Source organism: Leptodactylus fuscus, chromosome 3, assembly GCF_031893055.1.
Source record: "Leptodactylus fuscus isolate aLepFus1 chromosome 3, aLepFus1.hap2, whole genome shotgun sequence".
NCBI classification, from domain to species: Eukaryota; Metazoa; Chordata; class Amphibia; order Anura; family Leptodactylidae; genus Leptodactylus; species Leptodactylus fuscus.
Window position 1 is genome coordinate 231,582,491 of NC_134267.1, and position 72,089 is coordinate 231,654,579.

At 44.3% G+C, this 72,089-nt stretch overlaps 17 non-coding genes across 17 annotated transcripts; 12 read left to right on the forward strand and 5 right to left on the reverse strand.

Annotated features, from left to right (window-relative positions):
- Positions 1–18,857: 18,857 nt before the first annotated feature.
- On the reverse strand, positions 18,858–18,929 carry TRNAA-UGC (transfer RNA alanine (anticodon UGC)). Its single transcript has one exon. It is a non-coding gene; the product is annotated as a tRNA-Ala (tRNA).
- Positions 18,930–21,942: 3,013 nt separating this feature from the next.
- On the forward strand, positions 21,943–22,014 carry TRNAA-CGC (transfer RNA alanine (anticodon CGC)). Its single transcript has one exon. It is a non-coding gene; the product is annotated as a tRNA-Ala (tRNA).
- Positions 22,015–22,715: 701 nt separating this feature from the next.
- On the forward strand, positions 22,716–22,787 carry TRNAA-UGC (transfer RNA alanine (anticodon UGC)). Its single transcript has one exon. It is a non-coding gene; the product is annotated as a tRNA-Ala (tRNA).
- An 829-nt stretch (positions 22,788–23,616) lies between these two features.
- On the reverse strand, positions 23,617–23,688 carry TRNAA-UGC (transfer RNA alanine (anticodon UGC)). Its single transcript has one exon. It is a non-coding gene; the product is annotated as a tRNA-Ala (tRNA).
- Positions 23,689–24,030: 342 nt separating this feature from the next.
- On the reverse strand, positions 24,031–24,102 carry TRNAA-UGC (transfer RNA alanine (anticodon UGC)). The gene has a single exon. It is a non-coding gene; the product is annotated as a tRNA-Ala (tRNA).
- Positions 24,103–27,822: 3,720 nt separating this feature from the next.
- Positions 27,823–27,894, forward strand: TRNAA-CGC (transfer RNA alanine (anticodon CGC)). The gene has a single exon. It is a non-coding gene; the product is annotated as a tRNA-Ala (tRNA).
- Positions 27,895–28,344: 450 nt separating this feature from the next.
- On the reverse strand, positions 28,345–28,416 carry TRNAA-UGC (transfer RNA alanine (anticodon UGC)). Its single transcript has one exon. It is a non-coding gene; the product is annotated as a tRNA-Ala (tRNA).
- A 6,912-nt stretch (positions 28,417–35,328) lies between these two features.
- Positions 35,329–35,400, reverse strand: TRNAA-UGC (transfer RNA alanine (anticodon UGC)). Its single transcript has one exon. It is a non-coding gene; the product is annotated as a tRNA-Ala (tRNA).
- Positions 35,401–35,714: 314 nt separating this feature from the next.
- TRNAA-UGC (transfer RNA alanine (anticodon UGC)) lies at positions 35,715–35,786 on the forward strand. Its single transcript has one exon. It is a non-coding gene; the product is annotated as a tRNA-Ala (tRNA).
- A 2,538-nt stretch (positions 35,787–38,324) lies between these two features.
- TRNAA-UGC (transfer RNA alanine (anticodon UGC)) lies at positions 38,325–38,396 on the forward strand. Its single transcript has one exon. It is a non-coding gene; the product is annotated as a tRNA-Ala (tRNA).
- A 1,911-nt stretch (positions 38,397–40,307) lies between these two features.
- TRNAA-CGC (transfer RNA alanine (anticodon CGC)) lies at positions 40,308–40,379 on the forward strand. The gene has a single exon. It is a non-coding gene; the product is annotated as a tRNA-Ala (tRNA).
- A 3,169-nt stretch (positions 40,380–43,548) lies between these two features.
- On the forward strand, positions 43,549–43,620 carry TRNAA-CGC (transfer RNA alanine (anticodon CGC)). Its single transcript has one exon. It is a non-coding gene; the product is annotated as a tRNA-Ala (tRNA).
- A 2,762-nt stretch (positions 43,621–46,382) lies between these two features.
- Positions 46,383–46,454, forward strand: TRNAA-CGC (transfer RNA alanine (anticodon CGC)). Its single transcript has one exon. It is a non-coding gene; the product is annotated as a tRNA-Ala (tRNA).
- Positions 46,455–50,400: 3,946 nt separating this feature from the next.
- TRNAA-UGC (transfer RNA alanine (anticodon UGC)) lies at positions 50,401–50,472 on the forward strand. Its single transcript has one exon. It is a non-coding gene; the product is annotated as a tRNA-Ala (tRNA).
- Positions 50,473–52,320: 1,848 nt separating this feature from the next.
- On the forward strand, positions 52,321–52,392 carry TRNAA-CGC (transfer RNA alanine (anticodon CGC)). Its single transcript has one exon. It is a non-coding gene; the product is annotated as a tRNA-Ala (tRNA).
- A 550-nt stretch (positions 52,393–52,942) lies between these two features.
- Positions 52,943–53,014, forward strand: TRNAA-CGC (transfer RNA alanine (anticodon CGC)). Its single transcript has one exon. It is a non-coding gene; the product is annotated as a tRNA-Ala (tRNA).
- A 263-nt stretch (positions 53,015–53,277) lies between these two features.
- TRNAA-CGC (transfer RNA alanine (anticodon CGC)) lies at positions 53,278–53,349 on the forward strand. Its single transcript has one exon. It is a non-coding gene; the product is annotated as a tRNA-Ala (tRNA).
- The last annotated feature ends 18,740 nt before the right edge of the window (positions 53,350–72,089 follow it).

The following is a 72,089-nucleotide window of genomic DNA, read 5'->3' on the forward strand; positions in this document are numbered from 1 at the left end:
CCTGCCTATATGAAGCTAATTTCTATCTAGCCCTCATCAGATATGTTTCTCTCCATATGTCTGACGGCAAAAATGTCGAATAGGGCGGCGGCCGTTCTTATGAATGGGAGGGCACATGTTTTCGGCAGACAATGTTTTTTTTTCTATTTTTTTCACTGCCTCCTTTGTCATAGTTCCTGTCCCACCTCCCCTGCACAGTTATCGGTGCAAAAAACACGCCAGGGAAAGTGGGAGGGGATACGAATTTTTACTGCGTATGCGGCCTGGTATTCGATTGTGAAAGAATACATCGAACGCCATGATATTCGATCGAATACTTATTCGATCGAACGGCATTTGCTCATCTCTAATCTTCAGGAAAAGTTTCGAAGCTTACCAACAGTGACTATTTGCATGAAAGAACTCATAACGTTCATAGATAACTGATTACAGCATAAACAGATTCAACAGTCGCTTAAAACATTTAGAATAATCGATCCGCCATTGCAAACTCACCTTGATTCAGCATCGCAGGAAATTACAGAAGTTGGTGTACGGTTCTTTTGCAAAGTTCTAAAGAGTTTTCAAATGATGAAGCCAAATTTGCAAATTTTGTAGAATTCCGTAATCGAAACATGCAATGGCGATCACTCAAAAGCTTACGACAGTTCTGTTAACTTGTGTAACTGCAGTTTCCGGCTACAATATTGTGTTCCATGCAGACGCATGCTTTTAATGAGAGAAACCGAATCAATTCCTTTTGTATGATAGGAACTGCTTCCACAAAAAATAGATTGAGCCTAGTTTTGAAGACACAGAATTTGATTTATATTGTGCTGTGGAAGAACAAGAGACTATTGACGAAGAACCACTCAGTAGTACTGCTAAGTACAATCTGGCGTTCCAATCCCTAACTCAGTTGGCGGATATTTTATCTAATCACGGAACTTCAACCTTTCTAAACTACTTGGAAGAAATCAAGGTTATCCAAAACAATGCCAGATGAGGTTCTTCGTTATTACAACCCAGCTTGTCATAGAACCAGTCTGTACATCAAGATGTTGCAGGTGCTGAGACTTCAAATGTTCCGGATATAGTTGATGGAAATACACCACCTTCTACAAGCTGCAAATCTTCATCTGCGCGTCCGCAGGTAGTTGTACCTTTTCAGGCTGAAGGTCTCCACAAAGAGGAGAAAAGGGAAACAACGAAAACACAAAAAAATTGCAAGGAAATAGAGAAATGTCTGATTTGCCACTTTGATTTGGGGAAAAAGTCTAGAAAATTGACAACTTGTTTTTTTTTTGTTGTTCCACACTACATGAAGATTGTTATAGAGTGGATGGATGTCCGCAGTGCGAGGAAGATTAGCCATTGTAACATAAATCCTATTAATATTATAAATGTGAAAGTTTGTGGGTTTGTGTGTTTGGATGTTTGCATGTTCGGATGTTTGTTCCTCAATCACGGAAAAACCGCTCCACCGATTTGGCTGAAATTTTCCACAAACATAGTTAATACACCCGATTGTGCAATAGGCTACTTTTCGTCACAATAGCGCACATACGTTTGTGCCAGGACCCCCACAAAACCCAAACTCACACCACCATCTCTGCAATCTCACACACTTTGGACCATAGCAAGCCACAAAATTCATATTGCCCTCCGCAGCCTCACCCCTAACCCCACACAATCACATATACATATACTTTACCACTTTGCCCCTCACCTTAACGATACTCCAGGAGGCGCTCTTTAACGCTCCGGAGCAGCCATGTTTGCCGACCCCCACCGCTCTGACAATCCACGACACCACCCACCCATGTCAATACCCCTAGGCAGTCTAATATATGCAAAAAAAAAAAAGTTTAAAAAAAGTAAAAAAAAATTAAAAAAAATAAATAAAAAGGATTAAAAATTCAAATCACCCCCCCTTTCCCTAGAACACATATAAAAGTAGTTAAAAACTGTGAAACACATACATGTTAGGTATCCCCACGTCCGAAATCGCCCGCTCTACAAAGCTATACAAATATTTCTCCTGTTCGGTAAACGCTGTAGCGGGAAAAATGGTCAAAATTGCCAAACCGCCATGTTTTGATTCTGATAAAAATTTGAATAAAAAGTGATCAAAGCAATAACATTTCCCGAAAATGGTAGAACTACAAAGTACACCCGGTCCCGGAAAAAAAGACGCCCTATACATCCCCATACACACACGTATAAAAAAGTTACGGCTGTCGGAATATGGCGACTTTTCAAAAAATAATTTTTTTTTGTTTAATCAGATTTTATTGAGTTTTTACAGTAAAATTACAGTAGTTCACTGGAAAAGCTAAATCGAACATCAGTAAATGAAGTACAACAGTAAGGCAAACAAAGATATCAGCATGTCATCAATCATCATACATTGGAATAAATCAATGACATATAAGAATACCAAAACAAAACAATCAAAGACAACGAAAACCAGCATAAGACCTGAAACAAAAGCAACAGAAAAAAGAGGCATAGGCAGTGTGAGAAGCAAAGTTGCAGTCACAAATCGGAAGCAGAGATCAAAGAGTAAGCAAATACACATACAATAGGAAGGAGCAAACTACACAGATGAATGGAAGTCTTATTAAGGTGGGGGGGTACATCTCTTCCACCACCTTGACCAGATTTTCATATATTTGTCATGCTTCCCTTCTTTCCAACTGACTAATTCTTCAAAACGAGCCAGTTGATGCATTTTTTCAAACCATAGCTGAATTGTCGGGGGTAAAGTATTTAGCCAAAAAAGTGGAATCAAGGACTTCGCTACTCCAATCATATGCAACCATAAATCAAGCTTGTCGCCTTTAAGTGAGTCATAAGGGCCCGTCAGTAAAACAGTGTCTGGGAACAGAATAGTGGATATGTTCAAAATTCTGTTCACCTGTGATTCTACCTCATACCAAAAGGGCCTTATCAAGTCACAATTCCACCATACATGTAACATGGTGCCTGTGTCCTGGTGGCATCTCCAACAAGTGTCCGACTCTTTCAGCCCATGCCTATAGAGCCAGTCGGGGGTTCGATACCATCTGGTAACAATTTTATATTGAAGTTCTTGCATTCTGACACAGCGTGAGTGGCCATGGGAATGTCTCAAAACATGGGACATATCATCATCTGAAAAGGTAAGTGTTAATTCCTTTTCCCAAGCGGTAATAAAGGATGGTTTGGTACCTTCATCGTCTCTCAGTAACAACGTCCTACAGGTCGCTATCTTCTTCTGCGATGCCAGTCCAGAGGCTAAGCCTTTCTCGAAGGGAGTAAGTGGTCTGCCAGAATTCAAGGAATTCAATACTTTTTTGATCGTACACGTAAAACGTGCAAACATCAGGAAATTAAAAGTAACTTGTGGAAGCAGAGCTTGCAAATTCGTTTGCGAAATAGGCGTGTTATTGTCAAGTAAATCCCTGAACTTAAGGTGCTTTAGGAGTTGCCAAAGGGAACCATCCAAGGTGTGAGTGGAAGGGTTTGAGTTTAGTAACAGCGGGATTAAATTGGCAGGGAGTAGTGGGGAAGGGGTAGGTGCAAGTCTTTCTTTAACCGTCCGCCAGAGTTCACACGGTCCTTTGAGCAGTATGCTCATTTCTTTGAGCTGTTTAGGGGATTTTGGTGGGAACCAGAGATGACACATATATTCTTGTCCAAATAGATTAGAAGCTAGTTCAGCTGCTATAGATCCGTGAATGGGAGAGACATATGACATCCAACGAGAAAGCTGAATGGCCCTATAATACATACGCATATCTGGTAGTGCCATGCCACCGTTTTACTTCTTTTTAATAAGCAGGGCATATGGCAGCCTGGGAGCCTTATGCCTCCATAAGTATGCAGAGAACAATCGTTTCAGCGATTGAAAAACACTAGCATTAAGATGTATAGGCAGCATCCGCAGCAGATATAAAATCTTAGGGACAATGTATACTTGTAGCAGATTTCTCCTGCCCAACCACGAGAGATATGTGAAATCATAACTCTGCAGAGTAGTTTTGATGTCTTGAAGCACAGGCACATAATTTAAATCATAGACATATCTTAAGTCAGAAGGCAATTGCACCCCCAGATAGCGGATGTGTTTGTCTCTCCACAAAAACGCCAAGGTCTGCAAATGCGAAATTTGGCAAGACGGAATAGAAATGTTCAGAATCTCTGATTTATTCGTGTTCACCTTATAATTAGACAGGGCTCCATATGTGTCAATGAGAGAATTCAACTCCGGCAATGCTTGTTGTGGATTAGAAAGGAGAAATAAAACATCATCCGCAAATGCCAAGGACTGTACGGATGAGCGCCCAACTTGGAAACCGTGGATTTGAGGATTCTGGCGGACTGCCTGGAGAAATGTTTCCAAAGTCAAGACAAAGAGGGTAGGGGACAATGGGCAACCCTGTCTCGTACCATTTGAGATTTCAAAATAGTCCGACAGTGAGCCATTAATTTTTAGTCTAGCATGGGGTTGGGAATAAAGTGACATAACTGCCCGAATAAATGGAGCCGGTATACCAAATTTCTCCAAAGCTGCTGACATATATTTCCAATTCACTCGGTCGAATGCCTTTTCGGCATCGACACTAAGAAAAAGTAGAGGAGAGTTTGACCGTTTTGCTAATTCAATTATATGCAGTAGCTTAGAGGTATTTTCCCTACCCTCTCTGCCCTTGACAAACCCTACCTGTTCCTCGGAAACCAACTTGGGCACTAGGTCTCGTAAGCGATTAGCAAGTAGTTTGGCCCAGACCTTGAGGTCAAAATTAAGCAGTGAGATTGGCCTATAGTTACTGCATTGAGTCGGGTCTTTACCCTCTTTATGTATAAGTGTCACATGGGCCTCTTGAGCCTGTCTCATCATAGGGGATCCCTGAAAGAAAGCGGAGCAAAATTCAGTTAGGTAGGGAAGTAACTGTGGAAGAAAAGTATTATAATAAGCAGAGGTGAACCCGTCAGGTCCTGGGCTTTTGCCACTTGGAAAACTAGAAACAGAGGCTCTTACTTCCTCCGACGTAATAGGTTTCAGTAATTGGGCTCTATCCTCCTCTGAGAGGGTAGGTAAATTTATGCTATCCAAAAAGGTTCGTACATTAGGGGACTCAGCGGCACCAGTAGGGGTCTGTATGTCAGGTTCTAAATTATAGAGAGTGGAGTAATAAGCACTGAAGGATTCAGCAATGCTAGGGGTATCATACACTAAAGTTCCATCTTGTTGTTTGATTGCAGCAATATGCGCTTTCGCTCTCTCTTTCCGCAGCATCGCCGTCATAAGTCTCCCTCCTTTATTGTCATGCGCATACAAGCGCACTTTAGAGTGTAGGAACGCTCTAGCAGAAGAGACATTTAAAACCTGTTTGAGTTTCTCCCGCAATGTGATAAGCTCCGTATGTGCTAAAAAATACTCCTGTCTCTTTTGTAGTCTTTCAAGTTCAGCAATTCGCAGCATCAGAGTATAAATCTCCCTCTGTCTCTCCTTTTTCAAAGCTGTCGCCTTCGCGATCAAGATACCTCTAACATATGGCTTATGTGTCTCCCAAAGTAATGCAGGTGGGGTATCAGGCAAACTGTTAATTTCAAAAAAGAGATCTAACTCTTCTGCAATGTAGCTCCTAATATCAGGTTTCGACAATAACGTCTCATTTAGTCGCCATGTCCAGGCTTTGGGAGTAAGGTCTGGGAGGGTAAAGGAAGTAGAAATAGGGGCATGGTCCGAAATACTTATGACACCTATCTGTGAGCGGGTTACATGTGACATTAAGGACTTAGAGCACAGAATATAGTCCAGTCGTTGGTGAGAATTATGGGGAGTGGAGAAAAATGTAAAATCTTTCACCGTTGGGTTTAATAGTCTCCAGGTATCTATCAAATTCAGTTCCTGTAGGGCTACATGCAGGCGCCTAATAGCTTTTTGAGACATAGCAGATTTGGCCGTTGAAGAATCCAGCAATGGATCCAATAGAAAGTTTAAGTCACCCCCAATAATAATTTCGCCCTCTGCAAACTGTGAGAGATCTACAAGGATTCTCAATAACCAGGACAACTGACCATGGTTGGGGGCATACAAAGACGCTAAAGTAAGTGACCGATTCGCCACCTTGCCTTTAACAAAAATAGCCCTACCTTCTGCATCAGCATATTGTTGAGAGAAGCTAAAAGGTAATGATTTCCTTAACGCTATTGCCACCCCCTTAGAAGAGGATGTGGGATGTGAAGAATAAAACCACCTATCATACTCAGTGCCATAGGGTTTTGGGACAGCAGTGGTGTTAGGGAACCCTGGAACGGGGACACAAGAGACAGTGAGCCCTAGGCTTATGCCCCCTGCTTTCCCTTCCTATTGCCAGGCCCTATCCTACGTAATAGGCGGCAACCACGAGGACAGTCCCTCCCTGAGTATGTGAAACACAAAACGCAGACAAGACGAACAACAACAATGGGAAGTCAACTTAGCCAAGGGTCAGTAACAGTCGGGCAATACAGTACCAAATCGGAGTCCAAAAAGAGAAGTCAGTGAGGAAAGCCAAAGGTCAAGTATAATAGAGTAATCAAAAAACAGCGAAAGTCAGAGCAGGTATGCGCACGGCAATAGCAAGCGCCGGTGTGAATAGAAACCAAGGTTAAATAGGGAGGAAGAACCCGCCCATGGAGTTGACAGGAAGGCAGCTGTCAATCACCGGGCACGGCCAGATTAACCTCTAGAGGATCAGAGCAAACTGAAGGTGAAGGAGATGGGTGTGGTGGAAAATCAATCACCAAGGTGAAAGAATAGGGCAGTGTTCAGACAGAGCAAGGGGAACCAAACGGAAAAAATCACAACCGAACACATCTCCTGCGCCGCAGCATGCGGCCGGATGTTACAGTACCCCCCCTTTTACGAGGGGCCTCCGGACCCTCGCCAGATGGACCAGGTTTCAAGGGATTTTGGTGATGAAAAAGTTTGACCAAACGTGGCGCATGGAGATCCCCACCAGAAACCCACGTCCGCTCCTCTGGACCATACCCCTTCCAGTGTACGAGGTATTGGACTGAATTCTGCACTCGACGGGAGTCTAGAATTTTTTCTACTTCATATTCAAGTTCCCCTTGAATCACCACAGGCGCAGGTGGACTGGACAAAGGAAGGACGGGCGAAACATATTTTTTCAAGAGTGACTTATGAAAGACATTGTGGATACGGAAAGAATTAGGAAGTTGTAATTTAAAAGAAACTGGATTAATACATTCTGTGATTACATAAGGCCCAATATAACGCGGCGCAAATTTCCCTGAGGGAACTCTAAGACGCAGGTTCTTGGAGGATAGCCACACTCGATCTCCCACTCTGTATTCTGGACCAGGTAAGCGTTTTTTATTAGCCTGTCGTTTTTGGTATTCTTGGGCTTTTACCAGGCTCAGGCGAGCCTGGGCCCAGACTGTGCACAGTCGTTGATAAATCTGCTCAGCATTGGGATTAACAGACTCAGTACTATAGAGAGAGGAGTACCTGGGGTTAAAACCATAATTACAATAGAACGGCGACATTTTAGTGGTGGCATTAACCCTGTTGTTTATTGCAAACTCTGCTAGAGGAAGAAAGGCTCTCCATTTTTCCTGAGCATCAGACACAAAACACCTTAGATATTGCTCCAAGGTTTGGTTGAATCTCTCAGTCTGACCATTTGTCTCAGGATGGAATGCTGATGAAAAAGACAGAGAGATTCCCAAACGACCACAAAATTCTCTCCAAAACTTAGATACAAATTGCACACCACGATCGGATACAATACTTTCAGGGATGCCGTGTAGGCGGAGTATGTGATTAATGAAGTGCGAGGCTAGACGTGGAGCACTTGGGATTTTCTTGAGCGGTACAAAGTGACACATTTTTGAGAATCTATCCACAACCACCCAAATCACAGTTTTTCCTTGGGAACAGGGCAAATCAGTAATAAAATCCATCGACAGATGGGACCACGGTCTGCTAGGTACAGGAAGAGGATGAAGAAGGCCCTCTGGTAACCTTCTAGGTACCTTCATCCTAGCACATACCTCACAGGCTGTTACAAACTCCTGTACATCCCAGGACCAACTAGGCCACCAGTATGAGCGAGAGAGCAAATACTTGGTACCAGAGATGCCAGGATGTCCTGCTAAAGGGGAGCAGTGAATCTCCTCCAACACACGGAGACGAAGGTTGGGGGGTACAAATAGTTTCCCAGTCGGCGTATTTCTGGGAGCCGAATCTTGCGAATTTACCACAGACGTAGCCAGGTCAGGGTTTATGGTGGCCATTACCACCCCAGGGGACAGGATTTTTTCTGGCACAATCTCTTGGTCCCCACTTGGACAAAAACTACAGGAGAGAGCATCGGCTCGCACATTTTATAGTACCAGGACGATAAGTTACAACAAAATTAAAACGCATGAAGAACAAGGCCCATCGAGCCTGTCTAGGGGATAGTCGTTTAGCCCCATCCAAATACATCAGATTCTTGTGATCGGTAATGACCGTGACTTTATGTTTAGCCCCTTCAAGGAAGTGTCTCCATTCTTCGAACGCCCATTTGATGGCTAAAAGTTCGCGATTCCCTACATCATAGTTGCACTCTGCAGGGGAGAACTTCCTGGAGAAAAATGCCACAGGCTGCAAACATGTGAGAGTCTCTGGACCCTGGGACAAAACCGCACCAACCCCCACTTCTGATGCATCCACCTCCACAATAAAGGGTTGCTCCAGGTCTGGTGGTATTAAGACCGGAGCTTCCGCAAAACATGACTTTAATTTTTCAAATGCCTGTTCTGCCTCAAAAGACCAGTTGGTCAAATCTGCACCCTTTTTAGTTAAATCCGTTAATGGCTTGGCAATGATAGAAAAGTTTTTTTATAAATTTTCGATAGTAGTTGGAAAAGCCCAGGAAGCGTTGCAGTGCCTTCAGACTAGAAGGGCGTTCCCACTTTTTAATTGCCATGACCTTGAGTGGGTCCATACAGAATGAATCGGGGGTAATGACATAACCCAGGAAGGTTACCTTTTGGACTCCGAACAGGCATTTGGATAATTTAGCAAACAGATTGTTTTGGCGTAATAGCAACATAACATTTCTGACGTGCTGCACATGTGTAGCCCAATCTGGAGAAAAAACCAGGATGTCATCCAGATAGACCACCACATACCGACCCAAGAGATCTCTAAAAACATCATTAATAAAGTGCTGGAACACTGCTGGGGCATTACACAGCCCGAAGGGCATAACCAGATACTCAAAATGCCCCTCCGGGGTGTTGAATGCGGTTTTCCACTCATCTCCCTCCTTGATCCTGATCAGATTATATGCCCCCCGGAGATCAACCTTAGAAAACCAGCGGGCACCCACAATCTGATTAAAAAGATCTGGAATCAGTGGAAGCGGATACTGGTTTCTGACAGTAATTTTGTTTAGTTCCCGATAATCTATGCATGGTCATAAACCCCCATCTTTTTTATCCACAAAGAAGAAACCAGCTCCCATGGGAGAATTAGATGGACGAATGTGACCTTTCAGAAGGCTTTCCTGGATGTATTCCCGCATAGCCTTACGTTCAGGGGCAGAGAGATTAAAAATCCTTCCCTTAGGGTACTTAGAGTTTGGAAGGAGCTCAATCGCACAGTCATACGGTCTATGCGGGGGTAACACCTCAGCAGATTTAGGATCAAATACATCACAGAAGTCAGACAGGAATTCAGGAATAACCGTCTCCTCACTGAGACAATTGGAGGTACACAAAGCTATGCAATGAGAAGAGCATTGATTTCCCCACTTTACCAATTCTTTAGTGGCCCAATCGAAAGTAGGATTATGGAGACTTAACCAGGGAAGTCCTAAGATAATGTCAGATGACAAATTTTCCATAACAAAAAAGCTTATGATCTCAGTGTGTATTGAGCCAACTTGTAATGAGATCAGCGGTGTTTTAAAATGAATTTTACCCCTGGCCAGGGGAGTAAAATCCGCTCCAGTCACCACTAGGGGGGTGTCTAATGGCACAAGATCAAGACACAAGGCAGAAATAAATGAAAATTTAACAAAGTTAGTGGCAGCCCCAGAATCTACCAGGGCCTGCCCAGACACAGATCTGTCACCAGAGGACAGAGAAACAGGTAACATCAATCTATGAGAGTATTCAGAAGGTACCTGGGGACCTGAGTGGTTCTCCCGATTACCACTCAGGCCCTGAAGTTTTTCTGCTGGTGTGCGTGGTTTGAGGGAACAGTCTCGGACGAAGTGACCTGGTTTACCACAATACAGGCAGAGGTTATTCTGGACCCGATATTCCCGTCTAGCCTTGGTATCCAGCGCTCCCAGCTGCATAGGCTCGTCCCCAGGGGTGACAGGAGGAGAATTTGTTTTTTTAAGCGGAAAAGAGTGGTAGACAGAAGGCTTAACAGAATCAGACCCTACCCTCTCTTTACGTCTGTCCTGGAGTCTCCGGTCAATGCGAACAGCTAAGGTCATGGCCTGTTCTAAGGTGGGGGGATCCGGGTGACCTACCCAAACATCTTTAACTGAGTCATTGAGACCTTGTTTAAAGAGAGCCCTCAATGCTGCGTCACACCAACCTGTGGTTATGCTAAGTTTCCGAAACTCAGAGCAATAAAGTTCAGCGGAGCGTTTATCCTGCCGGAGGGTAAGTAGTTGTGATTCAGCAAGTCCAATTTGGTCAGGCTCTGCATAAATGGCCCCCAAAGATTTGAAAAATCTTCCCAAATCTGCCCACTCCTCTGCTTCAGGGGGAAGTTTCAGGGCCCAAGTCTGTGGATCCCCTTGTAAGAGAGAGATGACCACCCCCACCATCTGAGACTGAGATGCATGAGGATTGACACGAAAGTATAGCAAACATGACTCTCGAAATGTCTCAAACTTCCCTCTGTCCCCAGAAAACCGGTCCGGGAGTAACATTTTAACCCTTGGAAGGGAAATGACACTAGTAGGTGTAGCCACAGTCTTTGCTTGTTTTTGGGAGAGGTTGTGCACCTGACTAGCCAGTTCAGACACAAAACCTGCCAAACCCTCCATCTGAGATACCAGGTCTTGAACAGAAGCCATAGTATGGAATAGGAGGGGAAAAAAATTTTTTTTTTTTTTTTTTTTTTTTTAATGGGCTTGCTATTATGTTAGGGAACCCTGGAACGGGGACACAAGAGACAGTGAGCCCTAGGCTTATGCCCCCCGCTTTCCCTTCCTATTGCCAGGCCCTATCCTACGTAATAGGCGGCAACCACGAGGACAGTCCCTCCCTGAGTATGTGACACACAAAACGCAGACAAGACGAACAACAACAATGGGAAGTCAACTTAGCCAAGGGTCAGTAACAGTCGGGCAATACAGTACCAAATCGGAGTCCAAAAAGAGAAGTCAGTGAGGAAAGCCAAAGGTCAAGTATAATAGAGTAATCAAAAAACAGCGAAAGTCAGAGCAGGTATGCGCACGGCAATAGCAAGCGCCGGTGTGAATAGAAACCAAGGTTAAATAGGGAGGAAGAACCCGCCCATGGAGTTGACAGGAAGGCAGCTGTCAATCACCGGGCACGGCCAGATTAACCTCTAGAGGATCAGAGCAAACTGAAGGTGAAGGAGATGGGTGTGGTGGAAAATCAATCACCAAGGTGAAAGAATAGGGCAGTGTTCAGACAGAGCAAGGGGAACCAAACGGAAAAAATCACAACCGAACACATCTCCTGCGCCGCAGCATGCGGCCGGATGTTACAAGTGGTCTTATAATGTGTTTCTTGAAACATCAATATATCAGAAGACAATCTTTTCGACAGCGTCATAATCCAATGCCTTTTATTCGGAGAATTCATCCCCTTGACATTGAACGATGTCACCGTAATAGAAGGAGGAGCAGTGGAAGTCATAGTTAAACGGTCACAAGGCACAAGTTATAGAAACAAGGTAAAAGGGATAAGAAGGGAAAGGATAGGGGATGGGGGGACAAGGGAGGAGGAAAGGAAGGATGAGACAACCAAACAATCAGTAGCGTAACAGCGGCTAAATACAAGTCTTGCGCAACTAAGCCTCTGCAAAGAACAATAAGAACAGGTCTATGCAAACAGAGTGTGTATTGAACCAACTACAGTGAACAAGTAGGGATGGAGAGTAAGTCCTGATCGGATGAAGGACTTTGGACCGTCCTATATAATAAAAGAAAAGCATAGAATAACCAGCCGAACAAACTGGGCACAGTAATGTAGTGAACAAATATCGCCATAAGCTAGTATCACAAACTAAAGAGCCGTAGCAGTAGAAGAAGAGATTTTGGTCTCATCTTCCATCAATAACATTATATCCTCTAGAAAGTCTCACTATAAGACTACAGAGGACGTCCTTTAAGAAGAGGCTTCTTCGACTTCGGAGAGCGATATTTGGACGAATCTGCCCAAGAAGGAAGTGCAGGGAGAGATATCACAGAGTCTAAGTCCTGTGAGGGCATCCATGACGGGATATCAAGTGGTTCCATATCCAGGAGAGACCACACCGCTGGCAAATCTTGCGGAGTATGCACCACAATACGTTTACCTCCTTGCAGAATAGCAATGCCAAACGGATACAGCCATGCATACTGTATGTTACGCGCCCTGAGCTCATCCAGTAAGGGCCGAAGGATTCTTCGTTTGGCTAGGATAGAAGGTGCTATATCCTGGTAAATAGAAATCTCCGTACCATCCACAGATATCTGCTCCTTGCCTCTAGCTGCAGATAAAATAGCATGTGTGTCCTGAAAGGAGAGGAGACCGCATATAATGTCGCGAGGGGGATCCCCCTGACGTGGTTTGGGTCGTAGCGCTCTATGTATTCTCTCTATGGTAACCTTAGCAGCGCGTTCAGGCCCTAAGAGTTCCTCAAAAAGCCCCTCCGCCATCTTAGGTAATTCTTCTGGTAAACAAGACTCTGGGACCCCTTTGAGACGAATATTCCTTCTGCGGCTCCTATTCTCCTGGTCCTCAATTAATGAAAGAGATCTATCAAGGAGCTCTTTATGGTGATATAAGTGGTCAGAAACTGCGTCAGAATGGTCTCTCACGGCAGTGTAAGTGTCCTCTAATGCCTGGACTCGGTTACTTGTTGTTTTAATTTCGGCCTTGATCTCAGCTAATTCTGCTAACACAGGATTAAGAGCTTTAGCCAGCGTTTTCTCCAGAGTTTTGTAGAGAAAGTCACGAGAAATCTGAGTGTTACCTTTGTCTGCAGATTCACCTTCCGTCATGCTCTCCATTTCGGATTCATCACCCGACTCCAGCTCCTGTAAGGAATCCAGCGCCATTTTAGGAAGGCCGCGAGGTGAGTGAAAGTTTTTCTTTTTAAGAAAACGCTGCAGATCTCCTTGCTGCTTTACTTTCCTAGGGGTACCTGGTGTCTCCCCCTGTTTTTCCTTGCTAGTTTTGCCCATGTCGGAACGGCTGGTTCGGCAAGACGGTCTCACAAAGTCCTAGTAGCGCGGAACTCTAGTGAAAAGCAGCCGCCATAGTCCGCGGTCAGGCTCCGCCCCCCAAAAAATAATTTTTTAACACAGTTTTGGATTTTTTTAAGGGGTCAAAATGTAAATAAAACCATATAAATTTGGTATCCCCAGAATCTAAACGAAACACAGAATACAGGGGACATGTCATTTTGGTTGCACAGTGAACGCCGTAAAACCAAAGCCTGTAAGAAAGTCGCAGAAATGCATTTTTTCTTCAAATCCACCCCATTCCGAATTTTTTTCCCTGCTTCCCAGTACATTATATAGAATAATTAATGGCGGCATCATGAAGAAAAATTTGTCCCAGGAAAAATTAAGACCTCATATGGCTCTGGGAGCGGAGAAATAAAAAAGTTATGGGGTTTAGAAGGAGGGGAGTCAAAAACGAAAATCAAAAAATGCCATCGGCGGGAAGGGGTTGACTTCAAATACCTCTGTCCCAAAGTCACTATGTAAAGTTTCTCACAACACCGTATATATAGCAGCTCTAATACAAATTACATTCAACACAAAAGTCTCACGTATTCTCAGAATTACAGCAACAACAAGATACAAAATTACATTTCATATCCCATACCTTATACACACTACGAAAACCTTACCCACGCCTGTATATACCCACTGCTACAATCACCGCAGACGAAGTCACGGGTACCAGCTAGAATCTTAATAAAGTGAAAATTTACTGGGATAAATATGATACATCTGCAGTTCATTTAAGTTTATAGGCACGGTACACGGATGGTACCTAAAAATAGCCAGAAGATCATAGGTACGGTACCTAGAAATAGCCACATCCAGATTTTAATTCAAATTATTATAATTTTTTTTTTTTTTTGCACACACACACAGTCACATGACCTTACTTCTGTGATGTCATAAAACTAGGCTCTGCTTACCTATTATGTGAGGTTCTGTTCACATTTGCATATGACGATGTCATAATGCACATATTTGCATATGATGATGTCATAATGCACATATTTGCATATGATGATGTCATAACGGAACCCTGAGGGTATATAAACCCTGAGCGCTGTGACATCACAGCCATTTCTTGAGTTGATGCTTTTGCTGACACTTCACTTTGGTTCTGGAAGAGCGAACTAGTTTGTACTACATATCTAGTGATTACTTCCATTCATTCTTACTGATCTTTGATCAGGGCCCAGTAATATCGGAGCCACCTGAGAACTTAGTTCTCTAATATTTCATCAGATCCGCCTTGGTAACTAAGCCATGAGCGCCCGAGAGCTGCGTCAGCTGATAGCTGACAATGATACATGGCTGCGCCGACCGGAGAATCAAGGTAAGTGAATTGTTCAGGAAGAGAGAGACAATATTCCCCCCACCCTAGAGGAGATTTCCTGGGAGGAGTTATCCCTGGGCTCTGCTGAGCAATGTTTCAGGGTAAACAGCACATTTTCCATTCCTAGTCGTTTGGGGTGGGTTTTACTTTCCTCCGAATTCCACCCCTGCCCATGATAGAAAACAGAAGTTCTTTATTCAGGCAATTTGACAAACTGGGCCCCATAATCACAAAACAATAACCCGTCTAAAACATAACTGTTATTCCCAATAAATCAATAAAAGAAATCCCAACAACGTTAAACCCCCCACTCTAAGGGTATGTTCACACGGAGGAAAAGGTCACGGAACATTCCGCAACAGGAAAAGACAAAAGGATATATCCAGCACTCGGAATCCGGCCTAATAAAAATAAACTTAACTTTTATTAAGAATTGGTCATTCTTCCATTAAAATTTTTTGATCATACGAGGGGTAAGCTAATGTCCCTTGTATGATCATAATTTTTTAATAAAAGAATGACCATTTCTTAATAAAAGTTAAGTTATATTTTTATTAGGCCGGATTCCGAGTGATGGATATATCCTTTTGTCTTTTCCTGTTGCTGCATTTTGGCTTAGCCGAGAGAGCCATTATCCGTGCACCGATCTTTTGGAATCCTGCTACAACGCTGATGGCTCTGACACGTGAGTAGTGCACTTCTAAATTATTATCATTTTTTCTACATTAAGAGCTGTGACCTTCATATCTTTTTCACGGAACATTCCATTTGAACATTCCGCGACGAAATGCCGATGCAGCATCAGCTTTCTATCGCGGCAACCCACTCCTGTGTAGGCCCGAATAAATGGTCAAACCATGGAATTCACGGCTGATTCTGCGCAGATAGGGCATGTCGCTTCTTTTTTCCGCTACTAGCTAGTGTTCGGTCCAGTTTCTTCATATCTCCCATCACTACCTTGTTCAGAAAAGAAACTGCCACCACCCAGACCCTTAAAGAGGACCTTTCACCGATTTGGGCGTAGGCAGTTCTATATACTGCTGGAACGCTGACAATGATCTGAATTCAGCGCACTGTCGGCTTTCCCAATCTGTGCCCCGGGTAAAGAACTATCGGCCCTGGTACCGTAGCTCTTTACAGTCAGAAGGGCGTTCCTGACAGTCACTCAGGTACATCCTTCTCCACAGCAGTGCCTATTGCGCTGTACTGGGTGAGCTGGGAGGAACGCCCCCTCCCTCCTGATAATATTTGTCTATGGACAAGCACTGTCAGCTTTCCAGCAGTACAGAATAACTGTTCAAGCATACATCAATATGATCAGCAAAGTGAGTTTTTGCTGAATAGATTTCTGGCGAGAGGTTACCCTCTTTGAACGGGCACCGGAACAAACAAGGCTAACCCCGAGAGAAACTGCCGCTATTATTATACCCTGGGGTCTTTTCAGACCCCGGAGTATAATAATCAGAGACTCAGGGGAGGTGAAGAAGCATAATAAACAGTGTAACTCACCTCTCCGGGATCCATTGTTACTCTTAGCACAGGCTTCAGGAATTTATGGCAATGTCCCAGACGTGACGTCCCCACGTGACATCTGGGACATTACTGTTCAGATCTGTTTTCAGGGCATCCTGTCTTGGGCTGGTTAAGAGAAAAAATAAGGAAAAAAATAAACTGGTAAAATTGCCGCCCCTTTTGAAAGTGCTGCCTGAGGCGGCTGCGTGACCTCGCCTCAGAGGCGCGGCCCTGGTTGGGGGAAAGCTAGCGCTCACCTGTGTGGAGAGGGAACTTATGGGCTTTAATCCTTGGTGGCCAGCGCACATACAAGTCTATGACAGGGAGAGGCTGTTGCTTGTGTTTCCAGTTAATTTAGGGAACTAACAGCCCATTGGGGTTAGTGTTTACTGGGGAGAGTGCCTTCTATGCCTCCCTGTTGTTCTTAATGGCATATGCTATGGACATGCATTAATCCCCGCGATTATCAGGTTGGACAATTATATCTCCCAAAGCTCTTTGTTTGGCATTAGATTAGGCTTCTAATCTCTATAAATCCCCATTAGATTATTATTGTTTTGGTCCCTGTATGATTACTATACACTATGAGCAGCGGGACCGTTAGGGCTAGTTCACACGGGGGGCAATGAGGCAGATTTTGACAGCAGATTTCACCTCAAAACCTGCCTCCATACAATGGTGGTCTATGGAGACTGCTAGCTTTCATTATTCACTTTATGGGAGGGGAAAACCGCATGTCATTTTCTGAAAAAACTGCTCCAGAAAACGCTCCAAAAAAACGCCTCAAGGTAAAAAAACCCGCTTCCTAATTAGGAAGCGTTTTTTTTTCGGGACCAAAATAAGCCAGGCGGTTTTTACGTGTGAACTAGCCCTTAGCATTGGAGATTTAACATTGCTGGGAGTTCTTTTATTTATTTATTTATGGGGAATAAAAAAAAAAAATTCAGACGACTTATTGTTTTGTGATTATGGGGCCCAGTTTGTCCAATATTAGTTGATGGCGTCCCTTCATCCAGTGAATGATATATATCTTTATTCAGGTTACTGTTGAACTTAACTATACTGGGGTCTCTTCTACTCAAAACCCTTAGCAATAACAGGATCCATTCCTATGGGCTAAATGTGTTACCTTTATATATTTACAGGTCAGGCAGCAGTTGTCCATAGATTGAGGTCATCCCTAGGACATCGTGGAGAACCTTCTACTGGACATCAAAGAAGCAGGAATCCTATCACTGCGAGGACAGGGAGACGCGACAGAGCTCCTCCACAGCACAGAGGACTAGAAGAGAGCAGGGAAAGAAGCCGCTCTCCATTAAGACCCGCCCCTGCAGAGCCCTCCAGAATAATAGGAGAGAGTAGCAGTGATAGCAGCCGTCCAGCAAGTGGATCCACAGCTGACACCACTGAATTTCAACGGCCAAATCCGGTTCCTGCAGAGCCCTCCAGAATAATAGGAGAGAGTAGCAGTGATAACAACCGTCCAGCAAGTGGATCCACAGCTGACACCACTGAATTTCAACGGCCAAATCCGGTTCCACCCCCTGAGGATCCAATTCCAAGCAGATCTCCTGTATACTCCTACCCTGCAACCCGTGCATTCAGTAGATTCATTCAGCTGCTGGACATGGGTGGGATGACCCCAACGTCACCGGCAATGCCACAGGGGCAACCACTTGAACCACATGCACAATATCTACTTTGGCACGAGAGACGGCAGGAGAGACGGCAGCGTCCGCCCAGCAGGAGAACTCTGCAGATTCAGAACTTACCCACTAGAGAGGTAATACCTCAGGAGGAGGCCCAGTCATGTGTAATCTGCATGACTGAATATGAGATCGGAGAGCGAGTCACAGAGCTTCCCTGTACTCATAACTTTCATCAGGGTTGCATCTCGACCTGGCTCCGCTCTCACTCTCAGTGCCCCCTGTGCCGTAACCACTGCTTCCAATGAAGCCCCATGAAGGGCTATGAACAGAGACATCCCAAAATAATGGAAGGTAAGCCATCTATATTTCATCTTTTCCCTCCGCCCTATCAGATCTATGTGACATGTAACATAGAAATAATAACATTTTATCTTTCTCTATCCAGAAAGAATATCCAAGCCTGGAAAAAGAACAGCCTGAACTACAATCCATTACAGGACACGGATGGTGCCATATACTTTATTCCATGGCATATTCTTCCTAAAAAAAAAAAAAAAAAAAAAAAAATGTAAATAAATAAAAAAAAAAAAAAAGATTGTGTAAATTGTTTTTCTTTTTTTACTGTATATAATAATATTTTGTGATCTAGGAGCCTATAATGATAAGTAAGACAGAGGTAGCAGTTACACCAAATACACGACCGCACCAACAGATATACATGGGCCTAAGTGCACAAGGAGGCTCAAGGCCCCTCTGTTATTTTCCAACTCTCTCCCTGGATATGATAAGGTGGTATAGGTGAACTGTCTGGCGGTATTATATGAGCAGGGAATACAGGGCCACATTAAATATAGGGCATACGGTGCACTCTATCTTTTTTTAGTGATTGTTATGTAAGACAAAACATGGAGATGCCGGGGATTGAACCCGGGGCCTCATACATGCAAAGCATGCGCTCTACCACTGAGCTACATCCCCTCATACACAGTGTGATAACGCTCCTGTTTCTGAGATTACATACCACCTATATGGCAGTATTACATTGGTATTGTTATTATTATGGGCAGGTATATGGCACTTATATATGTTGGTACTATTCTGTCTACATTTCAGGTCTGTTATCAGGGGTTGTAACTAGCAAAGACCGGGCCCCATAGTAAACACTGACTGGGCCCCCACAGCACCTACGGGGTATAGTGCACATAGAACATATAGGGGGTTAAAAAGGGTCTCAGACCCCACAACATTGTATATTCATGACCTTTTCTTAGGACAGAACATCAATATTATAGTCTCTGAAAAAATTGACATGAAAGTGTTTTTTTACGTGTACTGCGTGGTAGCACTACTAATGTGTATAGTATGGGAGTATTATCCGTGTGCACTATATGGTGGTATTATTGTTTTGCACAGTGTGACAGTATCATTTATATGCACTCTATGTTTTTACTATTTATTTGTATGACAGTGTTATTTCGGTGTACTGTATGTGGGCGCTGTATGGCTGCATTATATCTATATAGCCAGTGGCGTAACTACCATGGTAGCAGCAGTAGCAGCTGCCACAGGGCCCGGGACATTAGGGGCCCGGTGACAGCTGCTACCGCTGCGTTTTTTTTTTTTTTAATAGGCCGTTACCGGCTGGAGTTACTCCAGCCGCTAACGGGCCCTATATACTTACCGATCCTGGCAGGGGCCGAGATCGGTAAGTGACACTGCGGGCCCCACAAGCACTATTATACTCGGGGGTCTTTTCGGACCCCCGAGTATAATGATCGGAAGTGCAGGAGAGGTAACTGAACATAAAAAACTGTGTTACTTACCTCTCCAGGCTCCGCGCAGGCTTCGGCCTATTTGTGTGACGTCTCAGACGTCACATGATCGGGGCCTGCGTCCTTATGCGTCGCGACGCAGGCTCCCGGTCACATGACGTCCCTGACGTCATTGAAGATGGCCGCCAGCGGGGAGTCAGGAGACAGGTAAGTTACAGTGTTTATTTGTTTTTTTTTTTTTATGTTGTTCTTCCCCCAGGTCTCCGATTATTATACTCTGGGGGTCTGAAAAGACCCCAGAGTATAATAATTGTTAATGGGTGTCCACTATGGGCTATAATACTGTGTGCAGGGGCCACTATGGGGTATAATAATGTGTGCAGGGGCCACTATGGGGTATAATACTGTGTGCAGGGGCCACTATGGGGTATAATACTGTGTGCAGGGGCCACTATGGGGTATAATACTGTGTGCAGGGGCCACTATGGGGTATAATACTGTGTGCAGGGGCCACTATGGGGTATAATAATGTGTGCAGGGGCCACTATGGGGTATAATACTGTGTGCAGGGGCCACTATGGGGTATAATACTGTGTGAAGGGGCCACAATGGGGGATAATACTGTGTGCAGGGACCACTATGGGGGATAATACTGTGTGCAGGGACCACTATGGGGTATAATAATGTGTGCAGGGGCCACTATGGGGTATAATAATGTGTGCAGGGGCCACTATGGGGTATAATACTGTGTGCAGGGGCCACTATGGGGTATAATACTGTGTGCAGGGGCCACTATGGGGTATAATACTATGTGCAGGGGCCACTATAGGGTATAATACTGTGTGCAGGGGCCACTATGGGGTATAATACTGTGTGCAGGGGCCACTATGGGGTATAATACTGTGTGCAGGGGCCACTATGGGGTATAATACTGTGTGCAGGGGCCACTATGGGGTATAATACTGTGTGCAGGGGCCACTATGGGGTATAATACTGTGTGCAGGGGCCACTATGGGGTATAATACTGTGTGCAGGGACCACTATGGGGTATAATAATGTGTGCAGGGGCCACTATGGGGTATAATAATGTGTGCAGGGGCCACTATGGGGTATAATACTGTGTGCAGGGGCCACTATGGGGTATAATACTGTGTGAAGGGGCCACAATGGGGGATAATACTGTGTGCAGGGACCACTATGGGGGATAATACTGTGTGCAGGGACCACTATGGGGTATAATAATGTGTGCAGGGGCCACTATGGGGTATAATAATGTGTGCAGGGGCCACTATGGGGTATAATACTGTGTGCAGGGGCCACTATGGGGTATAATACTGTGTGCAGGGGACACTATGGGACATAATACTGTGTGCAGGGGCCACTATGGGGCATAATACCGTGTGCAGGGGCCACTATGGGGCATAATACTGTGTGCAGGGGCCACTATGGGGTATAATACTGTGTGCAGGGGCCACTATGGGGTATAATACTGTGTGCAGGGGCCACTATGGGGTATAATACTGTGTGCAGGGACCACTATGGGGTATAATACTGTGTGCAGGGGCCACTATGGGGTATAATAATGTGTGCAGGGGCCACTATGGGGTATAATAATGTGTGCAGGGGCCACTATGGGGGATAATACTGTGTGCAGGGGCCACTATGGGGTATAATACTGTGTGCAGGGGCCACTATGGGGTATAATACTATGTGCAGGGGCCACTATGGGGTATAATACTGTGTGCAGGGGCCACTATGGGGTATAATACTGTGTGCAGGGGCCACTATGGGGTATAATACTGTGTGCAGGGACCACTATGGGGGATAATACTGTGTGCAGGGGCCACTATGGGGTATAATACTGTGTGCAGGGGCCACTATGGGGTATAATACTGTGTGCAGGGACCACTATGGGGTATAATAATGTGTGCAGGGGCCACTATGGAGCGTAATAGTGTGCGTAGGAATGCGAGGGGTGGGGTCGTGCGGGGTTTTCGGCGTTGGTCGGGGTTTTTGATGTCAGCCGGGGAGGGGGGGGCCCATGTCAAAGGTTCGCCACGGGGCCCTGCCATTCCTAGTTACGTGACTGTATATAGCGGTATTATTATTATATATTTCCACTTTACTAATCACATAATGATATCCAGTAGTATCAGCACAATAGGGCTACACGTAGTATATTGTCTCAGGAATTGGAGTATTTTTAGCAGTTTCCTATAGGGGATGTAGCTCAGTGGTAGAGCGCATGCTTCGCATGTATGAGGCCCCGGGTTCAATCCCCGGCATCTCCATGTCTTGTGATAAACAACTACAAAAACATCAAAGATCCAGAAAACTGATAAATGTGCAGGAATTCAGGAAACATCTGCCCGTCTGTATTATAAAGGCTGAATATTATCTGTTCACCATTTTAGAATCCTATGTCGATAGTGACCACTAGGGGGCGGTGTAGCTAACAGAATACATGTATAGAAACACATGGCCAGTGATGTAATAAATAGTCCTCCTTATCTCTATAGCGCCATCCTATGTCATTGTGGTTTCCAGCTCAACTATAGGAGCTTATACATAGAAAGAAAGCTAATAAACTGTTACACTGGAGCTTTCACACCCCACTGTCAGTATGAGTGCCCTGGATATGATACGGTGGTATAGGTGAACTGTCTGGCGGTATTATATGAGCAGGGAATACAGGGCTGCATTAAATATAGGGCATATGGTGCACTCCTACTGGGCCCTATGGTAGCGGGGGCCTCTTGGGACACCAGGACAGTCCCAGTTTACATCTGCTGTGAGGCCTTAGGAGGCAGATTGCTGAATCCAGGAGGGGGCAGCACTGAGAGCATTTGTTGGGGGAACCTGGCGAGATTTGTCTCATGAGATCTCCCGGTGGCTTCGTCCAGACCGGAAATGTGCAAAACGGAACTGCTGTACATGTCACTGAGCTGTTAGTGTCCTTGTGAACCCGATATAGACTAATGCACCTTCTATAGGGGATGTAGCTCAGTGGTAGAGCGCATGCTTTGCATGTATGAGGCCCTGGGTTCAATCCCCGGCATCTCCATATTCTGTACAGGTTTATCTAAATACAATAAAGATGCCAAATTTCAGAGCTCAGGTGTCTGGATGATCCTCAAACAACTGGATTGTGTCAAAAAATAAGCTTAAAAATAAAAAGATTGTATCGTTCACCATCATATAATGTGGAAACATAAGCGCATGGTGGACAGTAGGGGGCAGTCAACTCAAACACAAAAACATCCATGTACGCACTTCGTCTTGTAAGGACATATTGGATACGGGTCCTTGTAGACCAGGGCTCGGCTCCACAGTGACAGGAGGGGCAAGATGTCGGGCACATGACAATTTAGGGTGCATTCACACTAAGTATACACTGAGCTGATTCTGATTGTTAAAACACGTTCAGAATCAGCGTGTACAAAGCAGATCCCATTCATTTCAATGGGTGCCGGCATACGCGTGTATCACATTGAAACCAATAGGGAAAAAAGCTGCCCATTCATTTCAATGGGGAGCGTACGTATGCCGGCTCCCATTGAAATGAATGGGATCTGCTTTGTACGCGCTCATTCTGAATGTGTTTTAACGTGTCAGTGTGAATGCACCCTTATACTGGATTTCTGGCATACCACGTTGGTGGTAGGATGTGAAGTCACCAGGTGCTGCAGGGTCACCGGCAATGTATTCCTGTACATGTATTGTGTGGACTAGACTGCCCCCTAGTGTCCATCATTTTCTCTACAGACAAAAGGTTAAGCTCTTTTACATTAAATTCCGCCTTCGTATTATCCCAGGACATATTTCGTGTGACTTCCTGCCTGTATATCAGTTTTACTGACCTTTGATGTTTTGTAGTTGTTTTTCTCAAAAATTGGAGATGCTGGGGATTGAACCCAGGGGCTCATGCATGCAAAGCACATGCTCTACCACTGAGCTACATCCCCTATAGTATATCCATACTAATGCCCCCAACACATCTGAGAAAAATAGTCTTGGTATCCATCATTCGCTTACACTTCAGCCCTCCAGGGGGCCCTGTAAGATGCGGATCATGTTGCTGTCAACAACATCCTGACACTGTTCAGCCTCAGCTACATGATATGAGACGTATGGGACCCCCTAGAGGACTGAAATGTAAGCAAGGGTGGCAGCGACAGGGACCGGTAACTATATAGGGCCTAATGCCTGCTGGGATTATTTCCCCTCAGTACAGGGGCTCAATGGAACGTGTTGTTTCATCTCAGAATTGGGAACATTGATGTTTAGTAGTTGTTTGTCTCAAAAGGAGGAGATGCCGGGGATTGAACCCAGGGCCTCATACATGCAAAGCATGCGCTCTACCACTGAGCTAGATCCCCTATAGCACATTCCTACGAATGCTCCCAATGCATCTGGGAAAAATAGTCGTGGTATCTATCATTCGCTTACACTTCAGCCCTCCAGGGGGCCCTGTGCGTTGCATACCACTTTGCGAAAAACAACATCCTGACACTGTTCAGCCTCAGCTACATGATATGAGACGCATGGGGCCCCCTAGAGGACTGAAATGTAAGCAAAGGTGGCTGTGAGCAGCGGCAGGGATCGGTAACTATATAGGGCCTAATACCTGCTGGGGTTATTTCCCCTCAGTACAGGGGCTCAATGGAACGTGTTCAATCCCCGGCATCTCCATGCTTTGTACAGGTTTATCTAAATACAATAAAGATGCTAGATTTCAGAGCTCGGGTGTCTGGATGATCCTCAAACAACTGGATTCTGTCAAAAAATAAGCTTAACCTTTTCGCTGCCAAGGGTCTCTGGAAATTTTGCATCTCCAGTAGCCAGAGCAATTTTCAAAGTTTTGACATGTCTAAATAAAACGCATATTTCTAAATTAAATGTTTATCAAAGACCCCCATACCAATATATTTTCTGAAAGCAGGGAGCCAGCGGAATATACACTCACCGGCCACTTTATTAGGTACACCATGCTAGTAACGGGTTGGACCCCCTTTTGTCTTCAGAACTGCCTCAATTCTTCGTGGCATAGATACAACAAGGTGCTGGAAGCATTCCTCAGAGATTTTGGTCCATATTGACATGATGGCATCACACAGTTGCCGCAGATTTGTCGGCTGCACATCCATGATGCGAATCTCCCGTTCCACCACATCCCAAAGATGCTCCTCTATTGGATTGAGATCTGGTGACTGTGGAGGCCATTGGAGTACAGTGAACTCATTGTCATGTTCAAGAAACCAGTCTGAGATGATTCCAGCTTTATGACATGGCATTGCATTATCCTGCTGAAAGTAGCCATCAGATGTTGGGTACATTGTGGTCATAAAGGGATGGACATGGTCAGCAGCAATACTCAGGTAGGCTTTGGCGTTGCAACGATGCTCAATTGGTACCAAGGGGCCCAAAGAGTGCCAAGAAAATATTCCCCACACCATGACACCACCACCACCAGCCTGAACCGTTGATACAAGGCAGGATGGATCCATGCTTTCATGTTGTTGACGCCAAATTCTGACCCTACCATCCGAATGTTGCAGCAGAAATCGAGACTCATCAGACCAGGCAACGTTTTTCCAATCTTCAATTGTCCAATTTCGATGGGCTTGTGCAAATTGTAGCCTCAGTTTCCTGTTCTTAGCTGAAAGGAGTGGCACCCGGTGTGGTCTTCTGCTGCTGTAGCCCATCTGCCTCAAAGTTGGACGTACTGTGCGGCGTTCAGAGATGCTCTTCTGGCTACCTTGGTTGTAACGGGTGGCTATTTGAGTCACTGTTGCCTTTCTATCAGCTCGAACCAGTCTGGCCATTCTCCTCTGACCTCTGGCATCAACAACGCATTTCCGCCCACAGAACTGCCGCTCACTGGATGTTTTTTCTTTTTCGGACCATTCTCTGTAAACCCTAGAGATGGTTGTGCGTGAAAATCCCAGTAGATCAGCAGTTTCTGAAATACTCAGACCAGCCCTTCTGGCACCAACAACCATGCCACGTTCAAAGGCACTCAAATCACCTTTCTTCCCCATACTGATGCTCGGTTTGAACTGCAGGAGATTGTCTTGACCATGTCTACATGCCTAAATGCACTGAGTTGCCGCCATGTGATTGGCTGATTAGAAATTAAGTGTTAACGAGCATTTGGACAGGTGTACCTAATAAAGAGGCCGGTGAGTGTAGCTTGAACAGTTCTATCGTGGGATGCTACATTATACTTGTATACATTTGAGTTAAAAAAAAATTTCTAAAAAAAATCAAAAATTCCAAATTTCTGACCTAAACTCTACCACATGCAGGGATATCCTAATAATATTATAAAGGTAAAAGTTTGTGAGTTTGGATGTTTGTTCATCAATCACAGCCAAACGGCTGAATGGATTTTGGGGAAATTTCACTCACCCCAAATCGCCACCGTGACCCTCCAAAGAACCCTCCGCCAGCGCTTGTCTATGCACGCACCTCCTATTGGTGCATGGCAGGCTGTGGGCGGGCTCTGGAGCCAGGGCTGCGGCACCATAGGTTGGGGGCTGAAGGTGGGCAAGATGGCGGCAGCCCACATCGTCCCGGCGCCGCAGCTATCCCAGGCCACCTACACACTTGTAACCTGCCCCTTTCGCCGCCCGAGGCGAACTACAGAAAGCCGCCCCCCCCAGGGTGGAGCGCGAAGGGGGCGGGGCAAAGAAAAGGGGCAGGGCTTAGCGGCGTTTTGTACAGGTTTATCTAAATACAATAAAGATGCTAAATTTCAGAGCTCAGGTGTCTATTTTCTATTTTAGGGTATTATTTTAAAACGGGGGGGGGGGGGGTAGTTTAATATAACATTTACGGTGCCTGAATATTTTTTTTAAAGGCCATTCACGCATATGTGGGCCTCTATCAGCATGATTTTGCTGATAGAGCCCCTTTAAGGCAGCCATGTTTGCCGACCCCCACCGCTCTGACGATCCGCGACACCGCCCATCCAGCCACTCCACTGTGTTGCCAGGAGCATGCGCATGTTACCCACCTACAGAACATGTTTCCAGCACGCCACCATTTTGCGCCTCCACCGTAGGGCGCAGCACCCGAACTACTCTCTCCAGCCCGCCACACTCCCTGACGGCACTCTCACCTCACTGCTGTTTCGTCTTCACGATCCATCCACCTTCCCTAGGTCTCCGCGCCAATGACACTGGTAAGTTCCGATAGCATGTTTGCATTGGGACTACTTCTGGCCTGTATACTCCCATGTACCGTTTCAACACACCACGGACATGTAACGGTGGATAATAATGTCACCAATCTGCCTTACTGCCCACCTTAGAATTACCCGGCGTCCCTTCACATAAACTAGAACTGAAGATTGGCGTCCCTGTCCTACTCATGCGTAATCTGGATGCCCCCGATTGTGTAATGGCACGAGGCTACGTGTCACACAACTAGGAACAAATATCATTGCAGCCACTATTCTTACAGGAGCAGCCACAGGTGACAGTGTGTTAACCCCACGCATCCCAATTACACCAAATCATTTCCCATTACAATTCAAACCACTACAGTTTCCCCTTAAGTTGCTTTTACAAAGACCATTAATAAATCCCAAGGACAAACGCTGAAAGTAGCAGGAATACATTTACCACACCAGGCTCCTCACATGGACAACTTTATGTGGCTGCTCAAGAGTATCCTGTGCCCGAAACTGACATGTACTGGCGGAAAATAACAAATCCTACAATGTCGTATATCCAAGTATATTCACTTGTAATCCCTCTGTCCCAAAGACACTATGTACAGTTTATACCAACACCATATAGCAGCTGAAATACAAATTACATTCAACACAAAAGTCTCACGTATTCTCAGAATTACAGCCACAACAAGATACACAGTTACATTTCATATCCCATATCTTATACACAGTACGAAAACCTTACCCGCACCTGTATATACCCACTTCTACAATCACCGCAGACGAAGTCGTAGGTACCAGCTAGTATTGTATATTTCCACTTTACTAATCACATAATGATATCCAGTAGTATCAGCACAATAGGGCAAAATGTAGTATATTGTCTCAGGAATTGGAGTATTTTTAGAGGTTTCCTATGGGGGATGTAGCTCAGTGGTAGAGCGCATGCTTCGCATGTATGAGGCCCTGGGTTCAATCCCCGGCATCTCCATCTTTTGCGATAAACAACTACAAAAACATCAAAGATCCAGAAAACTGATAAATGTGCAGGAATTCAGGAAACATCTGCCCGTCTGTATTATAAAGGCTGAATATTATCTGTTCACCATTTTAGAATCCTATGTCGATAGTGACCACTAGGGGGCGGTGTAGCTAACACAATACATGTATAGAAATACATGGCCAGTGATGTAATAAATAGTCCTCCTTATTTCTATAGCGCCATCCTATGTCATTGTGTCACCGGCAATGTATTCCTGTACATGTATTGTGCGGACTAGACTGCCCCCTAGTGTCCATCATTTTCTCTACAGACAAAAGGTTAAGCTCTTTTACATTAAATTCCGTCTTCGTATTATCTTCGAACATATTTCGTGTGACTTCCTGCTTGTATATCAGTTTTACTGACCTTTGATGTTTTGTAGTTGTTTTTCTCAAAAATTGGAGATGCTGGGGATTGAACCCGAGGCCTCATACATGCAAAGCACACACTCTACCACTGAGCTACATCCCCTATAGTATATCCATACTAATGCCCCCAACACATCTGAGAAAAATAGTCTTGGTATCTATCATTCGCTTACACTTCAGCCCTCCAGGGGGCCCTGTATGATGCGGATCACGTTGCTGACACTGTTCAGCCTCAGCTACATGATATGAGATGTATGGGGCCCCCTAGAGGACTGAAATGTAAGCAAAGGTGACAGGTGTTGCAGAGTGCAGTCGCAGAAGAAAGCTTCAGAGTAGATTATATGGGTTAATCTTCAGTTTACTTATCAGAACATGAGGTAACATACATGTCTATACAGCAATATACAAGGAATACACTGGAAAGGACCTAACCATAGATATGCAGCATTTTGAGATATAGACAAGTCTCCATAGTTTATCATTACATGTATTCAGCACATAACAATAATAACATCGCCATCTAGTGTCTGGAAGCTGTAAGTTCCTCCAACACAGTATAATACAATAAGTCTATATCTGTTGCATATATGTATATACCAACACCCTTTCTCAACAATAAAGACTTATTCAGTCAAACTTAGTTTCTTCATCAGTTTCTGATGTCTTTCAGCATTCAATGCCTTAGTAAGAATATCGGCTGTCATATCTTCAGTTGGACAATACTCTAACTTCAGCATTCCTTGCTCCTGGTAATCCCTCAAAAAATGAAACTTTATATCAATGTGTTTTGTTCTTGGATTAACTCTTTCCATCTGAGCAAGAACAATACAACCTTGATTGTCTTCATACAACTTTGTTTGTTCCAACAGTTGTTCTCCTAAGTCTGTCAGTAGTTGTCTCAACCATAAGACTTCTTGAGCTGCTTGTGCTGCGGCAACATACTCCGCTTCTGTTGTCGACAGTGTCACTATTGATTGTTTTTTACTAGCCCAACTAATTGGTCCACCTGAGAGTAAGAAAACATAACCACTGGTAGATTTTCTGTCAAGTGTATCTCCAGCCCAGTCTGCATCCACATATCCAGTTAAAATGCATTTGTTACTTGCAGGTAGTTTTAGTTTAACATCGATAGTTCCTTTCAAGTAACGTATTACTCTCTTTACGGCATTCCAGTCCATTTTATTTGGTTTTGACACCTTTCTGCTCAAAATTCCTACTGCTGCTGCAATGTCTGGTCTTGTAACCGTTGCAAGATACAGTAATTTGTATCATGAGGCTGAAGACACGTCAGCCTCATGGTCTAAATATTCGATCAGACTTAGCGTACATTTATTAAGATTTGAATACATAAATTATACTTTGGTAGGATTTGAGTTAAAGTATAATGTCTCTTTAGGAGAGATTAATATGTTATAAGTCTATATTTATGGGATAGGGATGCCGATTTTGGAGTTGAGATTTATTCTGTAGGATAAGTGTGTAGATAGTACACTATGCAGCTCTAGATTTCAAACTTTACCGGGCTGTGTATCATGTGATAGGTCATGTGACTTGTTGGAATATCTGCGCATGTCAGGTTATCCCGGAATAATGAGGAGCATAGTATTCAATGGAAGCTCTTAGCGGAAGTGCGTTTTTGGTGAGTATGGACACATAGTATACGAGATGTGTGGTAGATACCATGAAATAGAGAATATGCGATAGTGATACGGTACTTAAGATTATTAAATGTTGAATATTCCAAATGTTTTTTGATATTATGTATTATACACATATATGGATAACCTATTGTTCATCTGTTAATGCATATGCGTTGTGATGTATGCATATTATTATGTATGGTTCATAGTGGGTTAAACATGTAATGTGGTAGGCGTGTTCATGTGGATTTTGTAGTATATAGGGAAGAGTGTTAGTAGAAGCAGTTGAGCTGGGAAGAAGGGTGACACACCCGAAACGCGTCGCCGTCTTCTGTGAACATGTATTTAGTTACTATGTAACTTTTTAACGAAAATGGAATAAAAGTTATATTTTATATGTATTGGAGTACTGAGACAATTGAAGTCAATCTGGATGCAGCTGGCCTTTCTTTTACTGTTTGGAGTCTATTGATACTGACGGGAGGAGTCCACCTGTTTGCCTAAGCTCTTCAGAGGACTTTTGTATCGGGAGATATATGGTGAGCTGGATATTTCTATTTCTTTCTACAGTAATTTTCCCATTGCCTTTCTGTACTGTTCGTTGTCTGGTAACATATTTTGTTCACTGTTCATCTCCTTCAGATAGTTGATTTCCATTGGAGACTTTATTGGTTTCGCATCTTTCAATCCAAATGTTTCAATGATGTCCTGAATCATGTGACTTTGGTTAAGAAGATAACTTCCATCTTCTTCTCTTTCTATTTGTATCCCTAGGTACTGTTTCACATTTCCCAAATCTTTGATCTCAAAGTGTTGATCCAGAATTTTCTGTATTTCTGTTACATCCCTTTCTTTTTCAAAACAAACTAAAATATCGTCCACATATATCAGTACATAGATCCATCTATCTCCCAGTTTCTTTGTGTATAGACACGGATCTGCTTTACTTCTTTGAAAATGTTCATTTGTCAGCACTTTTGTGACTTTATCATTCCAGGCTTTAGCAGCTTGCTTTAAACCATAGATACTTTTCTGTAGCTTACAAACCATGTTTGGTTTTCTTTTATCTTTGTATCCTGGAGGTTGTTCCATGTAGATCAGGCATGTCAAACTCAGGGTACCCCGAGGGCCACATGAGTAACAACAGGTTGTTGCGAGGGCCGCACACAAAAGCTAATGTCACACACGTATTTTAACAGCAGTCATGAAAACAAGATATGAAGTAGTAATATGTAACAGCAACTAATATATTTAACAAAAATACAGCAATTAAAAACTAAACATTTATTTGCTATCATTTTTTTCAATCTTTTTTAGTGTTTTGTCCTGAGGCTTGACACCTCCTTGTGCTAACAATTGTTGGTATATCAGACTGAAATGACAACGCAGTGCCTACTTTGATCAAAGATGATAAGTGGTGATCAGTCAGCCTTGTTCTCTGAGAAGATTTTGTTAGTTTCATGAAAGAAAATTATTTGTTTACATATACACCCTTCATCTGCCCCCAGTTTCATGTCCCCCTTCCATCTCTGTCCCCAGTTTCATGTTCCCTCCGTCTCTGCCCCCAGATTCATATCCCCCCATCTCTGCCACCCAGATTCATATCCCCCCATCTCTGCCCCCCAAATTCATATCCCCCCATCTCTGCCCCCCAGATTCATATCCCCCATCTCTGCCCCCCAGATTCATATCCCTCCATCTCTGCCCCCCAGATTCATATTCCCCCATCTCTGCCCCCCAGATTCATATCCCCCCATCTCTGCCCCCAGATTCATGCCCCCCTCCATCTCTGCCCCCAGATTCATGTCCCTCCATCTCTGCCCCCAGATTCATGTCCCTCCATCTCTGCCCCCAGTGTCATGCCGTCCCCTCCTTCATCTGCCCCCAGTTTCACGTTCCACCTCTATGTGTACACACATTAAACTTACCTTCTCCGACGACTCTGAGTCCTCGCTCCCCCGCTGCACTCTCTCTCTCTCGTGCGCTAACAGTTGTAGACGCGATGTGACATCATCACATCGCGTCTACACAGCGAGTAGCAGCGTCAGTTTTGTACATCTGTGGCCCGCACAAAAGTCTCAAACTTTGTCTCCAAACTTTAGAGACAAAGTTTGAGACTTTTGTGCGGGCCGCAGATATGCCTGTAAAGGGCCGCATGTTTGACATGCCTGATGTAGATATCTTCTGTTAAATGTCCATTTAGGAACGCTGTCTTTACATCCAGATGTCTCAATTGCATTTGTTTTGTTGCTGCAACTGCAAACAAGGTTCTAATTGTAGTATGTTTGACGACTGGTGCAAAAACTTCATCATAGTCTTCTCCATATTTCTGAGTATAACCTTTAGCTACGAGTCTCGCTCGATATCGTTCAGCTGTGCCATCCGTTTGATATTTTACCTTCTACCTTTTACATCCTATAGTTTTTCTTCCTTCTGGTAATTCTGTCAGTGTCCAGGCCTTATTATCACGCATGGATTTCATTTCTGTTTCTGTTGCTTTTATCCATTTGTTAGCTTCTTCTTCTGAGAGTTTTGATGTCTTCCCAAGATGTAGGTTCATATATCTTGTTTGTACTCGCCTTGTATGAAAGACGTTCAGGTGGTTTTCCCTTGTTCTCTCTTATTGAACATCTTGGTTCATTGTTTGCCAGTTCTGGTATCTCTTTACTTTCAATGTTTTGATTTTCGGCAATTTCTACTTCTTTCTCATCAGATATTCCTGCATTGATATCACTGCTTTCATCATTTCTCATTTCCAGTGATGTCATTACGTCATCATTTAGATCCTCAATGAATGTCACACTGTTACTCACTGTAACTCTGTCTGTCTTCGGATCTAGGATTCTGTATCCTTTGCAGTTTTCACAGTATCCAACAAATATTCCTTCTACGGCTCTGTTTTGAAGTTTGGATCGTTTCTCTTCTGGAATAAACACAAAGGCTTTACAACCAAAAACTCTTAAATGCTTCACACTTGGTTTATTACCTTGCCATAGCTCATATGGGGTCTTTTTCAGTTTCCTTGAAAAAAGTCTGTTTTGCAGATAAGTGGCCGTCATTGCTGCTTCACCCCAATATTTCTCTGGTAGTTTGGAATCTGTCAGCATACATCTTATCATTTCAGTCAAAGTTCTGTTTTTTCTTTCTGCTACCCCATTCTGCTCGGGTGTGTATGGAACAGTCTTTTGATGCTCTATTCCATTCTGGTTTAAGTAGTTTTCTATTTGGTGTCCTGTAAATTCACCTCCATTGTCACTTCTAATGATGATTGGCTTCCTTAGAAACTTGTTACTCGACTTTGTCACATAGTCTTGTAATTTACTGAAAACTTCACTTTTGTTCTTTATCAAGTACGTGACTGTGTATCTTGAATAGTCATCTATGAAAGTCACCATGTATCTATTACCTCCTGATGTGGTCACTTTCATGGGTCCACATACGTCAGTATGTACCAAGTCAAGTAGTCTTTTGCTTCTTGTTTCACTTTCTTTAGACATTGACACTCTTGTAGCTTTTGATTTTATACAACATTCACACTTCATGGTCATTGAGCAATTAGATATTAATAGATCTTTTGTCAGATGTTTCTTCTGTAATGCCATTATACTTTCAGGATGTCGGTGTCCTAGACGTCTATGCCATACATGAATACAATTCTTGTGTTTATCATGTGTACATAACTTCACCTGTTCCTGTACTGTGTCTAGATGATATAATTGTTCTCCTGCAGTTACACTGACTATAACCTTGTCTCCTGCTAGGATTGTACACTTATCATCTTTGAATTTTACAGTAAGTCCTTTAGCTGTTAGACGTTTTACGGATAACAATCCTCCTTCTAGTCCTGGAACATACAATACATCCTTTACTAGGACTTTTACATTATTTCCAGATTTATCAGAACAGATCAACATTCCTTGTCCAATACCTTCTGCTGTTATTCTGCTCCCATCTGCAAGATAAATGGCTTCCTTCTTATCTAAATCAAGCTCAGTAAAGAAACTTCTATTACTTGTCATGTGACTTGTTGCTCCTGAGTCAATAAACCAACTTGATGATGATGATGACTTTTTATCAGCTGCTTTAAACGTACCGTTGCAGTGATCTGCATGTGAGTTAGAAATGGAGCTTTTCACTTTCTGTTTACTGTCTCTCCGTTGTAATTTTTGTTGTTCTGCTTTCCATATAGAACAATCTTTCTTTAAATGACCCTTTTTCTTACATCTGAAACACTCTCTTGTTTCTGTGTTGTGGCGCTTTTTATCTGTAACTTTAAGAGCATTCCCACTAACCTCTTCTGTGGATTCTTGTGTTTGCTCTTTCCTTCTCTGGTATTCATCTATGAGTCTGGTCTTTACAAACTCTAGTGTGATCTCTGCTTCAGGTCTTGTTTCTAGAGCGTTTATTAGAGCAGTATACGAATCTGGTAAGCTGCATAATAATATCGCTGCTATATGACTTTCCTGAATATCTTCACCAATAGATCTCAGCTGTGTTATCACTTCCATCATGGCGTTTATGTGCTCATGCATGTCTCTCTCTGCACTTAATCTCATCTTGTACAGTTTCCTTAGCAGAAATAACTTGTGATTTAAGCTGGATCTTTCAAGTAACTTCCTCAAAGCTTGCCACATTCCCATTGCTGTATTCTCATTTCTTATGTGAATGAGCTGATCATCCTCCACTAATAAGCTGATTGTAGCTCTAGCTTGTCTGTTTTTCTTCTCCCATGTCTGATCATTCTCATTGGGTCTATCTGTGGTGATCACCTCCCATAAATCATCCTTAGACAACAACATCTCCACTTTGAACTTCCATAACTGATAGTTCTCATTGTTCAGCTTAGCTACTGTAAGTCTGAGCTCTGAGCTGCTGTTCATCTTTAACTTATCTTACTTGGTTGTAGAGACTTGTTCTGGAGAATTCTTTTGCATTCACAGAGTCCTCTTCTCTTCTCTGCCTGGTTGCTGGGTCTGGTTGCTGGGGTGCCTGGGATGTCTGGGTCCTGGGGTGTCTAGGTTGTCTGGGTGCCTGGGCCTGTGTCTGTACCTGGGCCCATAACCTGTTGCAGAGTGCAGTCACAGAAGAAAGATTCAGAGTAGATTATATGGGTTAATCTTCAGTTTACTTATCAGAACATGAGGTAACATACATGTCTATACAGCAATATACAAGGAATACACTGGAAAGGACCTAACCATAGATATGCAGCATTTTGTGATATAGACAAGTCTCCATAGTTTATCATTACATGTATTCAGCACATAACAATAATAACATCGCCATCTAGTGTCCGGAAGCTGTAAGTTCCTCCAACACAGTATAATACAATAAGTCTATATCTGTTGCATATTTGTAGTTGTTTTCTCAAAAATTGGAGATGCCGGGGATTGAACCCGGGGCCTCATACATGCAAAGCATGCGCTCTACCACTGAGCTACATCCCCTATAGTATAGCCATACTAATGCCCCCAACACATCTGAGAAAAATAGTCTTGGTATCTATCATTCGCTTACACTTCAGCCCTCCAGGGGGCCCTGTACGATGCAGATCACGTTGCTGACACTGTTCAGCCTCAGCTACATGATATGAGATGTATGGGGCCCCCTAGAGGACTGAAATGTAAGCAAAGGTGGCAGGGACAGGGACCGGTAACTATATAGGGCCTAATACCTGCTGGGGTTATTTCCCCTCAGTACAGGGGCTCAATGGAACGTGTTGTTTCATCTCAGAATTGAGCATTAATGTAATCCTTCTATAGGGGATGTAGCTCAGTGGTAGAGCGCATGCTTTGCATGTATGAGGCCCTGGGTTCAATCCCCGGCATCTCCATGTTTTGTACAGGTTTATCTAAATACAATATGATGATGATCCTCAAACGACTGGATTCTGTCAAAAAATAAGCTTCAAAATAAAAAAAAACATTGTATCGTTCACCATCATATAATGTGGAAACATAAGCGCATGGTGGACAGTAGGAGGCAGTCAACTCAAACACAAAAACATCCATGTACGCACTTCATCTTGTAAGGACATATTGGATACGGATCCTTGTAACACAGGGCCCGGCTCCACAGTGACAGGAGGGGCAAGATGTCGGGCACATGACAATTTATATTGGATTTCCTTGTTACGTCTCCTCCTGTAACTTTCGGCTTTTTTATTCTATTATATTGGCGGTATTATTTTATAGAATCCTATTTTGATAGTGACCACTAGGTGTAACTAACACAATACATGTATAGAAATACATCAGCAGTGATGTAATAAATAGTCCTCCTTATTTCTATAGCGCCATCCTATGTCATTGTGGTTTCCAGCTCAACTATAGGAGCCTATATATAGAAAGAAAGCTAATAAACTGTTACACTGGAGCCTTCACATCCCACTGTCAGTATGAGTGCCCTGGATATGATACGGTGGTATAGGTGAACTGTCTGGTGGTATAGATGTCACACTCAGTATCTGTCTTCAGATATATCTATAGCTACATACACAGATCCAGGATCTACAAATACAAAAGATCAAAAAAACTTCTGTCTACATTTCAGGTCTGTTATCAGGGGTTGTAACTAGCAAAGACCGGGCCCCATAGTAAACAGTGACTGGGCCCCCACAGCACCTATGGGGTATAGTGCACATAGAACATATAGGGGGTGATCCAAAACTAATGATAATTGATTATTTCTAGTGCACACAAAAATAAAAATAAAATGTCCTCTACTCGCTTATGTACCCTCTAGTTCAGGGGGAAAAAATCACTGAAATAGGCCACGATTCCCGGGAGCTACATTCATTTCAATACGAACTGCCAAGGAGTGAACATCAGAATGGAAAAAAATGAAATCAGAGCTGTCATCAAATACCTCTGCTTGAAAAAAATGTCTACCAGAGACATACACAGCGACTTGGTGGAAACATTGGGGGACTCTTCTTCTCCATATTCCACAGTTGCACGCTTGGCCAAGGAGTTTAAGCTGGAAAGAACGTCGACAGAAGATGAACATCGTGAAGGACGCCCATCCACGTCCCTCACTGAAGATAACGTGAAAAAAGTTGAAGAAGTTGTATTGGCAGATGGAAGAGTGACTATCAGGCATGTAGCTGAGGTCACAGGGATCTCATATGGCAGTATTCAAAGAATCCTTGCGAACGAATTGCATATGAGAAAGGTCTCCGCGCGTTGGGTGCCGAGAATGTTAACCGACGAGCAAAAGAAGAAACGAGTCGACATTTCAAGAGCAAATCTCGAAAAGTTCCAAAGAGACCAGGAGATTTTTTGTCGCGTTTTGTGACCATGGACGAGACCTGGATCCACCACTTTGATCCCGAAACTAAACAACAATCGATGACATGGAAACGAGCCAACGAACCGACGCCGAAGAAATTCAAAGTGTCAGGCTCAGCAGGGAAGGTTATTGGGACGCTGAAGGAATTATTATGGTGGACTATTTGGAGAAGGGAGCCACTATTACAGGCTCCTACTACACAGAACAAATAAGAAGATTACGGGAGGCTATCAAGGAGAAAAGGCGCGGCAAACTGCGGGCTGGAGTGCTGATTCACCAAGACAATGCGCCGGCTCACAAAGCTGCAGTTGCCGTAGCTGCCATCCAAGAAGCGGGCTTTGAACTGGTGGAACACTTCCCCATTCGCTAGATCTAGCCCCCAGTGCAAGGAGGACAGGAGGCGAATGATGTCGGGCACATGACAATTTATACTGGATTTCTGCTATACCACGTTGGTGGTAGGATGTGAAGTCACCAGATGCTGCAGGGTCACCGACAATGTAATCCTATACATGTATTGTGTGGACTAGACTGCCCCCTAGTGTCCATCATTTTCTCTACAGACAAAAGGTTAAGCTCTTTTACATTAAATTCCATCTTCGTATTAACCCGGAACATATTTCGTGTGACTTCCCGCCTGTATATCAGTTTTACTGACCTTTGATGTTTTGTAGTTGTTTGTCTGTGGAGATACCGGGGCCTCATACATGCAAAGCATGCGCGCTACCACTGAGCTACATCCCCTATAGAACAACCCTATTAATGCTCCCAATGCATCTGAGAAAAATAGTCGTGCTATTTATCATTCGCTTACACTTCAGCCCTCCAGGGGGCCCTGTGCGTTGCATACCACATTGCTGTCAACAACGTCCTGACACTGTTCAGCCTCAGCTACATGATATGAGACGCATGGGGCCCCCTAGAGGACTGAAATGCAAGGAAAGGTGGCTGTGGGCAGCGGCGGGGATCGGTAACTAAATAGGGCCTAATACCTGCTGGGATTATTTCCCCTCAGTACAGAGGTTCAATGGAACGTGTTGTTTCATCTCAGATTTGGGAACATTAACAGAACAGTTATATAGGGGATGTAGCTCAGTGGTAGAGTGCATGCTTTGCATGTATGAGGCCCCGGGTTCAATCCCCGGCATTTCCATTAATTGTGATAAACAACTACAAAAACATCAAAAATTAATAAAACTGATAAATGTGCAGGAATTTGGGGAATATCTGCCCTTATTATTATCTGTGTTCACAATTTGAGAATTCTATATACAGTAATAGTGACCACTAGGGGGTGGTGTAACTAACACAATACATGTATAGAAATACATGGCCAGTGATGTAATAAATAGTCTTCCTTATTTCTACAGCGCCATCCTATGTCATTGTGGTTTCCAGCTTAACTATAGAAGACTATATATAGAAAGAAAGCTAATAAACTGTTACACTGGAGCCACTTTTTTTTTTTTTTTTTTCCTGGCGCCGCCCCCTGAGTGGCTGGCTGCCTGATACAGGGCTCCAAGCTGGGAGCAACCTTTATCTTTCCTTTTTCACTCTTTTTCTCTGTATCTTCAAGAATCCTGTAACCAAGCAAACTAGCACTATGAATTAGCAACTATAAATCGAATGGAAGACCCTGTGGAGTATTTTGTTTCTATTGTAAAGCATGGACAATGACTCAAGACCTGGTTCAGCTGGTTTCCTGTGTGTACACATGTGCCTGCTACCATCCCCCCAGGACAGCATGGACACCATGCGGCATGGAGGAGAAACCTGCATGGATGTGTGGACTTCTTCTATTGCTGATTTGTGAAGATGCCTACAGCTGACTGGTATTTCTTTCTATTACTGTGGACACGTGGGACTCTGTCACAGCCTGGGAACCTACCATCACCCACCTACCCATGTGTTTATGGAAGCTTGGCAAGAGCAGCACCCTGTCTACCTGGATGGCTTCAGACCTCTCTGGGCAGTAGAAAACTGTGGTAAGAAGAAAGGAGGAGGAGGGCTTGTGATGAAGGACATTTGGGGCATTTTTTTTTGTGATTAATGGACAATAGCGCTGATACAAGATACCGAACTATCAGCTGTGAGCAGGAGATCTCACCACCTACCAAAGGAACTGCCACATGTTATCATGCTGCATATGTCCCCCACCTCTGCAAAAACATTTCTGCCTGTTATATCTATATGCTGTGACCCCCCTCCTCGTGTCCTCCAACCACGGTCGGGCTGTATTATTAACATCACTCCGCACAGAGAACTAAATGATCCTGCAGTGTGTCTGTGTTTCTTTCTTTTTTAGTTGCTATGATTCCTAGGATTTCTCTATCTGCCATGAGCTTGTATGTGTTTTGTGTTATGTGTTATGTTATGTGTTATGTGTGTTGTGTGAATACAGGGCTGCTTTAAATATAGGGCATATGGTGCACTCCTATGGCCCTATGGTAGTGGAGCCATAGTTGGTCAGTATGCTGTGAGGGTAGACGGGATATTTTGCACTACATATGTACCGGATATTGTTGGTTTTTTCCCCAAATTTCCTTTACAAAAGTTGAAAATAAAACTTTGCCAGATAAGAACAGTCTTATCTGTCCTAGAATAACATAAGATATAACATATAAGGAGTTACAAAGGGTCTCAAGATACCCCAGACCCCACAACATTGTATATCCATGACCTTTTCTTAGGACAGAACATCAATATTAATAGTCCCTGAAAGAATGACATGAAAGTGTTTTTTTAGGTGTACTGCGTGGTAGCACTACTAATATGTATAGTATGGGAGTATTATCCGTGTGCACTATCTGGTGGTATTATTGTATTGCACAGTGTGACAGTATCATTTATATGCACTCTATGTTTTTAGTATTTATTTGTAGGACAGTGTTATTTCGGTGTACTGTATGTGGGCGCTGTATGGCTACATTATATCTATATAGCGGTATTATTATATATATTTCCACTTTACTAATCACATAATGATATCCAGTAGTATCAACACAATAGGGCTACACGTAGTATATTGTCTCTGGAATTGGAGTATTTATACAGCTTTCCTATAGGGGATGTAGCTCAGTGGTAGAGCGCATGATTCGCATGCATGAGGTCCCGGGTTCAATCCCCGGCATCTCCATGTTTTGTGATAAACAACTACAAAAACATCAAAAATCCAGAAAACTGATAAATGTGCAGGAATTCAGGAAACATCTGCCCGTCTGTATTATAAAGGCTGAATATTATCTGTTCACCATTTTAGAATCCTATGTCGATAGTGACCACTAGGGGGCGGTGTAGCTAACACAATACATGTATAGAAACACATGGCCAGTGATGTAATAAATAGTCCTCCTTATTTCTATAGCGCCATCCTATGTCATTGTGTCACCGGCAATGTATTCCTTTACATGTATTGTGCGGACTAGACTGCCCCCTAGTGTCCATCATTTCTCTACAGACAAAAGGTTAAGCTCTTTTACATTAAATTCCGCCTTCGTATTATCCTCGAACATATTTCGTGTGACTTCCTGCCTGTATATCAGTTTTACTGACCTTTGATGTTTTGTAGTTGTTTGTCTCAAAAGGTGGAGATGCTGGGGATTCATACATGCAAAGCATGCACTCTACCACTGAGCTACATCCCCTATAGGCTATCCATACTAATGCTCCCAACACATCTGAGAAAAATAGTTGTGGTAATCTATCATTCGCTTACACTTCAGCCCTCCAGGGGGCCCTGTACGATGCGGATCACGTTGCTGTCAACAACATCCTGACACTGTTCAGCCTCAGCTACATGATATGAGACGCATGGGGCCCCCTAGAGGACTGACATGTAAGCAAAGGTGGCAGGGACAGGGACCGGTAACTAAATAGGACCTAATACCTGCTGGGATTATTTCCCCTCAGTACAGGGGCTCAATGGAACGTGTTGTTTCATCTCAGAATTGGGAACATTAATGTAATCCTTATATAGGAGATGTAGCTCAGTGGTAGAGCGCATGCTTTCATGTATGAGGCCCTGGGTTCAATCCCCGGAATCTCCATGTTTTCTGCAGGTTTATCTAAATACAATAAATATGATAAATTTCAGAGCTCGGGTGTCTGGATGATCCTCAAACAACTGGATTCTGTCAAAAAATAAGTTTAACCTTTTCGCCTCCAAGGGTCTCTGGAAATTTTGCATCTCCAGTAGCCAGAGCAATTTTCACAGTTTTGACATGTAAATAAAACGCATATTTCTAAATTAAATGTTTGTGAGAGACCCCCATACCAGTATATTTTCTGAAAGCAGGGAGCCAGGGGAATATAGCTTGAACAGTTCAATCGTGGGATGCTACATTATACTTGTATACATTTGAGTTAAATTTTTTTTTTTTCTAAAAAAAATCAAAAATTCCAAATTCCTGACCTAAACTCTACCACATGCAGGGATATCCTAATAATATTATAAAGGTGAAAGTTTGTGAGTTTGGATGTTTGTTCACACACACACACACACACACACACACACACACACACACACACACACACACACACACACACGTATTTCCCAGGAAAAGGTAATAGGATACTTTAAATGTGTGTCACTTACCCCAAATCGCCACCGTGACCCTCCAAAGAACCCTCCGCCAGCGCTGGTCTGTGCACGCACCTCCTATTGGTGCATGGCAGGCTGTGGGCGGGCTCTGGAGCCAGGGCTGCGGCACCATAGGTTGGGGGCTGAAGGTGGGCAAGATGGCGGCAGCCCACATCGTCCCGGCGCCGCAGCTATCCCAGGCCACCTACACACTTGTAACCTGCCCCTTTCGCCGCCCGAGGCGAACTACAGAAAGCCGCCCCCCCCCCCCAGGGTGGAGCGAGAAGGGGGCGGGGCAAAGCAAAGGGGCAGGGCTTAGCGGCGTTTTGTACAGGTTTATCTAAATACAATAAAGATGCTAAATTTCAGAGCTCAGGTGTCTGGATGATCCTCAAACAACTGGATTCTATTTTAGGGTATTATTTTAAAACGGGGGGGGGGGGGGTAGTTTAGTATAATATTTACGGTGCCTGAATAGTCTTTTTAAAGGCCATTCACGCATATGTGGGCCTCTATCAGCATGATTTTGCTGATAGAGCCCCTTTAAGGCAGCCATGTTTGCCGACCCCCACCGCTCTGACGATCCGTGACACCGCCCACCCAGCCACTCCACTGTGTTGCCAGGAGCATGCACATCTTACCCAGCTACAGAACATGTTTCCAACACGCCACCATTTTGCGCCTCCACCGTAGGGCGCAGCACCCGAACTACTCTCTCCAGCCCGCCACACTCCCCGACGACACCCTCACCTCACTGCTGTTTCATCTTCACGATCCATCCACCTTCCCTAGGTCTCCGCGCCAATGACACTGGTAAGTTCCGATAGCATGTTTGCATTGGGACTACTTCTGGCCTGTATACTCCCATGTACCATTTCAACATCACCACGGACATGTAACGGTGGATAATAATGTCACCAATCTGCCTTACTGCCCACCTTACAATTACCCGGCGTCCCTTCACATAAACTAGAACTGAAGATTGGCGTCCCTGTCCTACTCATGCGTAATCTGGATGCCCCCGATTGTGTAATGGCACGAGGCTACGTGTCACACAACTAGGAACAAATATCATTGCAGCCACTATTCTTACAGGAGCAGCTACAGGTGACAGTGTGTTAACCCCACGCATCCCAATTACACCAAATCATTTCCCATTACAATTCACACCACTACAATTTCCCCTTAAGTTGCTTTTACAAAGACCATTAACAAATCCCAAGGACAAACGCTGAAAGTAGCAGGAATACATTTACCACACCAGGCTCCTCACATGGACAACTTTATGTGGCTGCTCCAGAGTATCCTGTGCCCGAAACTGACATGTACTGGCGGAAAATAACAAATCCTACAATGTCGTATATCCAAGTATATTCACTTGTAATCCCTCTGTCCCAAAGACACTATGTACAGTTTATACCAACACCGTATAGCGGCTGAAATACAAATTACATTCAACACAAAAGTCTCACGTATTCTCAGAATTACAGCCACAACAAGATACAAAGTTACATTTCATATCCCATATCTTATACACAGTACGAAAACCTTACCCGCGCCTGTATATACCCACTGCTACAATCACCGCAGACCAAGTCGTAGGTACCAGCTAGTATTGTATATTTCCACTTTACTAATCACATAATGATATCCAGTAGTATCAGCACAATAGGGCTACATGTAGTATATTGTCTCAGGAATTGGAGGATTTTAGAGGTTTCCTATAGGGGATGTAGCTCAGTGGTAGAGCGCATGCTTCGCATGTATGAGGCCCTGGGTTCAATCCCCGGCATCTCCATGTTTTGTGATAAACAACTACAAAAACATCAAAGATCCAGAAAACTGATAAATGTGCAGGAATTCAGGAAACATCTGCCCGTCTGTATTATAAAGGCTGAATATTATCTGTTCACCATTTTAGAATCCTTTGTCAATAGTGACCATTAGGGGGCGGTGTAGCTAACACAATACATGTATAGAAATACATGGCCAGTGATGTAATAAATAGTCCTCCTTATTTCTATAGCGCCATCCTATGTCATTGTGGTTTCCAGCTCAACTATAGGAGCCTATATATAGAAAGAAAGCTAATAAACTGTTACACTGGAGCCTTCACATCCCACTGTCAGTATGAGTGCCCTGGATATGATACGGTGGTATAGGTGAACTGTCTGGCGGTATAGATGTCACACTCAGTATCCGTCTTCAGATATATCTATAGCTACATACACAGATCCAGGATCTACAAATACAAAAGATCAAAAAAACTTCTGTCTACATTTCAGGTCTGTTATCAGGGGTTGTAACTAGCAAAGACCGGGCCCCATAGTAAACAGTGACTGGGCCCCCACAGCACCTACGGGGTATAGTGCATATAGAACATATAGGGGATGATCTAAAACTAATGATAATTGATTATTTCTAGTGCACACAAAAATAAAAATAAAATGTCCTCTACTCGCTTATGTACCCTCTAGTTCAGGGGGAAAAAATCACTTAAATAGGCCACGATTCCCGGGAGCTACATTCATTTCAATACGAACTGCCAAGGAGTGAACATCAGAATGGAAAAAAATGAAATCAGAGCTGTCATCAAATACCTCTGCTTGAAAAAAATGTCTACCAGAGACATACACAGCGACTTGGTGGAAACATTGGGGACTCTTCTTCTCCATATTCCACAGTTGCACGCTTGGCCAAGGAGTTTAAGCTGGGAAGAACATCGACAGAAGATGAACATCATGAAGGACGCCCATCCACGTCCCTCACTGAAGATAACGTGAAAAAAGTTGAAGAAGTTGTATTGGCAGATGGAAGAGTGACTATCAGGCATGTAGCTGAGGTCACAGGGATCTCATATGGCAGTATTCAAAGAATCCTTGCGAACGAATTGCATATGAGAAAGGTCTCCGCGCGTTGAGTGCCGAGAATGTTAATCGACGAGCAAAAGAAGAAACGAGTCGACATTTCAAGAGCAAATCTCGAAAAGTTCCAAAGAGACCAGGAGATTTTTTTGTCACGTTTTGTGACCATGGACGAGACCTGGATCCACCACTTTGATCCCGAAACTAAACAACAATCGATGACATGGAAACGAGCCGACGAACCGACGCCGAAGAAATTCAAGAAGTGTCAGGCTCAGCAGGGAAGGTTATTGGGACGCTGAAGGAATTATTATGGTGGACTATTTGGAGAAGGGAGCCACTATTACAGGCTCCTACTACACAGAACAAATAAGAAGATTGCGGGAGGCTATCAAGGAGAAAAGGCGCGGCAAACTGTGGGCTGGAGTGCTGATTCACCAAGACAACGCGCCGGCTCACAAAGCTGCAGTTGCTGTGGCTGCCGTCCAAGAAGCGGGCATTGGACTCATGGAACACCCCCCCTATTTGCCAGATCTAGCCCCTAGTTACTTCTTTCTCTTTCCTCGGCTCAAGGAACACCTCCGGGGCAAGAAGTTTGATGATGATAGCGACATGATAACCGCTGTTCGGGATTTTTTTAGGGTCAAGTTCAAGAATTTTTTTTCTAAGGGAATTCTGAGTTTAGAAAAGAGACGGACTAAATGTATAGACTTGTTAGGAGACTATGTAGAAAAATACATTATTGTTTTTACTATATTCATTGTGTTTATTATTCATTATCATTACTTTTGGATCACCCCTCGTATAAGGAGTTAAAAAGGGTCTCAAGATCCTTATAAGGACCTTTAAAAGACCCCACAACATTGTATATTCATGACCTTTTCTTAGGACAGAACATCAATATTATAGTCCCTGAAAAAATAACATGAAAGTGTTTTTTTACGTGTACTGCGTGGTAGCACTACTAATATGTATAGTATGGGAGTATTATCCGTGTGCACTATATGGTGGTATTATTATTTTACACAGTGTGACAGTATCATTTATATGCACTCTATGTTTTTAGTAATTATTTCTCCAACAGTGTTATTTAGGTGTAATGTATGTGGGTGCTGTATGGCTACATTTTATCTATATAGCGTTCTTATTATCAATATTATAAAGGTGAAAGTTTGTGGGTTTGGATGTTTGTGGGTTTGGATGTTTGTGGGTTTGCATGTTCGGATGTTTGTTCCTCAATCACACAAAACCTGCTCCACCGATTTGGCTCAAAGTTTCCACAAACATAGTTACTACACTGGATTGCGCAATAGGCTACTTTGCGTCACAATAGCGCACATATGTTTTTCCCAGGACCCCCACAAAACCCAAACTCACATCTCCATCTGTGTAATCTCACACACTTTTAAGCATAGCAAACCACAAAACTTCCTATTGCCCTCTACAACCTAGCCCCTAACCCCACACAATCACATTTACACATACTTTAAGACGTTGCCCCTCACCTTAACGATACTGCAGGAGGCTACTTCTTCCATGCTCCGGAGCAGCTGTGTTTGCCGACCCTCCACCCCTTGCACGCTCCACGACACCGCCCACCCAGCCACTCCACTGTGTTGCCAGTAGTATCAACACAATAGGGCTACACATAGTATATTGTTTCAGGAATTGGAGCATTTTTAGGGGGTTTCCTATAGGGGATGTAGCTCAGTGGTAGAGCGCATGCTTCGCATGTATGAGCCCCCGGGTTCAATCCCCGGCATCTCCATGTTTTGTGATAAACAACTACAAAAACATCAAAGATCCAGAAAACTGATAAATGTGCAGGAATTCAGGAAACCTCTGCCCGTCTGTATTATAAAGGCTGAATATTATCTGTTCACCATTTTAGAATCCTATGTCGATAGTGACCACTAGGGGGCGGTGTAGCTAACACAATACATGTATAGAAATACATGGCCAGTGATGTAATAAATAGTCCTCCTTATTTCTATAGCGCCATCCTATGTCATTGTGGTTTCCAGCTCAACTATAGGAGTCTATATATAGAAAGGAAGCTAATAAACTATTACACTAGAGCCTTCACATCCCACTGTCAGTATGAGTGCCCTGGATATGATACGGTGGTATAGGTGGTAATATCTTGCGATATTACATGAGCAGCAACGTGATATGCAATGCACAGGGCCCCCTGGAGGGCTGAAGTGTAAGCGAATGATAGATAGCACGACTATAAATATAGGGCACTAGAGGGAGGACCCGGCTTCGCACAGGTATATTACATTTTATGTTTGTGTAGTGGCCCCATAAGAAATGTCCAATTTTGCACTGGTGTTTTTTGTATGTGGTTTGGGTATTTGTCCATAAGCGTCATGTGATTGTGTGAATCTCATTTTGGATATCAGTGAAAAACCTGTGATCAGTTGTTATGGATACCTGGAGTAAAGCTGTATCTAATCCTTCCCCGTGTAGTACTGTGTTTATAAGCAAGTATCTAATCCTTGTTGGTGTGGTACTGTGTGCAGATGTACATATCTAATACTCCGGCGTGTGGTACTGTGTGCAGATGTGTGTATCTAATCCTCCCTCGTGTGGCATTGTGTGAAGAGGCACGTATCTAATCCTCCGGTAAGTGAAACTGTGTGCAGACGTGCATATCTAATATTACGGCATGTGGTACTATGTGCAGACGCGCGTATCTAATCCTCTGGCGTGTGGTACTGTGTGAAGACAGGTGTATCTAATCCTCTGGCGTGAGGTACTGTGTGCAGATGCACGTATCTATTCCTCCACCGTGTGGTACTGTGTGCTGAGACGCGTATCTAATTATCTGGCATGTGGTACTGTATGCAGAGGCATGTATCTAATCCTCCAAAGTGTGGTACTGTGTTCAGACGCACATATCTAATCCTCCCCTGTGTGGTATTGTGTGAAGAGGTGCGTAGCTAATCCTACGGCATGTGGAACTGTGTGTAGACGCGCGTATCTAATCCTACAGCATGTGGTACTGTATGCAGATGCGTGTATCTAATCCTATGGCGTGTACAACTGTGTGAAGATGTGAGTATCTAATCGTCTGACATGTGGAACTGTAAGCAGACGCGCGTATCTAATCCTACGGAATGTGGTACTGTGTGCAGACGTGCTTATCTAATCCTCTGGTGTGTGGAACTGTGTGCAGATGCGCGTATCTAATCCCCCCTGTGTGGTATTGTGTGATGAGGCGTGTATCTAATCCTACGGCGAGTGGAACTGTGTGTAGACGCGCGTATCTAATCCTACAGCATGTGGTACTGTGTGCAGATGCGCGTATCTAATCCTCTTACGTGTGGTACTGTGTGTTGAGACGCGTATCTAATTCTCTGGCTTGTGATACTGTGTGCAGAGGCATGTATCTAATCCTCCAAAGTGTGGTACTGTATGCAGACACACGTATCTAATCCTTCTCTGTGTGGTATTGTGTGAAGAGTCGCATATCTAATCCTACGGCGTGTGGAACTGTGTGTAGACGCGCGTATCTAATCCTTTGGCGTGTGGTACTGTGTGCAGATGCGCGTATCTAATTCTTCCCTGTGTGGTACTGTGTGCTGAGACGCGTATCTAATTCTCTGGCTTGTGGTACTGTGTGCAGAGGCATGTATCTAATCCTCCAAAGTGTGGTACTGTATGCAGACACACGTATCTAATCCTCCCCTGTGTGGTACTATGTGAAGAGGTGCGTATCTAATCCTATGGCGTGTGGAACTCTGTGTAGACACATGTATCTAATCCTCCGGCGTGTGGTACTGTGTGCAGACGCACGTATCTAATCCTCCCTGTGTGGTACTGTGTGCTGAGATGCGTATCTAATTCTCTGGCTAGTGGTACTGTGTGCAGAGGCATGTATCTAATCCTCCAAAGTGTGGTACTGTATGCAGACACATGTATCTAATCCTCCCATGTGTGGTATTGTATGAAGAGGCATGTATCTAATCCTCCAAAGTGTGGTACTGTATGCAGACACACGTATCTAATCCTCCCCTGTGTGGTACTGTGTGAAGAGGTGCGTATTTAATCCTACGGCGTGTGGAACTCTGTGTAGACGCGTGTATCTAATCCTACGGCATGTGGTACTGTGTGCAGACGCGGGTATCTAATCCTCTGGCGTTTGGTACTGTGTGCAGATGCACGTATCTAATCCTCTGGCATGTGGTACTGTGTGCAGATGTGCGTATCTAATCCTCACCCGTGTGGTATTGTGTGCTGAGACGTGTATGTAATTCTCTGGCTTGTGGTACTGTGTGCAGAGGCATGTATCTAATCCTCCAAAGTGTGGTACTGTGTGCAGACACACGTATCTAATCCTCTCCTGTGTGGTATTGTGTGAAGAGGCACGTATCTAATCCTACGGCATGTGGAACTGTGTGTAGATGCATGTATCTAATCCTACGGCATGTGGTACTATGTGCAGATGCACGTATCTAATCCTCTGGCGTGTGGTACTGTGTGCAGATGCGCGTATCTAATCCTCTGGCATGTGGTACTGTGTGCAGATGCGCGTATCTAATCCTCCCCTGTGTGGTACTGTGTGCAGATGCACATATCGAATCCTCTGGCATGTGGTACTGTGTGCAGATGCGCGTATCTAATCCTTCCCCATGTGGTACTGTGTGCTGAGACATGTATGTAATTCTGTGGCTTGTGGTACTGTGTGCAGAGGCATGTATCTATCCTCCAAAGTGTGGTACTGTGTGCAGACACACGTATCTAATCCTCTCCTGTGTGGTATTGTGTGAAGAGGCGCGTATCTAATGCTACAGCATGTTGAACTGTGTGTAGATGCACGTATCTAATCCTATGGCATGTGGTACTGTGTGCAGAGGTGCATATCTTATGCTCTGGTGTGTGGAACTGTGTGCAGATGCGTGTACCCAATCCTTTGGCATGTGGTACTGTGTGAAGACGCATGTATCCAATCCCCCGGCGTGTGGTAATTTGTGCAGACGCGTGTATCTAATCCTTTGGCATGTGGAACTGTGTGCAGAAGCGCGTATTTAATCCTCTGGTTTGAGGGACTGTGTGCAGACGCGTGTATCTAATCTTCTGGTGTGTGATACTGTGTGCTGATCTGTGTATCTAATCCTCTGATGCGTGTATCTCAGTTTGGATATCAGTGCTGGGTTGTGTATGTGGAGTGACCGTGTGTATTGCAGTTGGAATATGAGTGAAAGACTTGCAGGTTTGTATTGGCTAAGGGGGGGGGGCATTGTGTTCGGAATGCTGTATCTCAGCAATGGTACGTCCGAGCGAGTTGGAGTCTCATCTTAAACCTTCCCGGATACCTGAAGTATCTCTGTACCAAATTTGGTGAAGATCGGTCCAGTCGTTTGGTTCGCATTAGAGAACAGATAGACAGACAGACAGACAGACAGAAATTCATTTTTATAATATAGGGAGATATGGTGCACTCCTACTGGGCCCTATGGTAGCGGGGGCCTCTTGGGACACCAGGACAGTCCCACTTTACATCTGCTGTGAGGCCTTAGGAGGCAGATTGCTGAATCCAGGAGGGGGCAGCACTGAGAGCATTTGTTGAGTGAACCTCGCAAGATTTGTCTCATGAGATCTGCTGGTAGTTTCGTCCAGACCGGAAATGTGCAAAACGGAACTGCGGTACATGTCACTGAGCTGTTAGTGTCCTTGTGAACGCAATATAGGGTTTTGCACCTTCTATAGGGGATGTAGCTCAGTGGTAGAGCGCATGCTTTGCATGTATGAGGCCCCGGGTTCAATCCCCGGCATCTCCATGTTTTGTACAGGTTTATCTTAATACAATAAAGATGCTAAATTTCAGAGCTCAGGTGTCTGGATGATCTTCAAACAACTGGATTTCATCAAAAAATAAGCTTAAAAATAAAAAAATTGTATCGTTCACCATCATATAGTGTGGAAACATCAGTGCATGGTGGACAGTAGGGGGCAGTCAACTCAAACACAAAAACATCCATGTACGCACTTCAACTTGTACGGACATATAGGATACGGGTCCTTGTAGACCAGGGCTCGGCTCCACAGTGACAGGAGGAGCAAAACGTCGGGCACATGACAATTTATACTGGATTTCTGGCATTCCATGTTGGTGATAGGATGTGAAGTCACCAGATGCTGCAGGGTCACCGGCAATGTATTCCTGTACATGTATTGTGTGGACTAGTCTGCCCCCTAGTGTCCATCATTTTCTCTACAGATAAGAGGGTAAGCTCCTTTACAATAAATTCAATAAGACGCTTATACCTAGATATTGGCTTCAACCTTCCTCTCCACCAATTTCACTTTGGTGGGAAAAAATACATGAGATCGCCCGCTTTGAGGAATTATTAAGCAAATCCCGAAGGAGGCACGACTCTTTCCAAAAAATCTGGAGACCCTTCCTGCAGTATTCGAGGTGTTAATACTTCTGCCTATCCCCCCCCCCACTTCCCTTCGCTCCCTTGTTCTTGAGACACTCCTCAATTCCTTACCCCCCATCACTCTTTCCTTACTAGATGCTTCTTACTTGATATTCCTATGTCTGATCTTTTATTCCCCATGCCTTCACTTACTCTACCCTCAACCGCACTACCCCCCCCTCCTCACTTGCTGACCCTCCCCCATCTCCTTTATTACCCTTTCTTCCGCCCCCTTGTCTTACCCCCCCCCCCTTTTGTGTCTCCCCCTCACCGACCCCCCCCCCTCCCCCCAAATCCTTGGCATTTCCATGTTTTGTGATAAACAACTACAAAAACATCAAAAATTCATAAAACTGATATATGTGCAGGAATTTGGGGAATATCTGCCCTTATTATTATCTGTGTTCACAATTTTAGAATTCTATATACAGTCAATAGTGACCACTAGGGGGCGGTGTAACTAACACAATACATGTATAGAAATACATGGCCAGTGATGGAATCAATAGTCCTCCTTAGTGACTGCAAACTTGGACACAAAGGACCTGCGCTTGCCAAATGGATGAGTAAATATACGATTATTATTGAACAACACACTACGCGTTTCGGGCATAACTCTGCCCTTCTTCAGGTGTAAAAGTTCTTTACCGTCAGGCCAGGAGGCTTGTTAACCCGGCGGAAGGCAAGGTTCCATACACCCATACATACACCCGTGAGGTGTGAGGTACCCTGCAGCTGCATCCAATCCTGAGAGGGATCCTTGGCCAAGTGATCCCATCATCAACAAAACAGTTGTGTATGCACACTACCTAAAAGGTGAGCCTGTTTTTTGTCATCTGAAATTATCACTATCAGTACGATCTCCACTACGGGTTGCTCAGTGTTTCTTTTGTTTTTGAGATCTGAGAAAAATAGTCCTGCTATCTATCATTCGCTTACACTTCAGCCCTCCAGGGGGCCCTGTGTGTTGCATATCACATTGCTGTCAACAACATCCTGACACTGTTCAGCCTCAGCTACATGATATTTGATGCATGGGGCCCCCTAAAGGACTGAAATGTAAGCAAAGGTGGCTGTGGGCAGCGGCAGGGATGTGTAACTAAATAGGGCCTAATACCTGCTGGGATTATTTTCCCTCAGTACAGGGGCTCAATGCAATGTGTTGTTTCATCTCAGAATTGGGAACATTAAAGGAATTGTTATGTAGGGGATGTAGCTCAGTGGTAGAGCGCATGCTTCGCATGTATGAGGCCATGGGTTCAATCCCCGACACCTCCATGTTTTGTACAAGTTTATCTAAATACAATAAAGATGACAAATTTCAGAGCTCGGGTGTCTGGATGATCCTCAAACTACTGGATTTTGTCAAAAAATAAAAAGATTGTATCGTTCACCATCATATAATGTGGAAACATAAGCTCATGGTGGACAGTAGGGGGCAGTCAACTCATACACAAAAACATCCATGTACGCACTTCGACTTGTTGAAACACAAAAGTGTTTTTTTACGTGTACTGCGTAGTAGCACTACTAATGTGTATAGTATGGGAGTATTATCCGTGTGCACTATATAGTGGTATTATTGTTTTGCACAGTGTGACAGTATCATTTATTTGCACTCTATGTTTTTAGTATTTATTTGTAGGACAGTGTTATTTCGGTGTACTGTATGTGGGCGCTGTATGGCTACATTATATCTGTATGGCGGTATTATTATTATGTATTTCCACTTTACTAATCACATAATGATATCTAGTAGTATCAACACAATAGGGCTACACGTAGTATATTGTCTCAGGAATTGGAGTATTTGTAGAGGTTTCCTGTAGGGGATGTAGCTCAGTGGTAGAGCGCATGCTTCGCATGTATGAGGCCCCGGGTTCAATCCCCGGCATCTCCATGTTATGTGATAAACAACTACAAAAACATCAAAGATCCAGAAAACTGATGAATGTGCAGGAATTCAGGAAACATCTGCCCGTCTGTATTATAAAGGCTGAATATTATCTGTTCACCATTTTAGAAGCCTATGTCAATAGTGAACACTAGGGGGCGGTGTAGCTAACACAATACCTGTATTGAAATATCCAGTAGTATCAGCACAATAGGGCTACACGTAGTATATTGTCTCAGCAATTGGAGGATTTATAGAGGTTTCCTATAGGGGATGTAGCTCAGTGGTAGAGCGCATGCTTCGCATGCATGAGGCCCCGGATTCAATCCCCGGCATCTCCATGTTTTGTCTTACATAACAATCACTAAAAACATGAATTTGTTCAACTTTAAGCAGAAATATCTAGATGTGATCCAAGAAACTGTAATATCTGATAAAGCAAGTATCAGAATATCCTTCACTGTCATGTGCAGTATTCCTAAAGATGTATACATAATGTGGCCAGTAGGTGGCAGTCCGCTCATACACAGAAACATCCAGGTATCTCCATGTTATGTGATAAACAACTACAAAAACATCAAAGATCCATAAAACTGATAAATGTGCCGGAATTCACAAGATGTCTGTCTGGACGTAACGCAAAGGACGGATTCAACTATCAAAATGTCATCCTGCATTTACGAATCCCCAGTACAGTCAGTGCTGGACACTAGGGGGCAGTATAGTCAGCACAATACACTGCCTGTGGTATAATGAACAGACATTTTTATTTATATAGGGCCCATCATATTCCTCCATATAACATTGACAGCCCTGCTGCCTCCACTTCTGCTTCAGCCCTCCAGGGAGCCCCGTCTGTCCCACATGATGTCAATGTTTCCTATTGGGCCCAGTCTTTACCAGTTCTGTCCATGGTTACAGACCTAAAATGTAGACAGAATTTTTTTCTGCCTTTTGTATTTGGAGATGCTGGATCTGTGTATGTAGATATAGATATATCTGAAGACGGATACTGAGTGTGACATCTATAAAATAATACCGCCAATATAATAGAATAAATTAATCAAAAGTTACAGGAGGAGACGTAACAAGGAAATCCAGTATAAAATATCACGTGTCAGACATCTTGCACCGAGCCCTGGTCTACAAGGATCTGTGCCCAATATGTCCATACAGAAGCTGATCTCATCCTTGTGTGTTTCTGTGTATGAGCAGACTGCCACCTACTGGACACTTTATGCCTATATCTCTACAATATAGTGTATGGTGTGAAGGATATTTTGATACTTGGTTTATCAGTTAACCGGTTAAGGACCGGGCCCAAAAGTATGTTAAAGACCGGGCCTTTTTTTCCAAAACTGACATGTGTCACTTTAAATGGCAATAACTTTGAGACGCTTTAACTTACACAAGTGATTTTGAGATTGTTTTTTTCGTAACACATTATACTTCATGTTAGTTGTAAACACTAATCAATATTTTTGTATTTATTTATTAAAAAAAACTAGGAAATTTGATGGAAATTTGAAAAAATTTGCAATTTTCAAAATGTGAAATTTTCTACTTTTCAGGCAGATAGTTATACCATCCAAATACATAAATAAATATTATCTCCCATATCTCTGCTTTATATCGGCATCATCTTTTGATTGTCTTTTAATTTATTTTGGACGTTACAAGGCTTCCAAGTGTAACAGCGATTTTTCAGATTTACAAGAAAATTCCCCAAACCAATTTTTTAGGGATCACTTCAGTTCTGAAAGTAATTATAAAGGCCTGTATAATAGAAACCCCCATAAATCACCCCATTTTCAAAACTGCACCCCTCAAATTATTCAAAACAGCATTTGGGATGTTTGTTAACCCTTTAAGCATTTCATAAGAATAAAAATAATATGGCAGTGAAATTTAGACATTTAATTTTTTTTCACTAATACATTCATTTAGACCTAAAATTAACACATTCAAAAAGGGTTAAAGGAGAAAATGCATCTGACAGTTTATTGTGCAATTTCTCCCGTACACAGAAATACCCCACATGTGGGTGTAAACTGATTTTTGGGCACACGGCAGTGCATGGAAGGGAAGTAGCGACACTGGGTGTTTGAACAGCAGATTTTGCTGGAATAATTTTCAGGCACCATGCCTCATTTGCAGAGACCCTAGAGTACCAAAACAATGGAAACCCCCCAAAAGTGACCCCATTTTAGAATCCACACCCCTCACAGAATTCATCAAGGGGTATAGTCAGCATTTTGACCCTACAGTTGTTTCACAGATTTTACTAACATTGGGATGTGTAAATGAAAAATTACTAAAATGTCACTTTATCTCCAAAATTTTCATTTTCACAAGGGGTTAAAGGAGTAAAAGCCCCCCACAGTTTGTTAAACAATTTCTCCTGAACACGGCAATACCCCATATGTGGCCATAGTATGGCGGGGCTCAGAATGGAAGGAGCGCTATTTGGCTTTTGGATGGCAGATTTTGCTGGAATTATTTTTAGGTGCCATGCCGCATTAGCAGAGCCCCTAGAGTATCAATACAGTGGAAACCCCCTAAAAGTGACCCCATTTGGGAAACTACACCCCCCACAGAACATATCAAAGGGTAGAGTGAGCATTTTGACCCTACAGCTGTTTCACAGATTTTATTAACATTGGGCCATGAACATGAAAAATTACTTTTTTTCCAATAAACTGTCAATTTAGCCCCAAATTTTTAATTTTCACAAGAGGATAAAGGAGAAAAAGCTCCCTAAAGTTCATTACACAATTTCTCCTGAACACGGCAATACCCCATATGTGGCCATAATCTGCTGTATGGGAACATGGCAGGGCTCAGAATGGAAAGAGGGCTATTTAGCTTTTGAAGGGCAGATTTTGCTGGAATAGTTTTCAGGTCCCATGTCGCATTTGCAGAGCCCCTAAAGTACCAATACAGTGGAAACCCCCTAAAAGTGACCCCATTTTGGAAACTACACCCCTCATAGAATTTATCTAGGGGTAGAGTGAGTATTTTGGCCTCACAGGTGTTTCACAGATTTTATTAACATTGGGACATGAAAATGAAAAATTACTTTTTTTTCCCAATAAATCGTCCATTTAGCGCCATAGTTTTAATTTTGCAAATAGTTTAAGAATTAAAAGCCCCCCCACAGTTTGTTACACAATTTCTTCTGAACACGGCAATACCCCATATGTGGCCATAATCTGCTGTATGGGTACATGGTGGGGCTCAGGATGGAAAGAGCGCTATTTGGATTTTGGAGGGCAGATTTTGCTGGAATAGTTTTCTGGTTAGGGTCTCTGCAAATGTGACATGGTGTCCAAAAACGAAGAATCTAAATCTGCACTCCAAAAGCACATAGCGTTCCTTCACATCTGCACCCTGCTGGGTACCCAAATGGCGGTGTATGCCGACATGTATGACACTAGTGTACCCCGGATAACGGACTTAATGCCATATGTGGGTAGAAATGGCTGTTTGGGCACAGCCGGGGACAGAAGGGAAGGAGCACGATTTTGGTTTTTGGAGCACAGTTTGGTTTTTGGACGTCATGCCACTTTTGCAAAGCCCCTGAATTGTCAATAAAGTGGAATCCGCAGACATGTCACCCTATTTTGGACACTACCCCACTGATGGGATTTATCAAGTGGCGTAGCGAGAATTTTTAACCCTTGAGTGTTGCATTTATTTAGTTTCCAGAAATGAAATCGCAACTGATAGAGAAGTTAAAAATGAAATTTTTCCAGAGATTCGCCATTTTTGTGCCCAACTTATGTCAGCAGAGATACACACTCCAAAAACTGGTAAGCGGGTATCCCGGGCACAAGAGCTTTTAGAGCGTTCATCTCTGATACGAGGCGGGCGCAACATATTAGGCACTGAAATGACAGATTCCTGGAAAAATTGTCATTTTCACCTCTCACCTCGCTTCATATTCATTTATGGATAAGTTATAGCAACACTTGGGGGTTAAATGCTGTCTGTACCCGTGGATAAATCCTTCAGGGGTGTAGTTTCCAAAATAAGGTCACATATCAGGGGATTCCACTTTACTGGCGTTTCAGCTCTGCAAAAGTGTCATGGCATCCAAAAACCAAACCGTCTGCGCTCCAAAAACCCAATAACCCTTCTTCCCTTCTGTGTCCAGCTGTGCCCTAATATCAGTTTATACCCACAAATGACATTACATACGTTATCCGGGGTACAGCAGTGTCATACATGTGTCATACACGTGACATAAACTGCAGTTTGGGCGCACAGCAGGGCGCAGAAGGGAAGGAGCGCAATGCGGCTTTTGGAGCACAGATTTGGATGTTTGGTATCTGAACGCCATGTCATGTTTGTAGAGCCAGTAAGGTAACAGAAAAGTGGATTCCCCAAAGGAGTGACCTAATTTTGAAAACTGCACCCCTCAAAGAATTTATCAGGGGGCGTAGTGAGTATTAGTATCCCAGACGTGACTGCACAGCGGATGGCGAAGAGGGAATATATAAGAGGTGCGGAGGACATTGCAGACACCAAATTCCCTACTATGTCCCAGTAGCTCCTATGGTTGGGGGAGTCACTTTGGGGGTCACTTCTGGTGTCTTTTCCCTCATAAGCTGTAAATCTGGGGTGTCCCCTGATATCCGCTCGCACAGCTTATATATTCCCTACCTGACGCAGCCAGTCGTGTTCTAATGATTTGGCGATTTTTGCGGATTTTTTCCTTCGCATTATTAGATGCTATATTTTCTTTATTTTTCTGGTGACGCGGCCATATAAGGGCTTGTTCTTTGCGGGATGAGATGCATTTTGTAATGACACCATCTTTGGGTGCCTACAACTTACTGAATACATTTTATTAACTCTTTCTTGCTGGATTAAAAAAAAAAAAAAATCAATCCTGGCATTGAGTTTTACATTTTAAATTTTGCGTCATGCAGCGTACAGTATAAGCGACATGTGACCTTTATTCTGCGGGTCGGTACGGTTACGGCGATACCTCATTTATGTTATTTTTTTATGCGATACTAATTCTGTAGAATAAAAACACATTTGGGGACATAAATCAATGTTTTTTGCATCGCCATCTTCTGAGAGGCGTAACATTTTTATTTTTCAATTGACAGTGCTGGTTGAGGGCTTATTTTTTGCGGGACAATGTGCACTTTTTATTGGCACTGTTGTGGGGTGCATATGACTTTTTGATCACTTTTTATAGCATATTTTGTAGGATGAGATGGCAAGAAATCATTACTTCCGGAAAGTTTTTTCCATGTTTTTTTTCCCGACGTTCATTGTGTACATTAAATATTATTTCAGTTTTATTGTACAGGTTGTTACGCACGCGGCTATACCAAATATGCTTTGCTTTTTTTATTTTTAGTGCTTATTTATATAATTCATTTTGTATAGAAAAAAAGAGATTTTTGGTCTTTATAACTTTATTACTTTTTTCATACACTTTATTTTTTTGTTTTTTTACTTTTTTTTTTACTTTTTCATGTATCCCTTTAGGACACTTGAATCAGTTGATGCTTTGATGAAAGCATCAACTGATTCTGCACAATAGCAGACAGGACACGAGCAGGACATGAGCCTGCTCGTATCCTGTAAGCTACAGAGGAAGTGAGACACATCGCTCACTTCCTCCATCGCCTGGCAGGATCACCAGGTATGTGGGGGCTCCGGTAGTCTGGGGTCACTGGCCAGACCCCAGACTACCTTTTACTGACATCGGCACCCCCCGATCTCGCCGCGGGGGGTGCCCATCACCTTCAATTGTCGGCGGATTCCAGCACATGAGGCTGTAAATTTACGTACGGCGGTCCTCATGTGGTTAATGAGAGAAACCGAATCAATCCCTTTGTATGATAGGAACTGCTTCCACAAAAATACTGGGAAAATTTGCAAATTGAGCCTAGTTTTGAAGACACAGAATTTGATTTATATTGTGCTGTGGAAGAACAAGAGACTATTGACGAAGAACCACTCAGTAGTACTGCTAAGTACAATCTGGCGTTCCAATCCCTAACTCAGTTGGCGGATATTTTATCTAATCATGGAACTTCAACCTTTCTAAACTACTTGGAAGAAATCAAGGTTATCCAAAACAATGCCAGATGAGGTTCTTCGTTGTTACAACCCAGCTTGTCATATAACCAGTCTGTATATCAAGATGTTGCAGGTGCTGAGACTTCAAATGTTCCGGATATAGTTGATGGAAATACACCACCTTCTACAAGCTGCAAATCTTCATCTGCGCGTCCGCAGGTAGTTGTGCCTTTTCAGGCTGAAGGTATCCACAAAGAGGAGAAAAAGGGAAACAACGAAAACACAAAAAAATTGCAAGGAAATAGAGAAATGTCTGATTTGCCACTTTGATTTGGGGAAAAAGTCTAAAAAATTGACAACTTGTTTTTCTTGTTGTTCCACACTACATGAAGATTGTTATAGAGTGGATGGATGTCCGCAGTGTGAGGAAGATTAGCCATTGTAACATAAATGTCTTAATAAAGTGAAAATTTACTGGGATAAATATGATACATCTGCAGTTCATTTAAGTTTATAGGCACGGTACACGGATGGTACCTAAAAATAGCCAGGAGTTCATAGGTACGGTACCTAGAAATAGCCACATCCAGATTTTAATTCAAATTATTATTATTATTATTATTATTATTATTATTATTATTATTTTTTATTTTTGCACACACACACAGTCACATGACCTTACTTCTGTGATGTCATAAAACTAGGATCTGCTTACCTATTATGTGAGGTTCTGTTCACATTTGCATATGATGATGTCATAATGCACATATTTGCATATGATGATGTCATAATGCACATATTTGCATATGATGATGTCATAACGGAACCTTGAGGGTATATAAACCCTGAGCGCTGTGACATCACAGCCATTTCTTGAGTTGATGCTTTTGCTGACACTTCACTTTGGTTCTGGAAGAGCGAACTAGTTTGTACTACATATCTAGTGATTACTTCCATTCATTCTTACTGATCTTTGATCAGGGCCCAGTAATATCGGAGCCACCTGAGAACTTAGTTCTCTAATATTTCATCAGATCCGCCTTGGTAACTAAGCCATGAGCGCCCGAGAGCTGCGTCAGCTGATAGCTGACAATGATACATGGCTGCGCCGACCGGAGAATCAAGGTAAGTGAATTGTTCAGGAAGAGAGAGGCAATATTCCCCCCACCCTAGAGGAGATTTCCTGGGAGGAGTTATCCCTGGGCTCTGCTGAGCAATGTTTCAGGGTAAACAGCACATTTTCCATTCCTAGTCGTTTGGGGTGGGTTTTACTTTCCTCCGAATTCCACCCCTGCCCATGATAGAAAACAGAAGTTCTTTATTCAGGCAATTTGACAAACTGGGCCCCATAATCACAAAACAATAACCCGTCTAATACATAACTGTTATTCCCAATAAATCAATAAAAGAAATCCCAACAACGTTAAACCCCCCACTCTAAGGGTATGTTCACACGGAGGAAAAGGTCACGGAACATTCCGCAACAGGAAAAGACAAAAGGATATATCCAGCACTCGGAATCCGGCCTAATAAAAATAAACTTAACTTTTATTAAGAATTGGTCATTCTTCCATTAAAAATTTTTGATCATACGTGGGGTAAGCTAATGTCCCTTGTATGATCATAATTTTTTAATGGAAGAATGACCATTTCTTAATAAAAGTTAAGTTTTATCTTTATTAGGCCGGATTCCGAGTGCTGGATATATCCTTTTGTCTTTTCCTGTTGCTGCATTTTGGCTTAGCCGAGAGAGCCATTATCCGTGCACCGATCTTTTGGAATCCTGCTACAACGCTGACGGCTCTGACACGTGAGTAGTGCACTTCTAAATTATTATCATTTTTTCTATATTAAGAGCTGTGACCTTCATATCTTTTTCACGGAACATTCCATTTGAACATTCCGCGACGAAATGCCGATGCAGCATCAGCTTTCTATCGCGGCAACCCACTCCTGTGTAGGCCCGAATAAATGGTCAAACCATGGAATTCACATATCAATATGATCAGCAAAGTGAGATTTTGCTGAATAGATTTCTGGCGAGAGGTTACCCTCTTTGAACGGGCAGCGGAACAAACAAGGCTAACCCCGAGAGAAACTGCCGCTATTATTATACCCTGGGGTCTTTTCAGACCCCGGAGTATAATAATCAGAGACTCAGGGGAGGTGAAGAAGCATAATAAACAGTGTAACTCACCTCTCCGGGATCCATTGTTACTCCTAGCACAGGCTTCAGGACTTTATGGCAATGTCCCAGACGTGACGTCCCCACGTGACATCTGGGACATTACTGCTCAGATCTGTTTTCAGGGCATCCTGTCTTGGGCTGGTTAAGAGAAAAAATAAGGAAAAAAATAAACTGGTAAAATTACCGCCCCTTTGAAAGTGCTGCCTGAGGCGGCTGCGTGACCTCGCCTCAGAGGTGCGGCCCTGGTTGGGGGAAAGCTAGCGCTCACCTGTGTGGAGAGGGAACTTATGGGCTTTAATCCTTGGTGGCCAGCGCACATATAAGTCTATGACAGGGAGAGGCTGTTGCTTGTGTTTCCAGTTAATTTAGGGAACTAACAGCCCATTGGGGTTAGTGTTTACTGGGGAGAGTGCCTTCTATGCCTCCCTGTTGTTCTTAATGGCATATGCTATGGACATGCATTAATCCCCGCGATTATCAGGTTGGACAATTATATCTCCCAAAGATCTTTGTTTGGCATTAGATTAGGCTTCTAATCTCTATAAATCCCCATTACATTATTATTGTTTTGGTCCCTGTATGATTACTATACACTATGAGCAGCGGAACCGTTAGGGCTAGTTCACACGGGGGGCAATGAGGCAGATTTTGACAGCAGATTTCACCTCAAAACCTGCCTCCATACAATGGTGGTCTATGGAGACTGCTAGCTTTCATTATTCACTTTAGGGGAGGGGAAAACCGCCTGTCATTTTCTGAAAAAACTGCTCCAGAAAACACTCCAAAAAACGCCTCAAGGTAAAAAAAAACGCTTCCTAATTAGGAAGCGTTTTTTTTCGGGACCAAAATAAGCCAGGCAGTTTTTACGTGTGAACTAGCCCTTAGCATTGGAGATTTAACATTGCTGGGAGTTCTTTTATTTATTTATTGGGAATAAAAAAAAAAATTCAGACGACTTATTGTTTTGTGATTATGGGGCCCAGTTTGTCCAATATTAGTTGATGGCGTCCCTTCATCCAGTGAATGATATATATCTTTATTCAGGTTACTGTTGAACTTAACTATACTGGGGTCTCCTCTCCTCAAAACCCTTAGCAATAACAGGATCCATTCCTATGGGCTAAATGTGTTACCTTTATATATTTACAGGTCAGGCAGCAATTGTCCATAGACTGAGGTCATCCCTAGGACATCATGGAGAACCTTCTACTGGACATCAAAGAAGCAGGAATCCTATCACTGCGAGGACAGGGAGACGCGACAGAGCTCCTCCACAGCACAGAGGACTAGAAGAGAGCAGGGAAAGAAGCCGCTCTCCATTAAGACCCGCCCCTGCAGAGCCCTCCAGAATAATAGGAGAGAGTAGCAGTGATAACAACCGTCCAGCAAGTGGATCCACAGCTGACACCACTGAATTTCAACGGCCAAATCCGGTTCCACCCCCTGAAGATCCAATTCCAAGCAGATCTCCTGTATACTCCTACCCTGCAACCCGTGCATTCAGTAGATTCATTCAGCTGCTGGACATGGGTGGGATGACCCCAACGTCACCGGCAATGCCACAGGGGCAACCACTTGAACCACATGCACAATATCTACTCTGGCAGGAGAGACGGCGGCGTCCGCCCAGCAGAAGAACTCTGCAGATTCAGAACTTACCCACTAGAGAGGTAATATCTCAGGAGGAGGCCCAGTCATGTGTAATCTGTATGACTGAATATGAGATTGGAGAGCGAGTCACAGAGCTTCCCTGTACTCATAACTTTCATCAGGGTTGCATCTCGACCTGGCTCCGCTCTCACTCTCAGTGCCCCCTGTGCCGTAACCACTGCTTCCAATGAAGCCCCATGAAGGGCTATGAACAGAGACATCCCAATATAATGGAAGGTAAGCCATCTATATTTCATCTTTTCCCTCCGCCCTATCAGATGTATGTGACATGTAACATAGAAATAATAACATTTTATCTTTTTCTATCCAGAAAGAATATCCAAGCCTGGAAAAAGAACAGCCTGAACTACAATCCGTTACAGGACACGGCAGCTCCAGACCCGGATGGTGCCATATACTTTATTCCATGGCAAATTCTTCCTAAAAAAAAAAAAAATGTAAATAAAAAAAAAAAAAAAAAAAAGATTGTGTAAATTGTTTTTCTTTTTTTTACTGTATATAATAATATTTTGTGATCTAGGAGCCTATAATGATAAGTAAGACAGAGGTAGCAGTTACACCAAATGCATGACCGCACCAACAAATGCTCCAATATATGGCAGATATATGTAAATGTGTATATTGTGTAATGAGGAGATCATAGCTCCAGGGGCTGCGGGGAGGGCAGATATACATGGGCCTAAGTGCACAAGGAGGCTCAAGGCCCCTCTGTTATTCTCCAACTCTCTCAAAACATCTGGGAGGGGCCCCTGGATATGATACGGTGGTATAGGTGAACTGTCTGGCGGTATTATATGAGCAGGGAATACAGGGCCGCATTAAATATAGGGCATACGGTGCACTCCTATCTTTTTTTAGTGATTATTTTGTAATAGAGACGAGCGAACACTAAAATGTTCGAGGTTCGAAATTCGATTCGAACAGCCGCTCAATGTTCGTGTGTTCGAACGGGTTTCGAACCCCATTATAGTCTATGGGGAACAGATACTCGTTAAGGGGGAAACCCAGATCCGTGTCTGGAGGGTCACCAAGTCCACTATGACACCCCAGGAAATGATGCCAACACCTCTGGAATGACACTGGGACAGCAGGGGAAGCATGTCTGGGGGCATCTAACACACCAAAGACCCTCTATTACCCCAACATCACAGCCTAACAACTACACACTTTACACACTCAATACCACCTCTCTGACAGTAGGAAAACACCTTGAAACATGTGTATTTGGCACTTGCAGTGAGGAGAGCTTGTCACCAGCAGTGAATTTGGCCCTTGTAGTAAGTTGAGGTTGGCACCAACATTTGTTTTGAAAATCAGGGTGGATTGAGCCTCTAACCAGCAGAGTTGGGGCAAATTCATGGTGGAGGGAGCCTCTAAAAACCCCAGTTTGGACCAATTCATGGTGGAGGGAGCCTCTAAAAACCCCAGTTTGGACCAATTCATGGTGGAGGGAGCCTCTAAAAACCCCAGTTTGGACCAATTTATGGTGGAGGGAGCCTCTAAAAACCCCAGTTTGGACCAATTCATGGTGGAGGGAGCCTCTAAAACCCCAGTTTGGACCAATTCATGGTGGAGGGAGCCTCTAACCAGCCCAGTTTGGACCAATTCATGGTGGAGGGAGCCTCTAAAAAACCCAGTTTGGACCAATTCATGGTGGAGGGAGCCTCTAACCAGCCCAGTTTGGACCAATTCATGGTGGAGGGAGCCTCTAAAAAACCCAGTTTGGACCAATTCATGGTGGAGGGAGCCTCTAAAAACCCCAGTTTGGACCAATTCATGGTGGAGGGAGCCTCTAAAAACCCCAGTTTGGACCAATTCATGGTGGAGGGAGCCTCTAAACAGCCCAGTTTGGGCAAATTCATGGTGGAGGGAGCCTCTAAAAACCCCAGTTTGGACCAATTCATGGTGGAGGGAGCCTCTAAAACCCCCAGTTTGGACCAATTCATGGTGGAGGGAGCCTCTAAAAACCCCAGTTTGGGCAAATTCATGGTGGAGGGAGCCTCTAACCAGCCCAGTTTGGGCAAATTCATGGTGGAGGGAGCCGCTAACCAGCCCAGTTTGGACCAATTCATGGTGGAGGGAGCCTCTAAAAAACCCAGTTTGGACCAATTCATGGTGGAGGGAGCCTCTAAAAACCCCAGTTTGGACCAATTCATGGTGGAGGGAGCCTCTAACCAGCCCAGTTTGGACCAATTCATGGTGGAGGGAGCCTCTAAAAACCCCAGTTTGGACCAATTCATGGTGGAGGGAGCCTCTAAACAGCCAAGTTTGGGCAAATTCATGGTGGAGGGAGCCTCTAAAAACCCCAGTTTGGACCAATTCATGGTGGAGGGAGCCTCTAAAAACCCCAGTTTGGACCAATTCATGGTGGAGGGAGCCTCTAAAACCCCAGTTTGGACCAATTCATGGTGGAGGGAGCCTCTAAAAAACCCAGTTTGGACCAATTCATGGTGGAGGGAGCCTCTAACCAGCCCAGTTTGGACCAATTCATGGTGGAGGGAACCTCTAAAAAACCCAGTTTGGACCAATTCATGGTGGAGGGAGCCTCGAACCAGCCCAGTTTGGACCAATTCATGGTGGAGGGAGCCTCTAAAAACCCCAGTTTGGACCAATTCATGGTGGAGGGAGCCTCTAAAAACCCCAGTTTGGACCAATTCATGGTGGAGGGAGCCTCTAAACAGCCCAGTTTGGGCAAATTCATGGTGGAGGGAGCCGCTAACCAGCCCAGTTTGGACCAATTCATGGTGGAGGGAGCCTCTAAAAAACCCAGTTTGGACCAATTCATGGTGGAGGGAGCCTCTAAAAACCCCAGTTTGGACCAATTCATGGTGGAGGGAGCCTCTAAAAAACCCAGTTTGGACCAATTTATGGTGGAGGGAGCCTCTAACCAGCCCAGTTTGGACCAATTCATGGTGGAGGGAGCCTCTAAAAACCCCAGTTTGGACCAATTCATGGTGGAGGGAGCCTCTAAAAACCCCAGTTTGGATCAATTCATGGTGGAGGGAGCCTCTAAACAGCCCAGTTTGGGCAAATTCATGGTGGAGGGAGCCTCTAAAAACCCCAGTTTGGACCAATTCATGGTGGAGGGAGCCTCTAAAAACCCCAGTTTGGACCAATTCATGGTGGAGGGAGCCTCTAAAAACCCCAGTTTGGACCAATTCATGGTGGAGGGAGCCTCTAAAAAACCCAGTTTGGACCAATTCATGGTGGAGGGAGCCTCTAACCAGCCCAGTTTGGACCAATTCATGGTGGAGGGAGCCTCTAAAAACCCCAGTTTGGACCAATTCATGGTGGATGGAGCCATTAAAAACCCCAGGTTGGACCAATTCATGGTGGAGGGAGCCTCTAACCAGCCCAGTTTGGACCAATTCATGGTGGAGGGAGCCTCTAAAAAACCCAGTTTGGACCAATTCATGGTGGAGGGAGCCTCTAAAAACCCCAGTTTGGACCAATTCATGGTGGAGGGAGCCTCTAAAAACCCCAGTTTGGACTAATTCATGGTGGAGGGAGCCTCTAACCAGCCCAGTTTGGACCAATTCATGGTGGAGGGAGCCTCTAAAAAACCCAGTTTGGACCAATTTATGGTGGAGGGAGCCTCTAACCAGCCCAGTTTGGACCAATTCATGGTGGAGGGAGCCTCTAAAAACCCCAGTTTGGACCAATTCATGGTGGAGGGAGCCTCTAAAAACCCCAGTTTGGACCAATTCATGGTGGAGGGAGCCTCTAAACAGCCCAGTTTGGGCAAATTCATGGTGGAGGGAGCCTCTAAAAACACCAGTTTGGGCAAATTCATGGTGGAGGGAGCCTCTAAAAAACCCATTTTGGACCAATTCATGGTGGAGGGAGCCTCTAAAAACCCCAGTTTGGACCAATTCATGGTGGAGGGAGCCTCTAACCAGCAGAGTTGGGGGAAATCAGGGTGGAGGGAGCCTCTAACCAGGAGAGTTGTGGGAAATCAGGGTGGAGGGAGCCTCTAACCAGCAGAGTTGTGGGAAAGCAGGGTGGACGGAGACTCTAACCAGCAGAGTTGGGGGAAATCAGGGTGGAGGGAGCCTCTAACCAGCAGAGTTGGTGGAAATCAGGGTGGAGGGAGCCTCTAACCAGCAGAGTTGGGGGAAATCAGGGTGGAGGGAGCCTCTAACCAGCAGAGTTGTGGGAAAGCAGGGTGGAGGGAGCCTCTAACCAGCAGAGTTGGGGGAAATCATGTTGGAGGGAGCCTAGTATTAGCAGAATTGTGCAACGCTTATGGTGGATGAGTATGAGGATGCGGAGGAATTGGAGAGGTTGAGTACAGACATGGAGTTTCATGTTGGGGTGCTTTACACAGGTGGGCACAAAAATGAAGGCTCTATCCAGTGGTGGTTCATTTTTATCAAAGTGAGCCGGTCGGCACTCTCAGCTGACAGACGGGTGCGCTTGTCAGTGATGATGCCACCGGCTGCACTGAACACCCTCTCAGATAGGACGCTGGCGGCAGGACAGGACAGCACCTCCAAGGCATATAGGGCAAGTTCAAGCCACAGGTCCAACTTCGACACCCAAAACGTGTAGGGCGCAGAGGGGTCGGAGAGGACAGGGCTGTGGTCGGAAAGGTATTCCCGCAACATGCGCCTATACTTCTCACGCCTGGTGACACTAGGACCCTCTGTGGCGGCACTTTGGCGAGGGGGTGCCATCAAGGTGTCCCAGACCTTAGACAGTGTGCCCCTCGTTTGTGTGGACCGGTGAGAACTTGGTCGCCTACTGGAGGAACTGTCCTCCCTGACGCCAACGTCACATGCTGGAAACATCTCCATCATATTCTGCACCAATTGCCTGTGGCAAGCATTGATGCGATTGGCCCTCCCCTCTACCGGAATAAAAGACGAGATGTTGTTTTTATATCGGGGGTCAAGGATAGCAAAGATCCAGTACTGGTTGTCCTCCATGATTTTGACAATACGCTTGTCGGTTGTAAAGCACCCCAACATGAACTCAGCCATGTCTGCCACAGTGTTAGTTGGCATGACTCCTCTGGCCCCACCGGAAAGTTCAATCTCCATTTCCTCCTCATCCTCCATGTCTACCCATCCGCGCTGCAACAATGGGACGATTCGAAGTTGCCCGGAAGCCTCCTGTATCACCATCACATCATCGGACAACTCTTCTTCCTCCTCCTCCTCCTCCTCCTCCATTAAACGCGATGAAGCGGACAGATGTGTGGACCTACTCTCCAGCTGTGACGGATCGGATGCTATCCCTGACTCCTCTGTGTGATCTGAGTTATCCCTGATGTCAATCAGGGATTCTCTCAGAACACACAAGAGCGGGATTGTAAGGCTCACCATCGCATCCTCAGAGCTCACCCTCCTTGTGGACTCCTCAAACACCCGTAGGATGTCACAAAGGTCTCTCATCCATGGCCACTCATGGATGAGAAACTGAGGCAGCTGACTTTGTGGCACCCTAGGGTTTTGTAGCTGGTATTCCATCAAAGGTCTCTGCTGCTCAACCACTCTATTCAACATCTGAAACGTTGAGTTCCAGCGTGTGGGGACGTCGCACAAAAGCCGGTGTTGTGGCACATGCAGGCGTTGCTGGAGAGATTTTAAGCTAGCAGCGGCTACTGTCGACTTGCGAAAGTGGGCGCACATGCGCCGCACTTTCACCAGTAGCTCTGGAACATTGGGGTAGCTCTTTAGGAAACGTTGCACCACTAGGTTGAAGACGTGGGCCAGGCATGGAACATGTTGGAGTCCGGCAAGCTCCAGAGCTGCTACCAGGTTCCGGCCGTTATCACAAACGACCATGCCTGGGCCCAGGTGCAGCGGCTCAAACCATATTGCCGTCTCATCGAGGAGGGCATCCCTCACCTCGGAGGCAGTGTACTGTCTGTCCCCCAAGCTGATCAGCTTCAGCACATCCTGCTGACGTCTACCAACGCCAGTGCTGCAACGTTTCCAACTCGTAGCTGGGGTCAATCTAACAGCGGAGGAGGAGGCGGTGGCGGAGGAGGAGGCGGTGGCGGAGGAGGAGGCGGTAGAGGAGGAGGAGGAGGGGGGTGTTCTTCTCGTGTCCCTGCCAGGAATGTTAGGCGGGGAGACGAGGTACACCGGGCCAGTTTGGGAAGCAGTCCCAGCCTCAACTACATTCACCCAGTGTGCCGTCAGTGAAATGTAGCATCCCTGTCCGCATGCACTTGTCCACGCGTCGGTGGTCAAGTGGACCTTTGTGCAAAGCGCGGAACTAAGGGCCCGCCTGATGTTGAGTGACACGTGCTGGTGCAAGGCGGGGACGGCACACCGGGAGAAGTAGTGACGGCTAGGGACGGCATAGCGAGGTGCCGCAGTTGCCATCAGGTCCAGGAAGGCGGGAGTTTCAACAAGCCGGAACGCCAACATCTCCTGGGCCAGCAGTTTAGCGATGTTGGCGTTCAAGGCTTGCGCGTGTGGGTGGTTAGCAGTGTATTTCTGCCGCCGCTCCAATGTCTGAGAGATGGTGGGTTGTTGTAAAGAAGCGCCTGATGGTGCCTTTGATGGTGCAGGAGAAGGAGATAAGACAGGAACAGGGGAGGATGAGGGAGAAGTCAACAAAGTGGCGGAGGCAGATGAAGTGGTGTCCTGGCTCGTCCTCTGGAGTGCATCGCCAGCACAGTCAGCAGTGGCAGTGGCAGAGGCAGAGGCAGTGGCAGAGGCAGTGGCAGTGGCGTGAACGGCAGGCGGCCTTTGTCCTGCCGTTGCTGCCTGCCACTGATTCCAGTGCTTGGATTCCAAATGACGGCGCATTGAAGTGGTGGACAGGTTGCTCTTCTCAGAGCCCCTAATCAATTTCGAGAGGCAAATTGTGCAGACAACACTATATCTGTCCTCGGCGCATTCCTTGAAAAAACTCCACACCTTCGAGAAACGTGCCCTCGAGGTGGGAGTTTTTCGGGGCTGGGTACGAACTGGAACATCTTGGGAGATTCCGGGTGTGGCCTGGCTTCGCCTAAGCTGCTGACCTCTGCCTCTGCCTCTAGCTACCCTTTTTGGTGCTGCACTTGCCTCAACATCCACACTACTTTCCCCGCTTGACATCCCCCCTGTCCAGGTCGGGTCAGTGTCCTCATCATCCACCACTTCCTCTTCCAACTCCTGTCTCATCTCCTCCTCCCGCACAATGCGCCGGTCAACTGGATGCCCTGACGGCAACTGCGTCACATCATCGTCGATGAGGGTGGGTTGCTGGTCATCCACCACCAAATCGAACGGAGATGGAGGAGACTCTAGTGTTTGAGCATCTGGACACAGATGCTCCTCTGTTAGGTTCGTGGAATCGTGACGTGGAGAGGCAGGTTGAGGGACAATGAAAGGAGCGGAGAACAGCTCTGGGGAGCAGGGACAGTTGGGGTTATTGTTCTGTGAAGCTTGGGAATTTTGGGAGGAAGGAGGACAAGACTGTTGGGTAATAGGAGGAGAGGAGGCAGAGTCTGACTGGCTGCTGGACAATGTGCTGTAAGCGTTCTCTGACAGCCATTGCAAGACCTGTTCCTGGTTCTCGGGCCTACTAAGGTTTGTACCCTGCAGTTTAGTTAATGTGGCAAGCAACCCTGGCACTGTGGAGTGGCGCAATGCTTGCTGCCCCACAGGAGTAGGCACGGGACGCCCTGTGGCTTCACTGCTACCTTGCTCCCCAGAACCATTCCCCCGACCTTGCCCACGGCCTCGTCCACGTCCCTTTCCGGGAGCCTTGCGCATTTTGAATTCCCAGTTAGAAATTGGCACTATATACCAGTAGCAAAAATTGTGGGTGCACGTAACCCCAATATATTCTTTGAATTCCCAGTCAGACAATGGCACTATATACCAGTAGCAAGAAATGAGGGTATTTATAACCCCAATATATTCTTTGAATTCCCAGTCAGACAATGGCACTATATACCAGTAGTAAAAATTGTGGGTGCACGTAACCCCAATATATTCTTTGAATTCCCAGTCAGACAATGGCACTATATACCAGTAGCAAGAAATGAGGGTATTTGTAACCCCAATATATTCTTTGAATTTCCAGTCAGAAACTGGCACTGTATACCAGTAGTAAAAATTGTGGGTGCACGTAACCCCAATATATTCTTTGAATTCCCAGTCAGACAATGGCACTATATACCAGTAGCAAGAAATGAGGGTATTTATAACCCCAATATATTCTTTGAATTCCCAGTCAGACAATGGCACTGTATACCAGTAGTAAAAATTGTGGGTGCACGTAACCCCAATATATTCTTTGAATTACCAGTCAGAAACTGGCACTATATGGCAGTAGCAAGAAATGAGGGTATTTGTAACCCCAATATATTCTTTGAATTCCCAGTCAGAAACTGGCACTGTATACCAGTAGTAAAAATTGTGGGTGCACGTAACCCCAATATATTCTTTGAATTCCCAGTCAGACAATGGCACTATATACCAGTAGCAAGAAATGAGGGTATTTATAACCCCAATATATTCTTTGAATTCCCAGTCAGACAATGGCACTATATACCAGTAGTAAAAATTGTGGGTGCACGTAACCCCAATATATTCTTTGAATTCCCAGTCAGACAATGGCACTATATACCAGTAGTAAAAATTGTGGGTGCACGTAACCCCAATATATTCTTTGAATTCCCAGTCAGAAACTGGCACTGTATACCAGTAGTAAAAATTGTGGGTGCACGTAACCCCAATATATTCTTTGAATTACCAGTCAGAAACTGGCACTATATAGCAGTAGCAAGAAATGAGGGTATTTGTAACCCCAATATATTCTTTGAATTCCCAGTCAGAAACTGGCACTGTATACCAGTAGTAAAAATTGTGGGTGCACGTAACCCCAATATATTCTTTGAATTCCCAGTCAGACAATGGCACTATATACCAGTAGCAAGAAATGAGGGTATTTATAACCCCAATATATTCTTTGAATTCCCAGTCAGAAACTGGCACTGTATACCAGTAGTAAAAATTGTGGGTGCACGTAACCCCAATATATTCTTTGAATTCCCAGTCAGACAATGGCACTATATGGCAGTAGCAAAAATAGTGGGTGTATATAGCCCCAATTCTATTGCTAGGGGACTTGCAGGGTATTTCTGGGGTGAAGGTGGGGGGGCACACCGTTGGAACGGGTATCGGGGGTATATATCGGGTATACGGGAATACACTGACAGTGTATTCCATT